Raw genomic sequence first — 72,089 nt, forward strand, 5'->3', positions numbered from 1 at the left:
GGAAAGTGGAGGAACAATAGCCTGACGGTTTTAACAATTCAGGTTTCTCTCTTTTTCTTCTTAGGGTAGCTATTCGCACCACATTTTTACTAAACCCGAGCCTTGGTTCCTATGCTAAGTTTGAGTCCTGTATAAAAAAACATACATCAAGCCCCCTTTTTACTCTTCACGCTATCCATTTTTTTGTAAGTTTTACAAAAAAGAATATCAATTTACATTGTATATGACAGCAAAACGAAAACTAGTTTTTGTTGTAGAGAAAAAAAAAGTTATGTATGCAAAATAATTTTATATTATTATCCAATTATAATCTACAATAATTATTTTAAAAATCATATTAATGATATGGTTGAATGATAGTGTAAAATAGTTTGTGGGTATATGATTATTGAACTCTTTGTTGTATGATTATAAATAACAGAAATTAGTTTTTGTGAAGGATATTTTAAAAAAAAACAAATAACAAAAATTAGTGTGCAATGTAAAACAGTCCCATTTCTTTCAATGGTAACAATAAAAACTACAACACAAAAGTAGGAATTTGAAAAATCATATCATACGAGCTAAATGTAAAAATAACGTGTAATTTAGTTTTGTGTGTCTTAAATTTAGTATTAAATCTGATGAAAATTAATATTAAATCTGATAGAAATCTAACCAAATTACTATTGGATTGGTTTGGTAGTTTTATAATTTTTTTATATTTACTTTTATGACATTCAATTATAAAATAAATTGACACGATTTATTCTAAATTAATTATAAATGTATGCTTGGGTGAATATTTGTAAAGTTCATTTTGAAGTAATTTTATTTATGTTTGGAGTTTTTATTCTAAAAATAAATTAATAATAAAATTTAGTATAAATTTTTTATCCAACATAAAAATTAGAGCAAATCACGCTAATTCCCCTCTCCTCAGGTTAGCACTTTTTACTTAGACACTTCCTACTTAAAATTTATATTTCCTTTGTCTCTTCTGAACCATTACCGTTAATTGTTTTAATTGTAGAAATTAGCCTTGTCACTTAAGCACACACGTTCATTTATCGTGTTGTATTATGAGTTTATTTCATAAGTCCTAATTTGCTATGTTATGATTTGCGAAAATGGTAGCTCCAGTGAACCTTGAGGAGGGCTTTGATCCTCGATCCCGAAGTGGTGCGACGACGACACTACAATTTTGTGTTTTGTGATTTCTTGGGCAATTGTTTGAAGGAGTTTGTTGGTAGGCAGTGGAGGTTTGAGTGCAAAGGTGAAGATTTTTAGCTGTTTCAAAATTTGGAAAGGAGGATTATTTGTTTGAAGAACAAAGTGTGCTTCAATGGAAGAAAAAAAAAAAGAGAAAATTGAAATCTTAAACTTGACAACAAACCTTCAATGCGTCACGAGACTTAGCTGAAACTGTGCTTCAGAACTAACCTTTGTCAGCAACAACTTGAAACCCACGAAGAAGAACCTGTCATGCACACCAATTTTTCAAGAAAATACTGCTAAATGCTTTTAATGGGTAGGTAAAGTGAAGAAGTGAGGACTTTTTGGTACTAAAATTTTATTAAAGAACCACGTGCCTGACATGTGATGGGTTTGAGTTAACATAAAAATTTCCGTTATGGCACAGGGGATGCATATGTAACATACTTGTACAAGGTAGAAGAGGTTTGCATAGGAATAAAACAAGGAGGGAATGTCTCGTAATAAGTGATAACCTAAGGAAATATTAGTGTAATTTTCTAAATTATTTTAACTCAAAATCAATTACAAACTCATAATTAATTTCACAAAATGAAATGAAATATGCAAATATTTATCTAAAATTACATTAATTTTTTTAGGTCAAATTACATCAACTTATAACATTGATTCTACGTAACTTATCGCAAATCCTAACATGAAACGTTGAAGATTAAAAAAAAAAACAAAAAAAAAATGTTTTCAAATATGATATTGGACAAGTATGGATCTAGGCGAGAATAAAGGATTTTTTTTTTCCGTGAATACACCTTTTTGTTTGTAGTTTTTTTTAATGTACACTACTTTGTGTTTTTATTTTCAGTGTATACCACTTTGTACTTTTATTCACGCCACCAACTTCTATACGTGGCCCTTTTTGTTTTATTTTTTTTAATTTAAAATATTATAAAATATAAATATTATATTATATAAATTTTTTAATTAGTTTTAAAATTACTTATTTATTAAATTAAAATTTATAATTTTGTTTTTATTTTTTTAAAAGAAAATGATATTATTAAATATAATTATTATTGTTTTATTATTTAATTTACTTAACATATTTTTTAGGTGAATATTTTTATTTAAAATATGAATTTTCTAATATAATTATTTTTAATATAATTATATTACTAAATATAATTAGTTTGTTTATGTCATTAGATTTAATTAAAAATGATAAAATTTTTTGTTTAACAATTTATTTATAGAAGAATATTATATTGCATTATCAATCAAATACTTAAACAATTACACTTGGCTAAGGAAAAAGCTTAAGATGGAGATATGTTAAGATAATTGTTTCTGTTATGACCATGTTGCCGGTAAATTTCACATTTTTTTCTACTTTTCCATTCATTTTTGTCTTCGTCCATCTCAGTAGGAATGCGAGCTGAAACAAGACGACCCTTTGCAGTCCTCTTTCTCCTTGGATCAGGACCCCTCTGATTTCCTTCATATTAGTGTCACATTGATTTGTGTGACAGTAAACAAAAGGAGTTGTCGTAGACGTGCAAAATATGTTGTAAAGTGAATAACATCGACAAATAATTCATGGGATCAAGATTGACAGATTTACAGACAGTCATGACATGTGAACACGGTAAGTGTTTAGCCTGATATTCACCACAATCACACTTTTGGGATTGTAACGTTACTCTAAACCTTCCAGGTGGTGTGAGAGTTTGAAGTGGAGATTGGATCTCTGTTATAATAAAAGTGTGATTGTGTCTGGCGAATTCATTTACAATGTGTGTATTAGATTCTTGTTGACTGTTATTCATTGCATCAGAGACGACTTCAGAATACTGTGAGCTGGAGTTGATCATTACTTGAGTTTGTCGACCTCTAATAGAAAAGAGTTGTGCGGTCTTGAAATACGTCTCCTCAACCAACGATGACACCGACAAATGTCTTGTGTTTTTGAACATGAAATTAACAGACTCAGACAAATTGGTAGTCATATGTCCTCAATGTTTCCCCTCATCGAAGCATTGTATCCAATTTTGTTTGGGTAACTGATCAATCCATTTAGCTGCACTTGGCTTATTTGCACAGATATCCTCGAGATGTCGCCAATGAATCTTCTCCGTGTATGCGTAACCTGTAAATATTCAATCAATCTATTACATTATAAAATTTGATTGAAAGTAAAGTTTAACAAATAAATAAAATAGATTCTCACTCGCCAGCATGAGTGGTTTCTTTAAATGTTTGCAGTTTGAGTTATCGCAAAAAAAGTTTTGTGCAATGTGGCGTAGGCAAAAGAAATGGGATGTGTCCTGAACCCATAAGTTAGTTGGGTTGTTGTAGGCACTTATAATTGAGGGGTGTCTGTTTGAAATGAGAGAAATGTTAATTTGCAGAGTCACATACTCAACCTCTATTTGCGGGTGTCTGTTTGAAATGAGAGAAATGTTAGTTCGCGGAGTAACATACTTCAATCAACTATAGAATTTATTATGTGCAATGAGCAATACTCATGTGTTGGCTCTATAGAATTATTATGCACCATCATTAAAACACCAGATGCTATACTCAACCTGCGTCAATCAACTATCACTCCTATTCATGATGTAATTATGTATTACAACAGGAAGTGGAACATATCACATCAAGGTGGATTTTTGGGTTACTCCTTTACTAGAACAAATCCAATAAGATTCATGGACAAACTCAAGCATTTAATCAAGAAAGTTACACCTATAGGGATTCCCCCTTATGTAATTCACGAATAACAATTGGTTAGACTATTGTTCTTTTGAAAACCAGGTCATGCTGAGTATTCATAAAATTTAATTGAATATGAAATAACAGAATTGAAAAAATGACGAAGACGTCCTAAAGGTGTTAGCACAATCCAACTCTTGGACACGATTCTGCATGATAGAAATTTTGGTTATTTTTAACAAACCAATAATCGAAATAGAAAAAGACATGTATCTTACACAACATATTTCAGATCATCATTAGTTTTGTCATATTTACGTTGTAATTATATTTTTTAATATATTTTATTATTCTCGACTATCATTTCAGTTATTACACATTAAAATTTTATATCCATTATATAAGATAGATGTATCAATTATTTTTTCACTGCGTTTTTTAATTTATTTTAATATTATTAACTAATTTTCTTATTTTTTAATTAATGAACATAACAAAAGAAATATCAACAACATATAAATTTAACTACAAAATTATATACAACTTAACTAAAAAATTATACTCTAATTTTATCTAATTTTTTATTTTTCTTTATATGTATATTTTTCTTTTAAAAAAATTAAAAACAAAATCATAAAATTTAATTTAATAAATAAGTAATTTTAAAATCAACTAAACATAAATTTATATAATATAATATTTATATTTTAAATTAAAAAAAAGGATCACGTACGGAAGTAAGCACAAAATGGTGTATATTGAAAATAAAAGCACAAAGTGATATACATCGGAAAAAAAAAACAAGAGAAAGTGTGTTGAAGGAAAAAAATCAGAATATAGGTGTACAGATCATAAAAAGAAGCGTAGAAAAGTAGCAACTTTCGTTATGGACTTTTCAGTAGAAGGATAGACTTTACACAGTAGAGCCTGGAGGGTGAACACCCTTCATTCATCACGAACCTTTTTATTAAACCCAATTAAGCACTTTAGAGACACATAATAAAGTGATCTAAAAGCAACCGTAAAATTCCAAGGAATGCTTCTTTGACCCTCGTCACAAAAAGGAGAAAATTCCTTATTCCTTTTTGAAGTCCTTACCACATTTCATAATAGTGTATAACGAATCCATTATCTCATTATTGCTAATAATCAACATATGAAAAAGCATTCACGCCGACCTGAACAGGTTTTGCTGGTTTTTGAGTTCCATATGTTTTTGTCATCTTTCTTCTATATTTTGATTCTGATTTGGAAACAACGTAGGTTTTTTTTTTTCTTTCTTTCTTTTACTGAAGATATTATGTTGCTTGAGATTTTTTTTATTTGAAGAATCCACTACGTAAATTTTGAATTTACTTAACAAAAATGTGCAACCAAAAGGCACTCTTAACAAAAATAAAATAAAATTCCTTGAAAGTTGAAACAAATAGCAATAATATAAACAGGTTTTAAATTACAGTCGTTATGTGATTTCATAGTAATTTCTACGAGTGATTAGTTTTTGGGTTTTTTTTATAAACTTATTATTAAAATGGGTTTGTTATGAAATATATTACTGATATGGGCATGTTTTAGACTAAAGAGCAGGTGAATCAACAATTTTGATTAGCTATTTTATTTGCGCAAAAAAATTAAGCAAAATAAGGATATGACTTCCACTTAATCAACAATTGCAAATTGTGTTTTCAACTTTGCCAATTTCATTAGCAAAACTGCAATGGTAAAATACGATAATGAACTAATAACAAATTAATGATGCATTATGAAACAACGGAATTAAAATATGTTTCATAACGGACTTCATTTTAAAAATAAGTTTATGAAAAAGACCCAAAAGGATCAATCTGAAAATATATATTAATACATATTAATACAATTATGCAAGATAAGATTATAAATAATCTTGGAAAATCTTAATTTTGCAGTTAAAAGTCACAATCAAATACTACCATTTGCAACCTTAAATGAGATTTGATTCATCAAGTGATGATAAGTATATGTTTGGATAAAAGTTTTGAGATTTGAATTGAACTTAGTATATATTTGAGTAACCATTTGCGGACCTCAAAAAAGTGTTTCTGAACGGATATGAAGGGTGTCTTTTGTGTTGGTCCGTAGGATTGATCTAATAATATGTGTCGTTACATAATGAACAACAACTCAAACATATCTTTAAGTTTGTAAAAGCAATCAAATCTTACTTCTATAAAATTGAATTGTGTTTTTAAGTAAAGTTTTGACGTGCAAACGTATTTTTAATAATAATTAAAGGTACTATGAAACTGAATTTACGCTCTAAAAAAATAGGTTGAACAGTCTAGTTAACTAAACGTGTCCTAACAAATAACAATAACTAGTTCCAACTCAAAACAGGGAATGCTAATCAACAGCTGCTACAAACTCCATCCCCAAAGGGACTGGTAGCTGTTGGATGGTTCTAGAGCCAACGCACAACCAGAACAAAAGATCTATGAGAATCTTCCTTGTACCTAGGCCCACAGGGGCACTTGTCCATTTCTCGTTCACAATGCCACCACCACCCTTAAACCAAGGTGAGTTACCCTTGTATGTTTAGGACCGTTTGAAAATAGATAAAAATAAATTGTGCCCATATAGATAAAGTCATAAACTCTTTTAATAATTTTTTCTGAAAATATATTTTCAGAAATAATTCTCAAAAGAACTTATGACTTGTATTTAAATGTGTTTTATTTAGATGAGAAATGATAGAATCTTATATCTTATTTAATAATTTTTTTTAATTTTATAATTTTTAATATATTTTAATAAAAAATATGTATGGAGGAATGTATAAATAGTATATTACTAGATATCATCAAATACTTACACTTGGTTTCTTGACATATTATATTGTACGTTAGTATAAATAATAAAAAATAATAAAAGCTTCAGCTTTAGTACAATTCCCCATAACAGAACACTCTCCCCAGTGAAGCACACATAAATTATAGTTACATTACTTAGTACTCTATATAAATTATTATGATTATATTAATACATACAATAATAGTTATGTTCATGCTTGAAAAGTAGTGTACCAGACAGGCTCCCACCACCTCCCCCTTGTACTGAAATCTCCATTCTCCAAAACTGCTTCAACTCTTCTCATTTTCTTTCTCTCTCTCTCTGCCTCGCACTGGAGTACCCTCTCCAATTTCCTTCAAATCCCATCAAATAAGTTTCTCTTATACCCTCTGAATATTCTTCATCATCATCATCATTAATCATGGCTCTTTTGATGTATTTTGTGCTTTTTCTTGCCCTCGCTGGCCATTCAAGTAAGCACCTGGATTTGCTTGTGTTTGTTTCAAGTTTCTTGGTTCAAATTTTGGTTAAATGGGGTTTTTAATCATGACATCCCATCTCTTAGAAGGGTTCTCATGATTACTTCGCCTTACTGATTTTCCTGTTTTGGTTTTCTGACAAAGCTTGAGATTTTAAAATGGATTTTGTTCAAGGAATCTTTTCTGTTTTTGTTGTGTTTTACTTCAAGCTAGTGGTGCTGAAAAAAAGATTGGATTTTGTGTGGACTAACTGTTTTTCTGTTTCTGTTGTTATTTTTTTTTTCTATTTTTTTTTCTCCAATAGGTGCTCTTTACTGTGTATGCAAAGATGGTGTGGGTGATCAAGCTCTTCAGAAAGCAATAGACTATGCATGTGGTGCTGGAGCTGACTGTACCCCTATTCTCCAAAATGGAGCCTGTTTTCAACCCAACACTGTGAAGGATCACTGCAACTATGCTGTTAATAGCTATTTCCAGAGAAAGGGTCAAGCTCAGGGAAGCTGTGATTTTTCTGGTGCTGCCACCCCTAGTCAAACTCCACCTAGTAAGTGTGCTGCACTTTCTAGCCACCTTCAATTTCTTTGGACATCTTTGTTAAAATCCCCTTTTGCTAATATATATATATATTTTCTCTCTTCTCGTTCCTGCCTCTTTGATCCACAGCTGCAGCATCTACATGTGTTTACCCCTCAAGTCCTAGGTATGTTTTGTTTCTTTATAATAGATCTTGCTTTATATACATATATACTAATCCTCAATGATTGCTTAATTCTCTGAAATTAAAGATTTTTTTTTACACTGGTGATAAGTTGTTGGCTGCTTCCATGGTGTATTCAACCCAATTTTTCCATTTACAGACTATGAAGGTGACCTTGTCCTTGTTTTTTCCCATTGAAGTTAGCTTTTCATAACCAATTTGCCTACTTTGCTTTGGTGCCCTTAGAGGGAGGGCTTTGGTTAGATTCAACTTGGATTAGATCATCTGCAAAAGCAACCTATGATATTTTTTCTTGGTACAACATACTTTTAGTTTTTTTGAATCAATACTTTAGTTTACATTAGACGAAAGCCAAAAGACCAATTTTTGGGGTTCATGTATCCACCGCCTGAATAATCAGATTTACCCACGAACCATGACATCATGATTGCCCTTTATACATTAGCTGCCATGATTATGATGTTCCATAATTATTTTTGTTTTGTCCACTTCATTCCCACAAACTTGATCCTTGATCTATGATCATAAAATATTTAATGAAACTATTTCTATGATTAGCATATAGTTTATGTTACAAATTATTAATATACTACTATAGTCTATGTGAAGAATACAACTTATAAGCCGATTTCATTTGGCTTCCACTTGCAGCAATGCTGGAACAGGCACCACAGCAACCCCAACAACCACTACACCAACAACAGGCACACCACCCACCACCTTAACTCCAACCACTCCCACTAGTACAACCCCAGGCATTGGCACCGGCACAGGAACAACCACGGGCACGGGCACGGGCACGGGCACAACCACAGGTAACCCTAATGTGTTTGGAATGAGCCCAACATCTTCAACTGGAACAGGAGGAGGCTTCAATGACTCAAACAAAGGAGTGGTTCATTTGCAAGACACGAGCATGTTGCTAGTGTCCCTTGTTCTCACCCTTTTGCTAGTGCTGTTGAGGGTCTAATAACAAGTGGTACAGTTCTTGGAAGTAAAAAAAAAAAAAACACACTTTTGGGGCGGTTTGTTTTTATATGTGGATGAGATTTTGCCACACTGTAGAAGGGGTGTTCTTGTAATTTCATCGCTTGGAATCATCCAGAAGCAAACCCCCACTTTAGCCTCTTTGTTTTTGTTCTGTTCCTACTCCTAAGAAAAAAGAATGAAAAAAGGTTAGGGAATTTGGTTCCTTTTGAGTGGTGAATATTTGATAATATATAGCTACTAATGGGGTGAAACTTGATGGGTTTCCATTGTATATTATCTATCTATCACTATGAGAAGCACTATTTTTTTTAATTATTTAACTGAGCCTTGCTCCTTATATTATATGCTAATATGTGATATTTACTTCTTGAATTTTTAATCTATAATATGATCCCTATGCCTTTTTCTTTTTCTTGAACTATTTTTTCGGCATGGTTTGCATTTATTGACATCGTTTTCAGCAATCGACATGGTGAAATTTGATGTTCATATGTTTAATTTGTAGTCCGTGAGTTGGTTCGTCGTTTTCCATTTGACACTGATGTCATATTCGTATTCGTAAGAGGGAAATGATTTATTTGATCTTTTATTTTATATTTTGAAAAGTTTAATTTCATTTTTTTTTAATTTTTTTATACCGAGTTCAGTTTTTTTATTTTTTTAAAAAGTTTATTTGGTTCTTTATTTTTTTAGTTTGATTATTCAGTCTATTTAAGAGATTGAGTGATATTTTTGGTCATTTTTTTTTCATTTTTCTTCCCTTTTCTTCCGTTTTTAAAAATAGATGAAGGATCAAAATATTTTTTTTTAAAAGATAAAAGATTAAATTAAAGAAAAGATAAAAAATAAAATTAAATAAAAAAGTAAGATAAAGGATTATATAAGCCATTTAGTCTTCATAAAAATAAAAATTGGAATATAATGTGGCCCAATGGAATCATGCAAATATGTTAAAATTGATGTAAGTCCATTTTTTTTAATTTTAATTCTTGTAAGTTAGAATATTTTTTTTAAAATTTGATTTTTTTTTTATTTTTAATTCTTGTAAGTTAGAATTTTTTAAAAATTTTGATTTTTTTTATTTTTATTTCTTGCAAGTTTATATTTTTTATATTTTACTTTCTTTAAAATTTAATTTTCATTTATAGTCCCGTGAGTTTGTGTTCACAGGTATCATAATGGAGAAAACAAAAGTTTATAAAATCTAAGAATGACAAAATATCTTTATCGGAACCAAAATTAAATGAACTTACAGATGTGTTAACTTATAGGGAAGAAAAAAAACATATTCAAGTATTAATTTTATAAATAAAATGTAGATTTTTTAATTCTTGGTTAATATTTTTATTTTATTTTTTGTCGAGTTTATTTTTTTAATTTTACTTACTATAAATTTACGTTTTAATTTTAATCTCTATAAGTATGAACTTATAGGAATTATAAATAAAATAATTAAAATTGAAAAAAAAACATAAACTTATGAGAATAAAAATATATTTAAGTTAATAATTTATTTAAAATTGAAAAATGTATTTAAATAAGATCAGTTTGACTTAAATGATGGTTAAACTATTTTTTTTTAGTTGATGGTTTAACCATTTAACTGTGGTTCGTATTTGATTTGATTTTAATTATCCATCCAGTTTTAAAAACATTTTCTGTTACTTATTTTGGCAAAACAAATTAAGATAAATATGTGTTATTAAGGTATCAATAAGCTTGCTTAAAATTTAGGCTTTTATAAATATGTCTTATTAAGGTATTAATAAACTTGCTTAAAATTCAGGCTTAAATATGATTTTTATCATAATTTTTTAATTTTGGTTCTTAGCATTTTTTCACATTTAGTCTATGTAAATTTGTATTTTTTTTTATTTTAGTTTCTATAAAATATTTTATTTATTTTTAATCTTTTGTAAGTTTATGTTTTTATAATTTTGATCTATGTAAATACGAGAAAACTATAAATAAAAAAAATTGAAATTCTAAAGTGATTAAAATTGAAAAGATATAAATTTACAAAGATTAAAAATAAAAAAAACTTACCGAAACAAAAATTAAGCCTAAAATTTATATTAATACAAACACTCCCTGAATTAAAAAAAAATAAAAAAGTGTGTACACTCTTTATAAGCTCTCAGTTTGGCAACAAAGTAAAGATAAATCTGCGTTCTTGAGGCATCTATAACTTTATACTTGCATAAATTTATATTGTACACTACACACTGAATTGACAAAAACGTGTATACACTATATTCTTTTAGCTAAGTTATTAAATAACGTTGATGTGACTTGTGAGAGTACGTGTTTCACTTAATATGTGGAATATTTAATAAAAAAAATAATAAAATGTTGGGTTTCATAGTTCTATTTTTACTCCATGCATCTTTTGCTACTAGTTCGTTTTAGTGCTAGAAAAGGCTCCAACACAACAGAATCAAATACGTATGAGTGAAAAGTGATGGTGATTCAAGGGTCTAATTAAGTATCACTTGCTTAATATAGCAACAGTACAAATATAACTTGCGATTTTAATATTTTTCCCTTTCCCCTGTGAGTTATGATCATTCATGATGAGGACCATTTTATTTTTTTAACAAGATGTCAACAGCCACCGAATGAGTGAATGAGAATAATTGAGTTCAACATGCATGGCCGACAAATATGAAATAAATAATGGTGCATGCTTTGGCTGTCATGTATTCCTTTTGTAGAGCATCAAAATAAGGAAAGATTGTATTCAAACCAGAGAGATTTAGGTAAACTTGGCCCCCCTTCAAAGGAAACATTTAGAATGAGAATTTATAAAAAAGTATAACTGGAAGAAGTAGTGAGATTTTAGAAATACATTAGGCATAATGATGGGGAGTTATGCTAGCTCTCATGTCTTTGACTATATCCCCACTTCTCTCACACATTATGAATGAAATGAATTCCATAAAAAATGAAAAAGGAGTTTGAGTAGTTAGTATGAAGTTATAGATTAAATCTTAGTGTGAACATTGTATAAAAACAAGATTTTAGAAAAGTAAAAAATAGAACATTATTTTTTAAAAATTATATAACATTTATAAAAATAAACAAAAGATTGAGACACTAAATTTACATTAGTTTATTTATTTTCATTTCATATAAATTATCAATTTTGAGAATACTTGTTAGAAATAGAAATTTTGTTTTCATGTTCTTTCTTTAAAATTTCACTCTCGAACTTAATTAGGAGTTGGGTTACAGAAGGGAGATAAGGGTAAATTTTTTATTTTTAATAAATAACTTTTTTAAGTAGATTACACAAACGCTTGAGATCTCGTTAAATTTGTATGATATTTATCATTTTTTTACTCCTACACTAACTAGCTTAATTCTTTGAAAAATATTATACTCATATGCTTTATATTTTACATTAATTTTTCTTAATTGTTTAAAAATATTATTTTGTTTAAAAATATTAAATTGTGTATCCTTATAAGCAGTGTTGTGGGTGCATCCGGCAGTGCTTGTAAATGAGGTTGTTGTAATATTAAAAAAATCAAAAAATTTATGTGTAATTTAAAGAAACCTTAAAAGATATCAATGTATTTTATTCTATTTTTTTTCCTTCAGTAATTAATAAATTAATGAAATATTTTTTTATTATCATGCATCAATTTTATCAGTTATTATTTTATATGTATCTGTAGTTTCGTAATAGGGAGAAATCACTCAGAACCAATGAAGGGAAATAATGGTTAATTATTAAACGTTGACCACGTTTTTAGCGTAGTAGAGTAAATTATGTGTGAAACCCGTGCTGTTGCACTGTTTTTAAAAAATCAAAGAGAGAAAGATAGAGTAAAGAAAAGTGAATAGAAAAAAAAAATAATCTTGCATTATGTCCGGGCCAAGGCTGCATAATTTTTATATAATTATAGGTTATAGATTATAAATAAGAGATAAGAAAAAAAAAGTGATAAAATACAATGATGATATGATGGGTAAGAAAACAACAAGAAAATACAATAAAGAAATGAGATGAAAGAGAATGGGAATGAGATGCCTATTATAATCTCATTGTTAATATAATTATAGGTTATAGATTATATAATTATATCGTATATGTGATCAACACTCCCATCTAGATTACTAGATATCTAATGCTTTCATGGGTGCATGCACATAGCTTAACATTAGGCATATGGGATGCCTATTATAATATATATCAAGAATGAGATTTCCCCCATCCAACCTTTATTTTTCCGAGGTAACAATAGTACCCTGTCAAATAAGTATCTAACAACTAATCAAGGCTATTAGTATTAGAAAATAGAAAACAAAAAAATTGTCTACTCGAATATGTCAAACTGATGTGAACCTGACTAGGAGCGGATCGTTTGATACAGGCTACGGAGTTTTGGATGACGCCACTTCCAGTGAAGGAAGATAAGTCAAGATAGACGCCACAAGAATTACCTTGATAAGTCTGAGATTGGTTCAACAAGGAACCTAGAGAGAAGCTCTCACCAAATTTTATCAAATGACAAAAGTTTCTTTATTGAAAACAAAAACCAATACTTATAGTGTACCTGAACAAAAGATAAAAATAGACATGAGCCTTCTAAACAGTTTGGGCCAAAATTACAATAAATAAAAATTATAACTAAAAAACATATTTAACTTGGGCCTTCAAATTAGTTTGGGCCTTCAGCAACAATTAATAGTCTTGATAGTGTCTCTGCCTCTAGGCCTTCGTCCTTCTCCACTCAGGGGCTTTGTCCTTCTCCACTTGGGTCTTTAGCCTGTATTTGACCAGTTTCATGATTCTCATCATTCCCTCCTTCTTGGAAAACATTTGTCCTCAAATGTCCAAGATCATCATCGGGTTCAATTACCACTTCCTTCCTTTTCTTGTGGGCTTGCTTGGCATAGCTTTCATTCTTCTTTGCAATTTGCACCTTCACTTGGTCATACAATTTTTTCACATACTCAACTTTGGCCTGTGCATCCTTATGCTGAGTCTCTTAGAGCTTGCTGTTGTAAGTTGGCCTGTTAGGCAATGAAGCTCCGGGAAGGAGATCAACTTGATGTTCTATGCCTCTTGAAGGTGGCAGTCCATCAGGAATCTCCGTAGGAAAGACATTTTTAAATTCCTGCAATAAGGGTTGAACACTAGGAGGAATAAAAATAGTAAACTCATTAGAATTATCAATAGAAATTTTACTGTCTTTGCAATACTGTAGACAAAGTGGTTCATGAGCAGGTAACACTTTCCTCACTTCACTCGCCTCTGCAAAATAATTAAATTTTCTCTCATGTGTATCACTCTCTCTCTCTTATGTGTATCACTCTTTCCCTCGGGTGTATGACTCTTCTATGGTGTTTCACTCTTTTCCTATTCCTCTGTGGTGTCTCACTATTTTCTTTCTCTTGTTCTCTCTTTTCTCTCATTCTGATTTGGTCATCACACACTTCTAGGGATAAAGGTTTAAGAATAAACAAGGAAGAGTTGGTTATTCGCCTGTAGAGCTCTTCATTGTTACGGTTCAACAAACGTTGCATTTGTGTAGTCATTGTGTCCAGTAATAAGCGCTGAGATCTGTCCAGTTGATGATATACACCACCATTGTCACCCGCTCCTGCCATGATTAAGGAGCAAATAATTTTGCAGTAATTTAAAAAAAGATTCAGGACCTCACCACACTCTACTCACGTGTTTCTCTCTTTGATGGTAGTTAACTCGTGTTTGATGCTCTCAGTATAGGCTTTTGTGTGATGTTTTCACTCTTGCCTTTTACCACTCGTGTTCCCTCTTAAGTTCCTGGATGAACCAAATTAGACACACAAGGTAATATAAAATACAAGGAAAGACAATATAATTATTACAGATTGAGTAACAGATTTGATTTGGGATAACAACTTGGACTTGATTTGGATAACAGATTAGATTTGATTTGGATAATATATTAGATTTGATTTGGATAACAGACTAGATTGGATTTTGATAATATATTAGATTTGATTTGGATAACAGATTAGATTGGATTTGGATAACAAATTAGATTTAATTTGGATAATAGATATGATAACAAATAAGATAACAAATGAGATAACAGATATGACCAGTGAACTTCAAATGCTCATAACTTTTGCTACGGTTGTTTGTTTGAGGCCCACTATATATCAAAATGCTCAGAATTCAGAGGAGAATCTGGAATAGGGGATTTGATCCACGATTTTCTTTCCAAAAAAAATACCTCTAAATGCCTCAATTTCGTATTCAAAGAACAAACACCCACTTTTTCTTTTTCAAAGTTTCTGCAACTTTTTTTTTGACACAGTGTGAAAGACACAAGCAACAAGAACAAGAGTGTGACAAGAACAAGAACACAAATAACAAAACACAAGATGCAAACAAGATGTAAACAAGAACGCAAATAACAGAACAAGGACAAAAACACAAACCTGGACAGAATACAAAAAAAGATTTGGATAGGATAAAGCCTGTATCAAGAGCCGAAGCTCTGATACCAGATGATGTGAACCTGACTAGGAGCGGATCGTTTGATACAGACTACGGAGTTTTGGATGACGCCACTTCCAGTGAAGGAAGATAAGTCAGGATAGATGCCATAAAGATTACCTTGATAAGTTTGAGATTGGTTCAACAAAGAACCCAGAGAGAAGCTCTCACCAAATTTTATCAAATGTCAAAAGTTTCTTTATTGAAAACAAAAACCAATACTTATAGTGTACCTGAACAAAAGATAAAAATAGACATGGGTCTTCTAAATAGTTTGGGCCAAAATTACAATAAATAAAAATTATAACTAAAAAACATATTTAACTTGGGTCTTCAAATTAGTTTGGGTCTTCAGTAACAATTAATAGTCTTGATAGTGTCTCTGCCTCCGGGCCTTCATCCTTCTCCACTTGGGGGCTTTGTTCTTCTCCACTTAGGCCTTTAGCCTGTATTTGGCCAGTTTCATGATTCTCATCACAAACCAACATCTCTGGTTATCTGGAGTTAGATATTAGCCACCAAACACTATCACTTTCATGTCATCCTAGCTAGAGAATAATAATTGAATAAAAGGGACACAAGCTACACTCAGAAAATTTTAAATTGTTTTATCACTATCAACGAATAATCATGTTAGCAACGTAATAAGCACACCTTTGATGGGTTGCTTTCCAGGATTCTGGTACTATTGTATTTTTTTTTATAAAAAATCATAGCACTTTACTCTTACCAAATCATGATGGTTGATGAAATCACTTGAAAAGAACAAAAGATTACCAAGCATCATCACTAGGTCGAGTTTGGAAACATGATGATAAAGTGATGCTAGTGTGCTAGTTAGGCTACTTAAGGATGGCCACTGAAGAATATTATTCACTGGAAACTGTAACATCCCAATTTTCGTAAACTAGATTGAAAAGGATTGTTATTTATAAATAAATAGAGTTTAAAAAAAATGATAAGATTTTGTAAATAAATAAATAAGGAGATATAATTGTTAATTAAAATAATGATTTGAGAGAAAATAAAAAGGGTATTTTATTTATTTGTTTGATAGAGAATAAAATAAAGTTTGCTTTTATAAAATAATAAATAAATAAATAGAGTAAACCTAGCTATAAATAGCGTTAGGTCAGTTTTCACACTGACGGTGCCTTCTCTTTTCCTCATTTTCGTTTTTCTCCTTCTCCTCTCAAAACCCTTCCTTTTTCCCGCAGCCCACCAAACTTGTCTCAGAAAAACGACGATCTCAGACTCGTTCACCGTTGGATCGTCGTGAAATTTTAGTACCATATTTGCAACCCGATTCCGAGCATTCTCACCGTTGGGAATTATGATATCATGTCTGAGCTAAGAGAAATACCACTCGCATTGTAGCCTTTCCTTTCCCGCAGAAACCCAGAGCTGTCTTGGTAAAATTATGATCCCGGTTTCGTTAACCGTTGGATTGTTGTGAATTTTGGATATGTTGTTCGAAATTCAATTGCGCATGCTTTGACCGTTGAGATTTGCGAGATAATGTTCTTGGAGGGAGAAAAAGGAATCGCATGAAGATAGTCCAAATGGAGGCTTTAATCCCTTCTCCGTTTCTCTGGAGCAGTCGGAGGAAAAATTGGAGAAATTTTAGGGAACCGCTAGAGATGACACTATCGCTATGGAAAGACATGTGAATCCTCTTAGAGGTAAGGGATGGGTTTATCGCAATTGGGGGTTAGAATGAACATGTGTAGGGATTCTTAGAGAACTAAATTTGGGTTTATTTTGGGATATTGATTGAATTATAATTTTTCTTTATGATTATGAATACAATATTATTGTGTTCTATGTACCAATTGACGTCCTGATGAGAATTGATTGATAAACTTGAGTGCTCTTGATGTCTTTGTGTTAACCCATGATTTTGATTAATTGATTTTGATATAATTGTGAGAAACTATTTCAGAGGTTTTACATCCCATGTTGTGATAAAATCTTTTGTATAAATTGTTATGTTGAGGTTATGAAATGATGATTCAAACTGTGAGTATGTGATAAATTGAACATGTGACGGATGATGAAATACATGTGTATTGAGATGAGATGTGTGTATTGAGTTGTGAACTATGAACTGTGCAATCACACAATTGTAAGACCCTTTAAGGGCGACGAGTATTGTGATGGGATCCACTGTGGGAACCCGACGAGTTAAAATGATTTTGAAAACAATTGAGTAGATGTGTGTATTGCATAGTTCATAGGTAAAGTGTATATGATTCATGAGGTGTGATAACATGTTAAATTGAGATTATACCATTGTGATTGGGATTAAGTGTATGTGATAAAATTGAGTATATATATGATTGAGATATATATGTGCATTGAGTTGTGAACTATGAATTGTACAACCACACGATCATAAGTCCCTTCAAGGGCGACGAGTTGATGTTAAGTCCCTTTTAGGGCGACGAGTTGATGCTAAGTCCCTTTTTGGGCGACGAGTTAATGATAAGACCCTTAAAGGGCGACGAGTTAAAATTATTTTGAGAACAATTGAGGAGTCGTGTGTTTTGTACAGTTCATAGATAGAGTCTGTGTGCTAAAATGTTTTCTGGGTTGGACCTGAATCAGGAGGGAGAGGCTCTGACGGACTCTTCGGAGTGTAGGCCTTGGGGGTTACACGGTTTGAGTGTTCCTTTAAGCCTATGTTGATCCCATATGGTTGGAGCATTCTTGCAAAACACTGTGACCCTGACTGGTCTCCCTATAATATTACCTAGTGAGAGTGACTTGACTTGCTAGTGTGTGGTTTGTCTTGTCATGTACTCCTAGGCGCCCGACGAGGTTTTTCACTGACATGGTACCACATTACATATAGGCTTGAGTCTTAGCATAACTGTTGCATACGCTTGCTAATTGTTTATTATGAAATTGATGTGTTATTATGTCTTGATCGGAGTGTGTGGTTCCTGTGTATTGTGATTGATGATTAAAAAGTGTGATTGATGAATGACAAGGTGATGAAATAGTGTGAGATATGCTAAGTAAATTGTATTTGGCTACTATATGTTGTGTTGTTTCTCTCTAGTAGTTAGAAATGTGATAACTCACTCCCGGTTTGCTATTTGTGTTTGTGTTTGGATCCTGTGATGATCTTGAACTTTGTGTTCGGGGGAGCAGATGAATAGGTGGATGACTATGAAGAACCTCATGCTAGAGGACACGGGAACAACACGCTCTGATAGGATGTGACATTAGGATATAGGTTATATATTAATTGTATGAAACTTAGATGACCTTCTTTGAGCCGAGATGACTTTATTATTTATTTGGACAAGTTTGAATATGATATAGAAGAAAGTGAATGTGAGCCTTTTACCCATTTGAAAGGCTTGTATTTTAAAATGTTTTAAAAATACTTTTAATTAATATTTGAATTTTTACTCCTTTATTAATATATATGTGAGGGGTAGAGGGTGTCACAGAAACAATTCAATATCAGAAAGGTGTAGTGTGTTTCTTTTTTTCTTTCTCTCTCACTGAGCCAATTAAAGTAAAACTCGTTTAACATTCAAAAGAGTCAATATCAGTATATAATATAAGAGACATATCATATTAACAATATTAGGTTACTGCAGCAGCATTGTTTCTATCTTCATCTAAATAGGGAAGGAGCATTCTTAATTAGTTCTATATATCACCAACAGATTTTCAATCTTCATACTTGTGCAACACATTGACTGAATGTCTTACTCTCTCTTTGCACAAATTCAACAATTAGTTTGATAGTAGAATCTGGTCTTTCAAGATGAGGAAGATGTCCACAATAAGGTATTTGGCGTATAATTGCATCAGGTAACTCACAGTGGAGTCGCTGCAAGAGTTCAAAAGTAAACATCACTTATAATATTTGCATGGAATATTGTTCCCTAGCAATCCAATAAAGTGAAACAAAGACAGAATTATGCTTCATGATCATGACTTTCCAGCATATCATGTAACATGTTGTAAAAATAGTGTCACAAGGTAACTAACCACTGCAAACTTATTGCTGATGATGCGGTCATTTTCACCCCATATTATCAGTGTATTCTGTTTTACCTGTTAAACAAAATAAAAACATCTTGTTGAGAAGGAAATCATAAAAAAAATGCAATCTAAGGTGTGAATTTTCCATACAAGCATGGCTCAAAATATGGACTGGAAACAATATGAGGCAAGGAAATGAAACTTCTTCGCTCAAGACAAATGGATTTTAACAGTTGTGCATATATGGGTGGGAACAACCCATCCAATGGATTTTTCAAGTACACTGTTTAGCTTTCTATGCAAACTGATATCTCTGTTAAGCCCATTTTACATCCCCAATGAATAAAGACATACTTTCACTTGAATTATAATTAAAAAGATCATGCCAGCAAATTTCAACAGTGATCATAATAATGCAGACAACCTTCCGAACAAGAAACAACCTGGTGTATGTAGATGTAGCATTTAAATCCAACAAAGCTCAAATTATATTGAAAATGGATAAATTTGCCTTACTGTTTCCATCTAATAATTCTTTATACAAAAATTTACTAACAAAAATTTGATTGTAGAATTCATTATCATAAGCATATTCCTTACAATATATGAAGATTTATGAGTGAAAAATTGAAATTATGTACAAAAATTTATTAATGAAATTATGTCCAAATGCCATAAAAATAACATAATAAATACAGCACTCATCAACAACTTGGAAAGCTTAATGTACCTTTCCTATCAAAGGAGCAACACTGTAACCACCACTTGTCATAAAATCCACTGTAGCATCATCCCACCAAGGCAAGAAACAATGCAAGCGGCCCACCTATACAAATGATATGAAGACTGTTTAGCACTCTTCATTCTTGCAAAAATCAAAATCACAAAGTATTTGAAGTCCAGTGTATGAGCCTGAGGGACTTCTGTACATATCCTTGGACAGACATGAGATGCATAGACAAGATATGCTCCCAAATGGCTGTATGCCCATATCCAGTAAGAAAATGACTATTGAGAATTGAGATGCTATACATGTAATTCCTGTGAGATATTTCCAAAACATGAAAAGTCATCTTGTTTAATTATTCAAATTGAACAGTTATCTTGCTTCATTCAAGTTGAAGAATTGTCTCGTTTCAATCCAATGGTTATTATAAATATAACGCCTCATACAACCTAGTTATAAACATCATTTGAATATAGGAACATCTTGAACTATTTTGTAGAAAAATATTTTTTAAAAGAAGAGAAGATATATAATGCAGAGGAGCTTGTTAAACTTCTATTTTTGGGCTCAATATAGAGAGTTAAACTCCATTACAAAATTCAAATACTAACAACATCCTACTCTTAAAAACAAATTGATAATATATTTAAATCTAACCAATATCCTAATGATTTGAAACATAAATAAAAAGTTCTTAAAAAAACTAAATTATTTACTTTCAAACAAAAGATATATAGGCATAATTTAACGCGCCTTGCCTTAATTAACATATTCCTAAAAAAACTAAATTATTGATTTTCAAATTAAAAATATTTAGGCATATTTTCAACACATGTTCCTACAGTAATAGACATAAAGTCGAATGAAGAGGAGCTTGTTAAACTTCTATTTTTGGGCTCAATATAGAGAGTTAAACTCCATTACAAAATTCAAATACTAACAACATCCTACTCTTAAAAACAAATTGATGATATATTTAAATCTAACCAATATCCTAATGATTTGAAACATAAATAAAAAGTTCATAAAAAAACTAAATTATTTACTTTCAAACAAAAGATATTTAGGCATAATTTAACGCGCCTTGCCTTAATTAACATATTCCTAAAAAACTAAATTATTGATTTTCAAATTAAAAATATTTAGGCATATTTTCAACACATGTTCCTACAGTAATAGACATAAAGTCGAATGATGTGACTATTCATGAATGACATAGATTAGAATAATGATTTGATGTGACTCTTCATGAATCATGAATAAACAAAAAATGTCTCTGTGCATATATATAAAAAATTCTCCATACACAAGATTCACTCAATATACTCATAAATTTGTTTGGTTTTACCTTTGAGTGCACAAAAGAATTTTTTTTATCAATTTGTAGACACCATTTTGTCTTAGCTTGAGTTTTGAGAATGTAAATCATACTCAAGTTGTATCTAAGGTTTTGGTATTGGTGGGAGCAAATTAAGCCTAAAGCAAAGTGCTTATCCATGTCTTGAAGGCATGATGCACAATTTTCCTTCTTATCTCTTTTTCTTCTACCCTTCAAAGATTCATTCCTACCAACAATTCCTGTGAAAAGGTATAGTTATAATTATTTTTCTTCGGTGCTTGCACATTGGGATCACACAATAGACATGTAATCTTCAGCTCTTAACAGTGACAGGTGTCATGATAATAGTTGTTAGAATTTTCAGCCATCCTGCAACCAACCTTGTACAAAGTGCTTGACCATGTCATGTGGAGATATCCAAGAGTGCATGTGCCAAATGGCCCACTTTGAAGCAAAAATGCATAAAAAAATATGTACACTGGGTTACATAATAAAACAGTAATTCTAGAATCAGGCAACTCACATTAGTCCAATCAAGGCTGGTGCTGAAGGAAATTTTTGTGAAGGTCAAATAGGTGGCATATAGGCGTAACGGAAGGCTCTTCAATAAATTAACCTGATGCAAAAGAATACCAGTAGTGAGTTGTAACTTGAGTAATTGAAGTCCTCAACATCCTTATGCTCCCATTCTTTATCTCCCATAATAGTGGTAGAAAATTCAAGTGAAAGATCAATTTTTTTATATTTATTGGCTTATGAGATGTTACTTGGAAGGCATAATTACACCAACCAATGTAAACCAAAAGAAAAAAAAATGCCACTTCCAAAAGTTAAATGTCATATTAAGAAATTTTATATGTATGAAAGAAAAAGGAACATGTACCAAAAAAATATTAAGAAATTTTATACTTAAAGGTATCATCATAAAGAGCCAAAAATAACAAGCAGAAAAAGTTCCATTGACTACTTTAGGGGGTTGATGAATATTTTGAAAATAATTTTCTACATAATTGAATATACAAATGAACTTATTCAGCAAGGGAGACATTGCCTAGAGAGAGATGGGATATTGTGTGATTTTCTTGATAATCGCCAGAAATAATATAGTAAATTGGAGAGATATTCACCCCGGCATAGGCTACTGCTCTGGGTAAGGTTGCTAGCTTTCCAGTTCCCTCTGCATATACACTAGCACCAATCAGAACAAGCTTCTTCACCTGAAAAGATGAACTGCAAATAAATGACCACAGCACACAAGAGTCATTTGATGAAGAATTTTAACGCAATCTGGGTCAAGGTGGACATTTAGAAGTTAAATTATTGGATGGCACATACAGCTTCTGGATAATTGACCGCAAAGTCAATGGCAACAGCAGAGCCAAGGCTTGGTCCAACCAATATCATTGGCCTTCTGATGTAAGACTTCCAAAACTGTTATAGATATATCCAATTCAGCCTCAACACAGTGTCAAAGTGTTCAACAATTGGAAGGAAACCAAAACAGATGTGGAAAGAAACTAAATAACTATTGAAGACATCCATTTCTTCAGAACATAGTTGATAAACAAGTCAAAGTCTATAATTTAACTGATCTGTTGTTACTCCAATTCACACAGTTTGATGGTTAAGGGAAACAATTTACTAAGTGAAGTACATTTTTCAGAATTATTTACCGTCGAAAAGTTGCACATTGTCTGCCTCAGTTCCTAGGGTGCATCTTATATATCTGTTAGCCAATGTCACTTAATGACAATTGATTTTAAGATGCAATCTAACATGTTATTAGAGCCTATAGTCCAATGAGGGGTGTCACCTGTTCTGGCAGGCAAGGAGGGGTGTTGTAAAGTCCTACATTGTCTGGCTCAATTCTTAGGGTGGAGCTTATCTATTTGTTAGGAAACTTTACTTCACTTAATACCAATTAGTTTTAATAAGGAATCTAACATTTACCATCTTATACTTGGTCAGATTCCAACTGATTTTTCAGGTTTGACTATTACTGGGGGATACAACAGATACATTAATACATTAGTACCTGGTAGAAGTGATCACGCTTGGATACCACATCACAAGGAGGAAGTTTTTCTGATGAATAGAAGAAGAAAAAGAGAAGAAAGCATGTTAAAAATCTCATGAACAAAGCGGAAAGTAATAACATACAATAGGAAAAGTAATAAAACAAACCTAAATCAGAGAAACCCCAACCAAGAATGTCAATGGCCCATGTCTCAATACCAGATTCCTCAAGCAATGGTAATACATATCTCCATTCTAGACATGAGCTGAAAAACAATGCAGTGAGATTCAAGGATAACTTGAGCATAAAATGTATAAACTAAATTAGTATCTTGCATATTTTGAGGACCTGTCAAAACCATGTAGAAGAACAACTGGGGTTTCCTTGGTCTGCACCAGTGGCTTCACACAACTACTCATGATGGGATTTTCTGAGAACCTAACCTAATTGAGTCATATGGAATAAATCAGATACTTATAAGCAGCAAAATATGAATGTAAGATGACCCTATGCTCTGCATTATAAGCACAAGTGCACAACTCAAAATTTTTGAAACTGAACAAGGTTTAAATAGCTTGGAAGACTTATTGGTACTCTAAGCAAATTTGGCAGATAATCTGCATCATGGTGGAACAAAGAATGAGACTGAGTTCATGAATGGAACATTTCTTATTAGTTCAGTGCCCAAAAGACACAATAAATCTCAAATGCATTAAAACAATAATAAAATCTGTGCCGAAACTTATGTAAATATTTTTTCTGAAGCTTTTGATTGTTTGTGAAAACTGATCTTAAATAGTAAAGTTGCTGGAATGAATGCTAGGTGGTATGAGAAAAATTTGCATTAAGTTAGAACTAGTAGCACAATTTTAAACAGAGGAATTCAGTGATCATAACAAGTGAAGCGAAGACCTCTCCTCTAATGGAGAATGCTTTTATTAATCAAGTATAATAACATCGCTGACCATGGCAACATGGTATCACAGTCACCCAACAACATCACACAATAAATTATGCAAAAAAAAGCATTCTAGAGGCACAAACATTTTTAATCGTTAAGAACTCCACAGAGCAATGTCAAAGGACCCACAACAATTATTAATTAATCATAAATAATATTAAAAACTTCAAACAACCACAACACAATAGTAGCTTACGAATCATTTGGGACTAAATCCAAATCACAAACCCTACCAATCCCCTCCACCTCTCCAAATCTAATTTTTCCAAACAACTTTTCGTTGCAAAAATTATTTGAAACTAAACCAAATTTCATATCCAAAAAGCTGACCCAAAGTATACCCTTCTTATATTAAAATAAAATAAAAAACAATGAAGGTTGAGTTTAATAGAAGAAATTAGTCTCTTACTATAAAATTGAATTCTCCTGAAAGAGGTGTACATATTTTAAATGGAACAGTGTCTCTAACAGGATTACAGAAAGTTGTGGGGGAACTTAAAAACTTAAAAAAAAAAAAACCTTTCAAGTTTCAACACTATAGTTTACAATAGTCTTGAATAACTGGCTTTCTCATAAACACAGATTTACACTCCAAAGTAAAAATAAAGTGAATAAATAAAAATAACAGTCACCTTTGATTTAAATAAAGTATAATAGATTCAAGGACCCTTCTTACTTTACGCAATGTAGATTATGCAAACAAAAGTGCAACTGTGGTGTGATGTAGAAGAACAAATGAAGAAACGGTGAAATTGAAGAAACTAAAAAGATAATAATTTACAGGCACGGGTAGCTCTGAATGCGCAAGGCGAATTTTCTGGGCAAAGGGTCTTGAATGTTGTGAATTTCTCTGGGAAGAAATGAAGGGAAGCCATCCGCATCAGCACAACCCTGAAAGAAGTGAGCTTGGAGGTGCATCTGAGGGGCAATGCAGCAGAAGAACCAATGGACAGAGAAAAAACATGTTCATTCAGCAGGGACGAGAGAGACCGAGGATGCGTTTGTCCTTTGTCGTGTCTTAGATCACATTCCACACACTCACACAGTGAGAGAGAAGTGGTTTGTGTCAGACATGCAGAGTTTCTTTCTGGTGTGTACTTAACGCATGGGAGAGACTATAGAGACGTGTTTGGAGGTGGTGATGGTGAGCCTCATGTGGGTGTGTGTGTTTATAGTCTCATCATGCGTAGGGGTCTACCCCTTCTAGTTCCAGCTAGTAGCCACTTCCCTCCTTCTCTTTAACTTTCGGCATCATAGTCCAAAAGTATGTTAAGAGTATAATCAATTTAAGATTATGTTTAATTATTTTTCAAAAACATGTTTAAAATAAAATGCGTTTGCTTTGCTGTTTTAATTGCGGTGGACACAAAATCTACACACCTTTATATACCGCAAAAACATGAGAATGATGTTTCTTGAAAACAGAAGTTGGCATTAAATGGAGGTTGGAACAAGCAATTTAAAACACGTACTAAAATTTACCAGTTTTGAAAAAAATAAGACTCCAAATACTTTTAAATCAAACTTAAATTTAGACACGTACTACGGATTAAGTTGTATGTGATAAAATTGAGTATATATATATTGATTGAGTATATATGTGCATTGAGTTGTGAACTATGAATTGTACAACCACCGATCATAAGTCCCTTCAAGGGCGACGAGTTGATGTTAAGTCCCTTTAGGGCGACGAGTTGATGCTAAGTCCCTTTTTGGGCGACGAGTTAATGATAAGACCCTTAAAGGGCGACGAGTTAAAATTTATGAGAACAATTGAGGAGTCGTGTGTTTTGTACAGTTCATAGATAGAGTCTGTGTGCTAAAAATGTTTTCTGGGTTGGACCTGAATCAGGAGGGAGAGGCTCTGACGGACTCTTCGGAGTGTAGGCCTTGGGGTTACACGGTTTGAGTGTTCCTTTAAGCCTATGTTGATCCCATATGGTTGGAGCATTCTTGCAAAACACTGTGGACCCTGACTGGTCCTCCCTATAATATTACCTAGTGAGAGTGATTGACTTGCTAGTGTGTGGTTTGTCTTGTCATGTACTCCTAGGCGCCCGACGAGGTTTTTCACTGACATGGTTACCACCATTACATATAGGCTTGAGTTCTTAGCATAACTGTTGCATACGCCTTGCTAAATGTTTATTATGAATTGATGTGTTATTATGTCTTGATGGAGAGTGTGTGGTTCCTGTGTATTGTGATTGATGATTAAAAAGTGTGATTGATGAATGACAAGGTGATGAATAGTGTGAGATATGCTAAGTAAAATTGTATTTGGCTACTATATGTTTGTGTTGTTTCTCTCTAGTAGTTAGAAATGTGATAAACTCACTCCCGGTTGCTATTTGTGTGTTGTGTTTGGATCTGTGATGATCTTGAACTTGTGTTCGGGGAGCAGATAATGGTGGATGACTATGAAGAACCTCATGCTAGAGGACACGGGAACAAACACGCTCTGATAGGATGTGACATTAGGATATAGGTTTATATATTAATTGTATGAAACTTAGATGACCTTCTTTGAGCCGAGATGACTTTATTATTTATTTGGACAGTTGGAATATGATATAGGAGTGGAATGTGAGCCTTTTACCCATTTGAAAGGCTTGTATTTTAAATGTTTTAAAAAATACTTTTAATTAATATTTGAATTTTTACTCCTTTATTAATATATATGTGAGGGTAGAGGGTGTCACAGAAACAATTCAATATCAGAAGGTGATTAGTGTGTTTCTTTTTTTCTTTCTCTCCTCACTGAGCCAATTAAAGTAAAAACTCGTTTAACATTCAAAAGAGTCCAATATCAGTATATAATATAAAGAGACATATCATATTAACAATATTAGGTTACTGCAGCAGCATTGTTTCTATCTTCATCTAAATTAGGGAAGGAGCATTCTTAATTAGTTCTATATATCCACCAACAGATTTTCAATCTTCATACTTTGGCAACACATTGACTGAATGTCTTACTCTCTCTTTGCACAAATTCAACAATTAGTTTGATAGTAGAATTCTGGTCTTTCAAGATGAGGAAGATGTCCACAATAAGGTATTTGGCGTATAATTGCATCAGGTAACTCACAGTGGAGTCGCTGCAAGAGTTCAAAAGTAAACATCACTCTATAATATTTGCATGGAATATTGTTCCCTAGCAATCCAATAAAGTGAAACAAAGACAGAATTATGCTTCATGATCATGACTTTCCAGCATATCATGTAACATGTTGTAAAAAATAGTGTCACAAGGTAACTAACCACTGCAAACTTATTGCTGATGATGCGGTCATTTTCACCCATATTATCAGTGTATTCTGTTTTACCTGTTAAACAAAAATAAAAACATCTTGTTGAGAAGGAAATCATAAAAAAAATGCAATCTAAGGTGTGAATTTTCCATACAAGCATGGCTCAAAATATGACTGGAAACAATATGAGGCAAGGAAATGAAACTTCTTCGCTCAAGACAAATGGATTTTAACAGTTGTGGCATATATGGGTGGGAACAACCATCCAATGGATTTTTCAAGTACACTGTTTAGCTTTCTATGCAAAACTGATATCTCTGTTAAGTCCCATTTACATCCCCAATGAATAAAGACATACTTTCACTTGAATTATAATTAAAAAGATCATGCCAGCAATTTCAACAGTGATTCATAATAATGCAGACAACCTTCCGAACAAGAAACACCTGGTGTATGTAGATGTAGCATTTAAATCCAACAAAGCTCAAATTATATTGAAAATGGATAAATTTTTGCCTTACTGTTTCCATTCTAATAATTCTTTATACAAAAATTACTAACAAAATTTGATTGATAGAATTCATTATCATAAGCATATTCCTTACAATATATGAAGATTTATGAGTGAAAAATTGAAATTATGTACAAAAATTTATTAATGAAATTATGTCCAAATGCCATAAAAATAACATAATAAATACAGCACTCATCAACAACTTGGAAAGCTTAATGTACCTTTCCTATCAAAGGAGCAACACTGTAACCACCACTTGTTCATAAAATCCACTGTAGCATCATCCCACCAAGGCAAGAAACAATGCAAGCGGCCCACCTTATACAAATGATATGAGGACTGTTAGCACTCTTCATTCTTGCAAAAATCAAAATCCAAAGTATTAAGTCCAGTGTATGAGCCTGAGGGACTTCTGTACATATCCTTGGGACAGACATGAGATGCATAGACAAGATATGCTCCCAAATGGCTGTATGCCCATATCCAGTAAGAAAATGACTATTGAGAATTGAGATGCTATACATGTAATTCCTGTGAGATATTTTCCAAAACAGAAAAGTCATCTTGTTTAATTTATTCAAATTGAACAGTTATCTTGCTTCATTCAAGTTGAAGAATGTGCTCGTTTCAATCCAATGGTTATTATAAATATAACGCCTCATACAACCTAGTTATAAACATCATTTGAATATAGGAACATCTTGAACTATTTTGTAGAAAAAAATATTTTTAAAAGAAGAGAAAGATATATAATGCAGAGGAGCTTGTTAAAACTCTATTTTTGGGCTCAATATAGAGAGTTAAACTCCATTACAAATTCAAATACTAACAACATCCTACTCTTAAAAAACAATTGATAATATATTTAAATCTAACCAATATCCTAATGATTTGAAACATAAATAAAAAGTTCTTAAAAAAACTAAATTATTACTTTCAAACAAAAGATATATAGGCATAATTTAACGCGCCTTGCCTTAATTAAATATTCCTAAAAAAACTAAATTATTGATTTTCAAATTAAAAATATTTAGGCATATTTTCAACACATGTTCCTACAGTAATAGACATAAAGTCGAATGAAGAGGAGCTTGTTAAAACTTCTATTTTTGGGCTCAATATAGAGAGTTAAACTCCATTACAAAATTCAAATACTAACAACATCCTACTCTAAAAACAAATTGATGATATATTTAAATCTAACCAATATCCTAATGATTTGAAACATAATAAAAAAGTTCATAAAAAAACTAAATTATTTACTTTCAAACAAAAGATATTTAGGCATAATTTAACGCGCCTTGCCTTAATTAACAATTCCTAAAAAACTAAATTATTGATTTTCAAATTAAAATATTTAGGCATATTTTCAACACATGTTCCTACAGTAATAGACCATAAAGTCGAATGATGTGACTATTCATGATGACATAGATTAGAATAATGATTGATGTGACTCTTCATGAATCATGAATAAACAAAAAATGTCTCTGTGCATATATATAAAAAATTCTCCATAACACAAGATTCACTCAATATACTCATAAATTTGTTTGGTTTTACCTTTGAGTGCACAAAAGAATTTTTTTTATCAATTTGTAGACACCATTTTGTCTTAGCTTGAGTTTTTGAGAATGTAAATCATACTCAAGTTGTATCTAAGGTTTTTGGTATTGGGGAGCAAATTAAGCCTAAAGCAAAGTGCTTATCCATGTTCTGAAGGCATGATGCACAATTTTCCTTCTTATCTCTTTTTCTTCTACCCTTCAAAGATTCATTCCTACCACAATTCCTGTGAAAAGGTATAGTTATAATTATTTTTCTTCGGTGCTTGCACATTGGGATCACACAATAGACATGTAATCTTCAGCTCTTAACAGTGACAGGTGTCATGATAATAGTTGTTAGAATTTTCAGCCATCCTGCAACCAACCTTGTACAAAGTGCTTGACCATGTCATGTGGAGATATCCAAGAGTGCATGTGGCCAAATGGCCCACTTTTGAAGCAAAAAATGCATAAAAAAAATATGTACACTGGGTTACATAATAAAACAGTAATTCTAAATTCAGGCAACTCACATTAGTCCAATCAAGGCTGGTGCTGAAGGAAAATTTTTGTGAAGGTCAAATAGGTGGCATATAGGCGTAACGGAAGGCTCTTCAATAAATTAACCTGATGCAAAAGAATACCAGTAGTGAGTTGTAACTTGAGTAATTGAAGTCCTCAACATCCTTATGCTCCCATTCTTTATCTCCCATAATAGTGGTAGAAAATTCAAGTGAAAGATCAAATTTTTTTTATATTTATTGGCTTATGAGATGTTACTTGGAAGGCATAATTACACCAACCAATGTAAACCAAAAAAAAAAAATGCCACTTCCAAAAAGTTAATGTCATATTAAGAAAATTTTTATGTTGAAAGAAAAGGAACATGTACCAAAAAATATTTAAGAAATTTTATACTTAAGGTATCATCATAAAGAGCCAAAAATAACAAGCAGAAAAAGTTCCATTGACTACTTTAGGGGGTTGATGAATATTTTGAAAATAATTTTCTACATAATTGAATATACAAATGAACTTATTCAGCAAGGGAGACATTGCCTAGAAGAGATGGGATATTTGTGTGATTTTCTTGTATAATCGCCAGAAATAATATAGTAAATTGGAGAGATATTCACCCCGGCATAGGCTACTGCTCTGGTAAGGTTGCTAGCTTTCCAGTTCCCTCTGCATATACACTAGCACCAATCAGAAACAAGCTTCTTCACCTGAAAAGATGAACTGCAAATAAATGACCACAGCACACAAGAGTCATTTGATGAAGAAATTTTAACGCAATCTGGGTCAAGGTGGACATTTAGAAGTTAAATTATTGGATGGCACATACGCTTCTGGATAATTGACCGCAAAGTCAATGGCAAAACAGCAGAGCAAGGCTTGGTCCAACCAATATCATTGGCCTTTCTGATGTAAGACTTCCAAAACTGTTATAGATATATCCATTTCAGCCTCAACACAGTGTCAAGTGTTCAACAATTGGAAGGAAACCAAAACAGATGTGGAAAGAAACTAAAATAACTATTGAAGACATCCATTTCTTCAGAAAACATAGTTGATAAACAAGTCAAAAGTCTATAATTTAACTGATCTGTTGTTACTCCAATTCACACAGTTTGATGGTTAAGGGAAACAATTTACTAAGTGAAGTACATTTTTCAGGAATTATTTACCGTCGAAAAGTTGCACATTGTCTGCCTCAGTCTTAGCGTGCATCTTATATATCTGTTAGCCAATGTCACTTAATGACAATTGATTTTTAAGATGCAATCTAAACATGTTATTAGAGCCTATAGTCCAATGAGGGGTGTCACCTGTTCTGGCAGGCAAGGAGGGGTGTTGTAAAGTCCTACATTGGTCTGGCTCAATTCTTAGGTGGAGCTTATCTATTTGTTAGAAACTTTACTTCACTTAATACCAATTAGTTTTAATAAGGAATCTAACATTTACCATCTTATACTTTGGTCAGATTCCAACTGATTTTTCAGGTTTGACTATACTGGGGATACAACAATACATTAATTTGACACAGTGTGAAAGACACAAGCAACAAGAACAAGAGTGTGACAAGAACAAGAACACAAATAACAAAACACAAGATGCAAACAAGATGTAAACAGAACGCAAATAACAGAACAAGGACAAAAACAAAACCTGGACAGAATACAAAAAAGATTTGGATAGGATAAAGCCTGTATCAAGAGCCGAAGCTCTGATACCAGATGATGTGAACCTGACTAGGAGCGGATCGTTTGATACAGACTACGGAGTTTTGGATGACGCCACTTCCAGTGAAGGAAGATAAGTCAGGATAGATGCCATAAAAGATTACCTTGATAAGTTTGAGATTGGTTCAACAAAGAACCCCAGAGAAAGCTCTCACCAAATTTTATCAAATGTCAAAAGTTTCTTTATTGAAAACAAAAACCAATACTTATAGTGTACCTGAACAAAAGATAAAAATAGACATGGGTCTTCTAAATAGTTTGGGCCAAATTACAATAAATAAAAATTATAACTAAAAACATATTTAACTTGGGTCTTCAAATTAGTTTGGGTCTTCAGTAACAATTAATAGTCTTGATAGTGTCTCTGCCTCCGGGCCTTCATCCTTCTCCACTTGGGGGCTTTGTTCTTCTCCACTTAGGCCTTTAGCCTGTATTTGGCCAGTTTCATGATTCTCATCACAAACCAACATCTCTGGTTATCTGGAGTTAGATATTAGCCACCAAACACTATCACTTTCATGTCATCCTAGCTAGAGAATAATAATTGAATAAAAGGGACACAAGCTACACTCAGAAAATTTTAAATTGTTTTATCACTATCAACGAATAATCATGTTAGCAACGTAATAAGCACACCTTTGATGGGTTGCTTTCCAGGATTCTGGTACTATTGTATTTTTTTTTTATAAAAAATCATAGCACTTTACTCTTACCAAATCATGATGGTTGATGAAATCACTTGAAAAGAACAAAAGATTACCAAGCATCATCACTAGGTCGAGTTTGGAAAACATGATGATAAAGTGATGCTAGTGTGCTAGTTAGGCTACTTAAGGATGGCCACTGAAAGAATATTATTCACTGGAAACTGTAACATCCCAATTTTCGTAAACTAGATTGAAAAGGATTGTTATTATAAATAAATAGAGTTTTAAAAAAAATGATAAGATTTTGTAAATAAATAAATAAGGAGATATAATTGTTAATTAAAATAATGATTTGAGAGAAAATAAAAAGGGTATTTTATTTATTTGTTTGATAGAGAATAAATAAAGTTTGCTTTTATAAAATAATAAATAAATAAATAGAGTAAACCTAGCTATAAATAGCGTTAGGTCAGTTTTCACACTGACGGTGCCTTCTCTTTTCCTCATTTTCGTTTTTTCTCCTTCTCCTCTCAAAACCCTTCCTTTTTCCCGCAGCCCACCAAACTTGTCTCAGAAAAACGACGATCTCAGACTCGTTCACCGTTGGATCGTCGTGAAATTTTAGTACCATATTTGCAACCCGATTCCGAGCATTCTCACCGTTGGGAATTATGATATCATGTCTGAGCTAAGAGAAATACCACTCGCATTGTAGCCTTTCCTTTCCCGCAGAAACCCAGAGCTGTCTTGGTAAAATTATGATCCCGGTTTCGTTAACCGTTGGATTGTTGTGAATTTTGGATATGTTGTTCGAAATTCAATTGCGCATGCTTTGACCGTTGAGATTTGCGAGATAATGTTCTTGGAGGGAGAAAAAGGAATCGCATGAAGATAGTCCAAATGGAGGCTTTAATCCCTTCTCCGTTTCTCTGGAGCAGTCGGAGGAAAAATTGGAGAAATTTTAGGGAACCGCTAGAGATGACACTATCGCTATGGAAAGACATGTGAATCCTCTTAGAGGTAAGGGATGGGTTTATCGCAATTGGGGGTTAGAATGAACATGTGTAGGGATTCTTAGAGAACTAAATTTGGGTTTATTTTGGGATATTGATTGAATTATAATTTTTCTTTATGATTATGAATACAATATTATTGTGTTCTATGTACCAATTGACGTCCTGATGAGAATTGATTGATAAACTTGAGTGCTCTTGATGTCTTTGTGTTAACCCATGATTTTGATTAATTGATTTTGATATAATTGTGAGAAACTATTTCAGAGGTTTTACATCCCATGTTGTGATAAAATCTTTTGTATAAATTGTTATGTTGAGGTTATGAAATGATGATTCAAACTGTGAGTATGTGATAAATTGAACATGTGACGGATGATGAAATACATGTGTATTGAGATGAGATGTGTGTATTGAGTTGTGAACTATGAACTGTGCAATCACACAATTGTAAGACCCTTTAAGGGCGACGAGTATTGTGATGGGATCCACTGTGGGAACCCGACGAGTTAAAATGATTTTGAAAACAATTGAGTAGATGTGTGTATTGCATAGTTCATAGGTAAAGTGTATATGATTCATGAGGTGTGATAACATGTTAAATTGAGATTATACCATTGTGATTGGGATTAAGTGTATGTGATAAAATTGAGTATATATATGATTGAGATATATATGTGCATTGAGTTGTGAACTATGAATTGTACAACCACACGATCATAAGTCCCTTCAAGGGCGACGAGTTGATGTTAAGTCCCTTTTAGGGCGACGAGTTGATGCTAAGTCCCTTTTTGGGCGACGAGTTAATGATAAGACCCTTAAAGGGCGACGAGTTAAAATTATTTTGAGAACAATTGAGGAGTCGTGTGTTTTGTACAGTTCATAGATAGAGTCTGTGTGCTAAAATGTTTTCTGGGTTGGACCTGAATCAGGAGGGAGAGGCTCTGACGGACTCTTCGGAGTGTAGGCCTTGGGGGTTACACGGTTTGAGTGTTCCTTTAAGCCTATGTTGATCCCATATGGTTGGAGCATTCTTGCAAAACACTGTGACCCTGACTGGTCTCCCTATAATATTACCTAGTGAGAGTGACTTGACTTGCTAGTGTGTGGTTTGTCTTGTCATGTACTCCTAGGCGCCCGACGAGGTTTTTCACTGACATGGTACCACATTACATATAGGCTTGAGTCTTAGCATAACTGTTGCATACGCTTGCTAATTGTTTATTATGAAATTGATGTGTTATTATGTCTTGATCGGAGTGTGTGGTTCCTGTGTATTGTGATTGATGATTAAAAAGTGTGATTGATGAATGACAAGGTGATGAAATAGTGTGAGATATGCTAAGTAAATTGTATTTGGCTACTATATGTTGTGTTGTTTCTCTCTAGTAGTTAGAAATGTGATAACTCACTCCCGGTTTGCTATTTGTGTTTGTGTTTGGATCCTGTGATGATCTTGAACTTTGTGTTCGGGGGAGCAGATGAATAGGTGGATGACTATGAAGAACCTCATGCTAGAGGACACGGGAACAACACGCTCTGATAGGATGTGACATTAGGATATAGGTTATATATTAATTGTATGAAACTTAGATGACCTTCTTTGAGCCGAGATGACTTTATTATTTATTTGGACAAGTTTGAATATGATATAGAAGAAAGTGAATGTGAGCCTTTTACCCATTTGAAAGGCTTGTATTTTAAAATGTTTTAAAAATACTTTTAATTAATATTTGAATTTTTACTCCTTTATTAATATATATGTGAGGGGTAGAGGGTGTCACAGAAACAATTCAATATCAGAAAGGTGTAGTGTGTTTCTTTTTTTCTTTCTCTCTCACTGAGCCAATTAAAGTAAAACTCGTTTAACATTCAAAAGAGTCAATATCAGTATATAATATAAGAGACATATCATATTAACAATATTAGGTTACTGCAGCAGCATTGTTTCTATCTTCATCTAAATAGGGAAGGAGCATTCTTAATTAGTTCTATATATCACCAACAGATTTTCAATCTTCATACTTGTGCAACACATTGACTGAATGTCTTACTCTCTCTTTGCACAAATTCAACAATTAGTTTGATAGTAGAATCTGGTCTTTCAAGATGAGGAAGATGTCCACAATAAGGTATTTGGCGTATAATTGCATCAGGTAACTCACAGTGGAGTCGCTGCAAGAGTTCAAAAGTAAACATCACTTATAATATTTGCATGGAATATTGTTCCCTAGCAATCCAATAAAGTGAAACAAAGACAGAATTATGCTTCATGATCATGACTTTCCAGCATATCATGTAACATGTTGTAAAAATAGTGTCACAAGGTAACTAACCACTGCAAACTTATTGCTGATGATGCGGTCATTTTCACCCCATATTATCAGTGTATTCTGTTTTACCTGTTAAACAAAATAAAAACATCTTGTTGAGAAGGAAATCATAAAAAAAATGCAATCTAAGGTGTGAATTTTCCATACAAGCATGGCTCAAAATATGGACTGGAAACAATATGAGGCAAGGAAATGAAACTTCTTCGCTCAAGACAAATGGATTTTAACAGTTGTGCATATATGGGTGGGAACAACCCATCCAATGGATTTTTCAAGTACACTGTTTAGCTTTCTATGCAAACTGATATCTCTGTTAAGCCCATTTTACATCCCCAATGAATAAAGACATACTTTCACTTGAATTATAATTAAAAAGATCATGCCAGCAAATTTCAACAGTGATCATAATAATGCAGACAACCTTCCGAACAAGAAACAACCTGGTGTATGTAGATGTAGCATTTAAATCCAACAAAGCTCAAATTATATTGAAAATGGATAAATTTGCCTTACTGTTTCCATCTAATAATTCTTTATACAAAAATTTACTAACAAAAATTTGATTGTAGAATTCATTATCATAAGCATATTCCTTACAATATATGAAGATTTATGAGTGAAAAATTGAAATTATGTACAAAAATTTATTAATGAAATTATGTCCAAATGCCATAAAAATAACATAATAAATACAGCACTCATCAACAACTTGGAAAGCTTAATGTACCTTTCCTATCAAAGGAGCAACACTGTAACCACCACTTGTCATAAAATCCACTGTAGCATCATCCCACCAAGGCAAGAAACAATGCAAGCGGCCCACCTATACAAATGATATGAAGACTGTTTAGCACTCTTCATTCTTGCAAAAATCAAAATCACAAAGTATTTGAAGTCCAGTGTATGAGCCTGAGGGACTTCTGTACATATCCTTGGACAGACATGAGATGCATAGACAAGATATGCTCCCAAATGGCTGTATGCCCATATCCAGTAAGAAAATGACTATTGAGAATTGAGATGCTATACATGTAATTCCTGTGAGATATTTCCAAAACATGAAAAGTCATCTTGTTTAATTATTCAAATTGAACAGTTATCTTGCTTCATTCAAGTTGAAGAATTGTCTCGTTTCAATCCAATGGTTATTATAAATATAACGCCTCATACAACCTAGTTATAAACATCATTTGAATATAGGAACATCTTGAACTATTTTGTAGAAAAAATATTTTTTAAAAGAAGAGAAGATATATAATGCAGAGGAGCTTGTTAAACTTCTATTTTTGGGCTCAATATAGAGAGTTAAACTCCATTACAAAATTCAAATACTAACAACATCCTACTCTTAAAAACAAATTGATAATATATTTAAATCTAACCAATATCCTAATGATTTGAAACATAAATAAAAAGTTCTTAAAAAAACTAAATTATTTACTTTCAAACAAAAGATATATAGGCATAATTTAACGCGCCTTGCCTTAATTAACATATTCCTAAAAAAACTAAATTATTGATTTTCAAATTAAAAATATTTAGGCATATTTTCAACACATGTTCCTACAGTAATAGACATAAAGTCGAATGAAGAGGAGCTTGTTAAACTTCTATTTTTGGGCTCAATATAGAGAGTTAAACTCCATTACAAAATTCAAATACTAACAACATCCTACTCTTAAAAACAAATTGATGATATATTTAAATCTAACCAATATCCTAATGATTTGAAACATAAATAAAAAGTTCATAAAAAAACTAAATTATTTACTTTCAAACAAAAGATATTTAGGCATAATTTAACGCGCCTTGCCTTAATTAACATATTCCTAAAAAAACTAAATTATTGATTTTCAAATTAAAAATATTTAGGCATATTTTCAACACATGTTCCTACAGTAATAGACATAAAGTCGAATGATGTGACTATTCATGAATGACATAGATTAGAATAATGATTTGATGTGACTCTTCATGAATCATGAATAAACAAAAAATGTCTCTGTGCATATATATAAAAAATTCTCCATACACAAGATTCACTCAATATACTCATAAATTTGTTTGGTTTTACCTTTGAGTGCACAAAAGAATTTTTTTTATCAATTTGTAGACACCATTTTGTCTTAGCTTGAGTTTTGAGAATGTAAATCATACTCAAGTTGTATCTAAGGTTTTGGTATTGGTGGGAGCAAATTAAGCCTAAAGCAAAGTGCTTATCCATGTCTTGAAGGCATGATGCACAATTTTCCTTCTTATCTCTTTTTCTTCTACCCTTCAAAGATTCATTCCTACCAACAATTCCTGTGAAAAGGTATAGTTATAATTATTTTTCTTCGGTGCTTGCACATTGGGATCACACAATAGACATGTAATCTTCAGCTCTTAACAGTGACAGGTGTCATGATAATAGTTGTTAGAATTTTCAGCCATCCTGCAACCAACCTTGTACAAAGTGCTTGACCATGTCATGTGGAGATATCCAAGAGTGCATGTGCCAAATGGCCCACTTTGAAGCAAAAAATGCATAAAAAAATATGTACACTGGGTTACATAATAAAACAGTAATTCTAGAATCAGGCAACTCACATTAGTCCAATCAAGGCTGGTGCTGAAGGAAATTTTTGTGAAGGTCAAATAGGTGGCATATAGGCGTAACGGAAGGCTCTTCAATAAATTAACCTGATGCAAAAGAATACCAGTAGTGAGTTGTAACTTGAGTAATTGAAGTCCTCAACATCCTTATGCTCCCATTCTTTATCTCCCATAATAGTGGTAGAAAATTCAAGTGAAAGATCAATTTTTTTATATTTATTGGCTTATGAGATGTTACTTGGAAGGCATAATTACACCAACCAATGTAAACCAAAAGAAAAAAAAAATGCCACTTCCAAAAGTTAAATGTCATATTAAGAAATTTTATATGTATGAAAGAAAAAGGAACATGTACCAAAAAAATATTAAGAAATTTTATACTTAAAGGTATCATCATAAAGAGCCAAAAATAACAAGCAGAAAAAGTTCCATTGACTACTTTAGGGGGTTGATGAATATTTTGAAAATAATTTTCTACATAATTGAATATACAAATGAACTTATTCAGCAAGGGAGACATTGCCTAGAGAGAGATGGGATATTGTGTGATTTTCTTGATAATCGCCAGAAATAATATAGTAAATTGGAGAGATATTCACCCCGGCATAGGCTACTGCTCTGGGTAAGGTTGCTAGCTTTCCAGTTCCCTCTGCATATACACTAGCACCAATCAGAACAAGCTTCTTCACCTGAAAAGATGAACTGCAAATAAATGACCACAGCACACAAGAGTCATTTGATGAAGAATTTTAACGCAATCTGGGTCAAGGTGGACATTTAGAAGTTAAATTATTGGATGGCACATACAGCTTCTGGATAATTGACCGCAAAGTCAATGGCAACAGCAGAGCCAAGGCTTGGTCCAACCAATATCATTGGCCTTCTGATGTAAGACTTCCAAAACTGTTATAGATATATCCAATTCAGCCTCAACACAGTGTCAAAGTGTTCAACAATTGGAAGGAAACCAAAACAGATGTGGAAAGAAACTAAATAACTATTGAAGACATCCATTTCTTCAGAACATAGTTGATAAACAAGTCAAAGTCTATAATTTAACTGATCTGTTGTTACTCCAATTCACACAGTTTGATGGTTAAGGGAAACAATTTACTAAGTGAAGTACATTTTTCAGAATTATTTACCGTCGAAAAGTTGCACATTGTCTGCCTCAGTTCCTAGGGTGCATCTTATATATCTGTTAGCCAATGTCACTTAATGACAATTGATTTTAAGATGCAATCTAACATGTTATTAGAGCCTATAGTCCAATGAGGGGTGTCACCTGTTCTGGCAGGCAAGGAGGGGTGTTGTAAAGTCCTACATTGTCTGGCTCAATTCTTAGGGTGGAGCTTATCTATTTGTTAGGAAACTTTACTTCACTTAATACCAATTAGTTTTAATAAGGAATCTAACATTTACCATCTTATACTTGGTCAGATTCCAACTGATTTTTCAGGTTTGACTATTACTGGGGGATACAACAGATACATTAATACATTAGTACCTGGTAGAAGTGATCACGCTTGGATACCACATCACAAGGAGGAAGTTTTTCTGATGAATAGAAGAAGAAAAAGAGAAGAAAGCATGTTAAAAATCTCATGAACAAAGCGGAAAGTAATAACATACAATAGGAAAAGTAATAAAACAAACCTAAATCAGAGAAACCCCAACCAAGAATGTCAATGGCCCATGTCTCAATACCAGATTCCTCAAGCAATGGTAATACATATCTCCATTCTAGACATGAGCTGAAAAACAATGCAGTGAGATTCAAGGATAACTTGAGCATAAAATGTATAAACTAAATTAGTATCTTGCATATTTTGAGGACCTGTCAAAACCATGTAGAAGAACAACTGGGGTTTCCTTGGTCTGCACCAGTGGCTTCACACAACTACTCATGATGGGATTTTCTGAGAACCTAACCTAATTGAGTCATATGGAATAAATCAGATACTTATAAGCAGCAAAATATGAATGTAAGATGACCCTATGCTCTGCATTATAAGCACAAGTGCACAACTCAAAATTTTTGAAACTGAACAAGGTTTAAATAGCTTGGAAGACTTATTGGTACTCTAAGCAAATTTGGCAGATAATCTGCATCATGGTGGAACAAAGAATGAGACTGAGTTCATGAATGGAACATTTCTTATTAGTTCAGTGCCCAAAAGACACAATAAATCTCAAATGCATTAAAACAATAATAAAATCTGTGCCGAAACTTATGTAAATATTTTTTTCTGAAGCTTTTGATTGTTTGTGAAAACTGATCTTAAATAGTAAAGTTGCTGGAATGAATGCTAGGTGGTATGAGAAAAATTTGCATTAAGTTAGAACTAGTAGCACAATTTTAAACAGAGGAATTCAGTGATCATAACAAGTGAAGCGAAGACCTCTCCTCTAATGGAGAATGCTTTTATTAATCAAGTATAATAACATCGCTGACCATGGCAACATGGTATCACAGTCCACCCAACAACATCACACAATAAATTATGCAAAAAAAAAGCATTCTAGAGGCACAAACATTTTTAATCGTTAAGAACTCCACAGAGCAATGTCAAAGGACCCACAACAATTATTAATTAATCATAAATAATATTAAAAACTTCAAACAACCACAACACAATAGTAGCTTACGAATCATTTGGGACTAAATCCAAATCACAAACCCTACCAATCCCCTCCACCTCTCCAAATCTAATTTTTCCAAACAACTTTTCGTTGCAAAAATTATTTGAAACTAAACCAAATTTCATATCCAAAAAGCTGACCCAAAGTATACCCTTCTTATATTAAAATAAAAATAAAAAACAAATGAAGGTTGAGTTTAATAGAAGAAATTAGTCTCTTACTATAAAAATTGAATTCTCCTGAAAGAGGTGTACATATTTTAAATGGAACAGTGTCTCTAACAGGATTACAGAAAGTTGTGGGGGAACTTAAAAACTTAAAAAAAAAAAAAAACCTTTCAAGTTTCAACACTATAGTTTACAATAGTCTTGAATAACTGGCTTTCTCATAAACACAGATTTACACTCCAAAAGTAAAAATAAAGTGAATAAATAAAAATAACAGTCACCTTTGATTTAAATAAAGTATAATAGATTCAAGGACCCTTCTTACTTTACGCAATGTAGATTATGCAAACAAAAGTGCAACTGTGGTGTGATGTAGAAGAACAAATGAAGAAACGGTGAAATTGAAGAAACTAAAAAAGATAAATAATTTACAGGCACGGGTAGCCTCTGAATGCGCAAGGCGAATTTTCTGGCAAAAGGGTCTTGAATGTTGTGAATTTCTCTGGGAAGAAATGAAGGGAAGCCATCCGCATCAGCAACAACCCTGAAAGAAGTGAGCTTGGAGGTGCATCTGAGGGGCAATGCAGCAGAAGAACCAATGGACAGAGAAAAAAACATGTTCATTCAGCAGGGACGAGAGAGAACCGAGGATGCGTTTGTCCTTTGTCGTGTCTTAGATCACATTCACACACACTCACACAGTGAGAGAGAAGTGGTTTGTGTCAGACATGCAGAGTTTCTTTCTGGTGTGTACTTAACGCATGGGAGAGACTATAGAGACGTGTTTGGAGGTGGTGACTGGTGAGCCTCATGTGGGTGTGTGTGTTTATAGTCTCATCATGCGTAGGGGTCTACCCCTTCTAGTTCCAGCTAGTAGCCACTTCCCTCCTTCTCTTTAACTTTCGGCATCATAGTCCAAAAGTATGTTAAAGAGTATAATCAATTTAAGATTATGTTTAATTATTTTTCAAAAACATGTTTAAAAATAAAAATGCGTTTGCTTTGCTGTTTTAATTGCGGTGACACAAAATCTAACACACCTTTATATACCGCAAAAACATGAAAGATGATGTTTCTTGAAAACAGAAGTTGGCATTAAATGGAGGTTGGAACAAGCAATTTAAACACGTACTAAAATTTTACCAGTTTTGAAAAAAAATAAGACTCCAAATACTTTTAAATCAAACTTAAATTTAGACACGTACTAAAACAACGTGCACTTATTATATCCTCCTTTTTCTTCTTCTGCCAACACAACATCAATGAACAGCAGTGCCTGTTCAATAGTATTTATTGGTACTATTGATAAGTAAACTAACTTTCATCTACCCGGTGCGGCAAAATCACCAAATTGAGTTCCTTTTATAAATTAATTATCAGAATGAGTCTGTTTCATTTTTATTTACCAAGGGGGTATGTTATTTTATTACAAAGCGCTTACCTGAGGGGCGCGTTCCACCAGAACGCGACACGTGGCGTGACTTGACAAATTGATCGGGAACGATGGGACAGGGGGGTAGTGGTGGCCTGTCAGGCGCTACCAGTAGTGGTGGCCTGTCAGGCGCTACCAGTAGTGGTGGCCTGCCAGGCACGACCACTAGTGGTAGCCTGTCAGGCGCGTCCACTAGTGGTGGGCCCGCAGACACTTCTCTCTTCCCTGTAAAACCCCTTCCCCTCCGTTTCATTTTCATACGAAATCGTTGAAGTGAGTTGAGTTGAAGCGCTTTATACCAGTTAGAAATTTTGCTCAAAACTAGTAAATATTTTTTATCTTCGATACATTATAACATTAATTAATATTTATTTTGTTGATGATAATAATGATTATATTTTGTAGGTGCATAAACAAATTGACACGAACTATAAAATGAAATAGTAATTTTGTTTATATTTTTTGTGTGATAATTAGTAATTTTTGGTAACTTAATAATTTAATTTTTGGTTATAATTATGTTATATTTGTTTGTTGATGACAATAATTATTTATTGTAGTAGTTTTTATGTCCAACACATTATTATTATTATTATTAGTTAAGGTCGTAATTATTTATTTCAATGAACAATTTACTGAATTTATCGATTGTGTGTAAAGTAGGAAATTGTTGTGACGGTAATTTAATTTATTTAGAGTAATTACTCTAAATAAACAATTTCCTACTTCACACACAATCGATAAATTCAGTAAATTGTTCATTGAAATAAATAATTATGACCTTAACTAATAATAATAATAATGTGCTGGACATAAAAACTACTACAATAAATAATTATTGTCAACAACAAACAAATATAACATAATTATAACCAAAAATTAAATTATTAAGTTACCAAAAATTACTAATTATCACACAAAAAATATAAATAAAATTACTATTTTATTTTATAGTTCGTGTCAATTTGTTTATGCACCTACAAAATATAATCATTATTATCATCAACAAAATAAATATTAATCAATGCTATAATGTATCGAAGATAAAAAATATTTACTAGTTTTGAGCAAAATTTCTAACCGGTATAAAGCGTTTCAACTCGAGCTCACTTCAACGATTTCGTATGAAAATGAAAAGGATTGAAAGGGGTTTTACAGGGAAGAGGGAAGTGTCTGCGGGCCCACCACTAGTGGACGCGCCTGACAGGCTACCACTAGTGGTCGTGCCTGGCAGGCCACCACTACCCCCCCTGTCCCATCGTTCCCGGTCAATTTGTCAAGTCACGCCACGTGTCACGTTCTGGTGGAACGCGCCCCTCAGGTAAGCGTTTTGTAGTAAAATAACAGACCCCCTTGGTAAATAAAAATGAAACAAACCCATTCTAGTAATTAATTTGTAAAAGAAACTCAATTTGGTGATTTTGCCACCCCGGTGCTGTTCAAATATTTTTCTTTGCTATATTTAATGGCAGGTGATGTAAAGTAACTTGGCTCATAATGTGTTTATACATACAACATTTTAATTTGGAAAATGACAAGTGTTGTGTGTACAGCTATTTTTGTACAAAAGATATAAATAGGGGAAGTGAAAAATAATGTGATGTTAGGTGTTAAAAAATTTGGGGGAGGAGATGATATCTAGTCTTAAGGCATGGAAAACCCTAGCTATTTATATTTACTTTTATTACTCCACCGAAGAGACCTGCGGTGGTGGATCTATGCTGAATTTTTTAATCATTTATTTTGAGAAAAATATTAATATAAATCTAGAATTTTTGTATTTTGTTACTTTTTTTTTACACATTTGAACCTATTGTCCTCATTTCTTTACTATCAAATTTTATTGTCCTCATTTCTTTACTATCAAATTTTGTGTTTTACTAACTAGCTTAAGTAGCTTCTTTCATATGTTTTATTTCATTTTCACCTCAATGGATATTTATTTTATCTCATTCTAACTCTTTAATTTCATTTAATAATAATAATAATAATAATAATAATAATAATAATAATAATAATTTACTTTAAATAAAATGTTTCCACTCATACAAGATTTTAGATTTTTCATTTTTTTTAAAAAAATTTAATTATCCATTTAGTCTTAATAATTTCTAAAATTATCTTAGTCTCTATTATTAATAAATAAATTTTTTAGTTCCTTAAATTTATTTTTTAATTTCCTTTTACGTTAAACTAACGAAAAAAGATATGTTGAAAATTAAAATATAAAATTTAGGTACTAAAAAAATTTACTTATTAAAGTTCAGAAACTAAAAAATTTATTTATTAACTATAATAAATAAAAGGAATAAATTTAAAAATTATAAAAATTAATAGGTAACTAAAAAGATAATGAGAACCATTAAGGGACAACTGCATTCCAACTAGGACGAAACTCTCTTGTATCCCCACTTATGATCCCCCAAAAAACATTAGATTAGATAAGAAAGGAGAAGAAATGGAGAGACTAGGACGGGACTAGGACAAAACCCATGGAGAAACAAACTCGGGAAAATCTATATACTTAGGGAGAGATCGTCTATTTCTAAGGGATTCACTCCTAACAAAAAAAACAGCGTACAATTCCGGTAAATTGCTCCATTGGGGTCTTTTTACAAACTATTTAGAATGAGGTTGTTTGTAAAGATTTTCCAATGGAGGACTGTTTTGTATGTGAAAAATGTCACCATGCATATATATCGCCAGGATGCATGGCGAGATGCAGGTGGGAGGGGATTCACCATCCATTCCTTCTGATGATTTGGCATGTCTATGTCATTACTAGGTCTGGCGATTTGGCTTTGACCTGAAGAAGACGCAGGTTTGTGTGCAGAAGAGATATGTTGAAAATACGATTTTTTTTAGAAAGAAATACGCTTTAAAAAATGTCATTTTATTTAATTGTTATAAAAAAGGAAACATTAAAAATATGCTTTTTTTAAGAAGAAAATACGCTTAAAAAATGTTATTTTATTTAATTGCTATAAAAAAGGAAACATTGGAAATACGCTTTTTTTAAGGAGGAAATACGCTTAAAAAAATCGTCATTTTATTTAATTGCTATAAAAAATGAAACATTGGAAATATGTTTTTTTTAAGAAGGAAATATGCATAAAAAATGTCATTTTATTTAATTGCTATAAAAAAGGAAACATTGAAAATACACTTTTTTTAAGAAGGAAATATGCTTTAAAAAAACATCATTTTATTTAATTACTATAAAAAAGAAAACATTGGAAATACACTTTTTTTAAGAAGGAAATACGCTTAAATAAAATGATGCATATTTTCTTCTTAAAAAAGCATATTTCCAATGTTTCCTTTTTTATAGCAATTAAATAAAATAACTTTTTTTTAAGCGTATTTCCTTCTTAAAAAAAGCATAATTTTAATGTTTCGTTTTTTATAACAATTAAATAAAATGACATTTTATTTAAGCGTATTTCCTTCTTAAAAAAAGTGTATTTCCAATGTTTCCTTTTTTATTGTAATTAAATAAAATGATGTTTTTTTAAGCATATTTCCTTCTAAAAACAAACGTATTTTCAATGTTTCCTTTTTTATAGCAATTAAATAAAATGACATTTTTTATGCATATTTCCTTCTTAAAAAAAACATATTTTCAATGTTTCATTTTTTATAGCAATTAAATAAAATGACGATTTTTTTAAGCGTATTTCCTCCTTAAAAAAAGCGCATTTCCAATGTTTCCTTTTTTATAACAATTAAATAAAATAACGTTTTTTAAGCGTATTTCCTTCTTAAAAAAAGCATATTTTTAATGTTTCCTTTTTTATAACAATTAAATAAAATGACATTTTTTAAAGCGTATTTCTTTCTAAAAAAAATCGTATTTTCAACATATCTCTTCTACACACAAACCTGCGTCTTCTTCAGGTCAAAGCCAGATCGCCAGACCTAGTAATGACATAGACATGCCAAATCATCAGAAGGAATGGTGAATCCCCTCCTAAATCGCCAGAAGGAATGACAAATCTCCTCCCAAATCGCCAGAAGAAATGACAAATCCCCTCCCACCTACATCTCACAATACATGCTGGTGATATACATGCATGGTGACATTTTCCACGTCCAAAATAGCCCCTCATTAAAAAATCTTTACAAACAATCCCATTCTAAAAAATAGTTTGTAAAAAGACCCACCGGGATAATTTGCCTAAAATTCCACCAACAAAAAGGAACCCGGAAAACAACCCCGGTTAGCTAACAAATGAGCACATGTGTTACCCTGCCTATAAATATGCGAGTAAAACAAATTCAAATCTTTACAAAAAAAATAAAAAGAGCAGCATTTTCTCATCTCCTGCGCAACCTCCAAGGAACAATATTAGGATTGTTAAAAGCATTAATGACCAGGTGTGAGTCACACCCCAGCCAAATAGACCTCCAATTTCTGCTGGCAGCAATCTCAATGGCCAACATTGCTACAAAAATTTCAGCATAAAGAGCTGATTGCACTCCAATGAACGCGGAGAAACATAAAATAGTGGCACCAGAAGAATCTCTGAAAATTGCTCCACTTCCCGCTAGACCAGGAGCTCCCCTAGCTGTGTCATCCCAATTGCATTTATGGTATTTGGTTGGATGGAAGGAAAACAAAAAAAAAAGGGAGAAGTTTAAAATTTGAATGGCAAAGAAAATGGTTCGAAGAAAAAATTTAAATTTTTTATCTACAAAAATAATTTTTGCTTTTATTTGTTTCCAAACAAACAGAAAAAAAATGTTTCGTTAATCGTATTTTTTTCTCTTTATTTTGTTTCTTCTAACTTTCTCTCATATCAAACCAAAACGAATTATTAAGGATATCAAAAGGAGAAGCGTCTAGTCTATTGTCCTTATAGCAATGGGTTTAGGAAGGTGAATTGGAATGGAGAAGACCTTGGGAATGGTGACTTCTGACATTTGATTATTTATTTTTGTTATTCAAAATTAATCTTTGTTTATTTTTAGTTTTTTATTTATTTATTTTATATTTAAAACTAATTTTGAGTAATAAAAATAAATAAGATATTAAAAATGAGTAAATGTTTTTAGAGAGTAAAAATGTTAACAACAAATTAATTAAAGATTAAATGTTGTAAAAAAAAATTTAAGGAACTAAAATTAAAATTTTAAAAAATTGAGAGAATGAAAACATAATTATTAATAATAAAATGTGATAGGATGAGTAAAAAAAATGAAAAGAAAAAAAAGTGTGTTTAAATAAGGAGTATTATAATTTTACTATTAATATTATTTTTTTTGGTTTGGTAGTATTTTTTTTTTGTCATTTCCACGTACACTTGATGTAAACAACTATAGTAAATTATTAATGATGTTAGATGATTTCCTGTTTTTTTTTTCTTTTTTTTTTAACACTATGTGGTGGTGTGAGAAAAAAGATACAGGAAAAATAAAATAGTAATTCCTGTAACTAATCACATCACTCCTGCAGGCGATCCAAGTCACGTGCTATATCGAAAATCCTTTTTTTAAAAAAAAAAAAAAGAATTTGTCGTGTTATAAGAATTTTTTAAGTTAGTGATTCACAAAAATAAAAATAAAAATAAAAATCGCAACAAACATAAATATGAGAGATAAATGAAAATTTAATTAAAAATCATTTTAAAAATAGAAAAAAATATTAAAAAGAAATAAAAACTGTTTATAATATATCTAAACAAATAGATAAATAGATGAATGGATAAATAGATTAAAATTAAACTTAAGTATTAAATTATAAATTATAATCTACATTATGTGTTGCACAAACAAAATATTAATTATAACTATTGAGTAAAAGAATTATATAACAGCATTTTTTTTGTGATGCCACCAAAGATATGAGTAATATAGTACTTAAAAATGATAGTGTCGCCGACAACATTAATTATTTTTCATTTCGTCAAAGATACTAATTTTTTGTTGTACAAAAATGTATATTTCTTGAAAAGTAATTCTACTAGAATGGAGTAAAACTACTATAATCGTCAAAGATTTACTAGTTGTCTGAGTGGAAAGTATACTTAAATATAGTACGGCTTAATCTAATGCAAAGATAGAGAAGGTATCGATGTATTAAGTAGGGTGTCGATTATAAAAAAACAAAATAAATCAATTAACAGAAACCACTCATTATCATTTTATTTATTTTAAACTGTTTTTTAGGAAGTCCAACTTAATTAATTAAATAGTATAGGTGAGTTATTATAAATTGTCTAACATTATCTTTGATTTCAATAAATAAAAAAGTAATATTTTATTCATTTAAAAATATATAAAACTTGAACATGTGTGCTAATAATTGATAATGAAATATATATATATATATATATATATATATATATATATATATATATATATATATATATATGAAAGTTCACACCCCTTTTTTCTATATTAGTGTGGTGTAGTTTTATAGTTTTGGAAAATTGTTATGGAATTTTTCTCATATAAATAATAGTTTGATAAATGTTATATGTATGAAATAAAATTGAAATTTCAATCAAATCAAATAAATATCTATTTTTAAGTTGTTATAAATTTTTTAATACTTGTTTTTGAAAAACTCCTTCTCTAGATTTAGTTGGAGTAAACAAGTGGGTGAGGAGATCCTTTTTCTGTCTGGGGAGGATGAATTTGGTGGATTTTCAATGTGGATCGCTAAAGAATGTGAAGTGTGAACAATTCAAGAAACGAATCATTTCCATAAAAAAGAATATCTGATTTTGCAAGTTAAACTCTGAGTGCGGTTCCTGTAAGGACTCTAATGCTCCAATTAATGTATGTAAAAAATGGTTAAGTGTGCAAAATTAGAGTATGTCAATTTTATATAGGCTTGTTTAACTTACAAGATTCTTGTGTTGGAGTTTTAATATTAACTTGGTGGTTGAAGAAAAATGGGAGAGAGGGAGGAGATGAATTTGAACTCCTCCCACTAATAAATTTACAACTAATATTTATTGATTAAAAAAACAAGACTTGTATTTTGTGTTAAAATTTTCTATTCTAATAATTAATATGAGTTAATATTATAAGATAATTATATTAGTTATTTATTATTAGTGAATTTTATTTTATGTGATCAAATTAGGTGAGCTCATTAGACAACTAAATCACATAATATGGACAATGAGCAAATGCCGGTATTGGTCCATTTGAGGATAATGAGAACCCTATTAGGTTAACACGCGATAAGAAGGTTATGGTTCCCATTATACCGTGTCATCACACATAGTTTCTCTTCTTCCTATCTAAAGAGTTACGAAGGTCTTATAGAGGAATAAAGAAGATCGGATTGAGGAAGAATCATGAAGCCATCAGTTACGATGTTAGCCAGTTATTCGTTGTTTCTTCAACATCCCATAATAGATCCTAAGAAGAGCACATAGATCGGAAATCACCTACAGATTCAGATTCTACTATGTTTGTTTGATCTATCATTATGGATCTATGTATTCCTAAAACTCTTCTTGATATTCTAACTAATGTGTTCCGGATGGTTATTAATATTTTATAAAGATCCCTTAAAATTCCAACAAGTGCTATTAGAACTATCATTACTGTTAGATTATTGGGACTTAAAGTTATTTGATTCTAATTATACTTGAATTGTTTTGGTTATATAAACCCAATTTTTTTTTGGAACAACACATATTAATGGTTAGTAAATTCAAATATTGCCATATTGGATATTTGATATTTTATTTTATTTTTTGTTAAAAAATAAAAGGGAAAAAATAATACAAGGGAGTACACGAAAATATTTAACTTGACATTAAAACTGAAACCACTTAAGCTAGAGCTTGATATCATTGTATGCAAGAGGAAGAGAGACGGCATAAAGACAAATATGAGAGTGTTCATTTAAGTTTGCTCTTAGCAAAGAAACAAAATAAAGATAAGAATTTACCTACTACTCCTACAAGAAATAAGTCTGGACACATGAAGAAAGAGTGTTCAAGGTATGCTACATGACATGTAAAGAAAGGTAAATCTTTTGCTCTTGTTTGTTCAGAAGTTGATTTAGCATATCATTCCCATTTATTTGCATATCTAATAATTTTTAATTAAATTGATTGACACGATATATTGCCAAAATAATTCTTATTGTGAAAATTGTATTGATTAAAATTACATAGATATTTTGTATGAAATTATTTATGTGAATTGTGTTCGGTCCAAAGGAAGACGCAATTTGACCAAATAATATTGTACCTGTAATGATAAATGTGTGACAATTATAAGGTGTTTTCATGTGAATAATATTCAGTCTAAAGAAAGATTATTATTTGACAAAATTTATTGTCAAATTTTTATCATTGCGTTGAGAATACTAATTACAAATTAATTTCTCGCCAAATTAATTACAAACTAATTGCGTTGAGAATGGAAAAATTTGACAAGAAAACTTTCAAAGATAAGAAAGAAAAGAAAACATATATCACTTGGAAAGATAATGACATGAATTCATCAAGTGATTCAGAAAACGAAATCGTAAATCTAAGCTTCATGGCCAAAGACTATGAAAGCGAAGAGGATGTAACATCTTTTAACTATTATTTATCTATTTCTTTTGATGAACTTCAAGATACATTCAATGATTTGCCTAAAGAATCTATCAAACTTGCCAAATTAGTTTCATTTTCTAAGAAAATCATTTCAAATTTAGAAAAGGAAATTTTGAAATTAAACGCAGAGTTAGAAAATCTTAGATCTAAAGTTAAAACATTAAAATCAATAGATAAAAACCAACCTTCTACAAAATGCTTAATACAAGAAAACAATGAAGCATCTCATTCATGTGAATGTTGTAATAAATTTAAAGAAGAAATTATAGATTTAAAAAAATGCTCTTGCCAAATTTACTCTTGGTAAAAATAACTTAGATATTATATTAGGAAGACAAAGATGTGTTTTTGACAAGGCTGGATTAGGGTATAATCCTAAAAATGAACAAAAGATGTACAAAAATTTCTTTGCCTCTACTCAAATGACTAGTTCTCCCTTCTTAACATGCTTTTATTGTGTTAAGAAAGGTCATAGTGTTTCAACATGTTATATTAGGAAGAATGATAATAACATTGGAAAAATGGTATGGATTCCAAAAGGATCTTTAGTCAAAACTAACATTCAAGGACCCAGGAAAATTTGGGTACCTAAATAAAAAATATGATTATATGATTGAACGACACAAAATTATTTGAATTTTGATATTTGTAATCGATTAGTAGCGAAGATATTTCAGAAAAACTATTGAAAACTCACAACCCTTCAAATATATGACTGTGTAATTGATTACAAGTGTCATGTAATCGATTACCAGTGAAAAGGTTTTAGAAAATATTTTGAAAAGACACATCTCTTTAAACTGTTTTGAACATGCACAATGGACATATATATATATATATATGCATGTCCTTACTTCTAAAATAAGTGAACTCTCAGAGAACTTAACTTTCAAAACCTCTCTAAACATCTTTGGCCAAACTCTTCCAAATTATTGAGAATTCCTATAAGAACTTCAAGTTGTATCATTTGCTCTAAAAGAAAAAAATCATTTTGTTCATCTTATAAAAATCAGTTGTAATCAAGAGATTGTTTATCTCTTGGCGTATGAGAAACTCGAACACAAGGGTGAAGGATCCCAAGGTGTGTTCAAAGATTGTAAAGGATTTACAAGGATAGTGGAAAATCTCAAGTGGGTTACTTGAGGATTGAACGTAGACACGAGAAGTGGCTGAACCAGTATAAATCGAGTTTGTAATTCTCTCTTCCCTTATCTCGTTTATTTTATTGCAATTTACTTTGTCTTACACATTTAAAGAACATTGTTAAATTGATTGCTACTTCTTCTTCTATATTCTAAATCTATCACATATCATTTAAAAGGGGATTAAAACTTGTTAGTCGGAAAATTTTTAAGACTTAATTCACCCCCCTCTTAAGTTACTGAGGCCACTTGTTCAACATAACATACCTTGAACGCCTTTCTTAATTTTAATAAGATTCTTGATGTTATTCAATTAATTGGTTCCCTTACGCGCTTTTAATCTCTATTTGAAAATGGTATTTCTGATACTTCATTGATTGCATAGTAGTGATCATCTACGTGTAATTGATAGAATTAGAAAGAGAATGATTTATACCAAGCTGGTCGGATAATCTCCGATAGGTTTATTAGTAAACTGATTAATCACCCTCATCATTACTCTTAATCCTTTAGTTTAAATTATTACTTGTCAATTGAGTATTTTTTAAGGCAAATAACATTATTAGACCACCGTCAATGACTAATAATTGACTTAGGAAAACTGACAATTAACAATCGTAAGAATCTTTTTAGAATTAGGATTGGGGGAATTGGTACTGCAAAATCATAATCCTTGGATATTAATCTCATATAATCTTTCAAATTATCTTGCTTTTTTAGATTCAATTTTGCATAAGATAATTGCTCATCAATCACATCTTAATTTCAAATTATTTCTTGAATTACTTAGTTACAAAATATATTATTTTGAGAACACAATTAGTCATTGGGGGATCAATATCTGGACTTTAGGCTTCGATACTAGTACGTAGGGTACACTTTCCCTTGTGCTTCACTATTTTATACATCAAGTTTTTGGCTCTGTTGCCAAGAACTAGTTGCGGAGTTCCTGAGTAATTATTTTTGTTAACTGAGTAATTTTGTTTATAGTGATGATTTAATTCTTTATTTAATTTTCCACCGCTCTTTACGTTTGATCCCTTCTGCTTGTGTTGATAGTGCATGCAAACCAAGTTCCAAAAAGCCAAAGTTGTTAGAATAATCTGAGATAGAAAGACATGCTTGGAGACTGAGAAAAGAACAATGAGAAAGAGCATTGGCAGAGGAAAAAGATGCTTCACGGACCCTTATAGATTATCTCACCCCTCACTTGAGGGAAACCAACAACATTCAACTGTCAGCCCTGCCTTAGGGGATTACTTTTGAATTCAAACACGGGTTCCTCAAGATTCTTCAACGTGTTCAACGGATCTTTCCATGAGGCATTTAAGGAGGTTCTTAAGGTTGTGGGACACTGTCAACCAACCCAACACAAGCAAGAAGTACATCGGGCTGATTGTTTTTCCTTTTTCACTAAATGGGAAAGCATGTAAGTGGTTTGGAGCACTTCCAGAAAATAGCATCACAAATTGGACCCAATGCTCCAACATATTCCTTAAAAAATACTTCTTTGTGATGAAAATTGATAAGCTGAATAGGGACATTGGCAATTTTACTCAAAGTGAACAACAGAAGCTTGGGAAAGATTCTAGGAGTTGATCAGGAGTTGCCCACATGATGGATTTAATCAATAAATGATGGCACATATATTCTATGGAGGATTATCTTCTCACAACAAGAGAAGCCTTGATGTTTCATGTCAAGGTAATTTGATAATGAAGCCACCAGCTGATGCCATCAAGATCATACAAGATATGTGTTCCAATCCCTACAACAATTTTGGGATAAGAGAATCATGAAGAGGACACTTAACCAGGTGGAGGATGAAGTAGCTACTTCTGGACTTGGACAACATATTCAAGCTTTATCTAAGCAAATTGAGACTTTAATGAATGCCCAATCCCTATTCCAAGTTCCTAACTCCACACCTTTCTACCATACTTATGATAGGTGTGGATCTGTCCATAGTCCAGGAGAATGCATAGTGGAAGGAGAATTGGCTTAAGCCATGTATGAAATTATGTGGGAGGCAGAAACAATGTCTATAAGTAGTTCTCCAATAATAATGACTTCCATCAAGGATAGAGTTACAGACAGGGGCAAAATCAAAACTTGTTTATGCCTCCCACCAACAAAATTAGAGGCCTAAACAAGAGAAGAGAAAACATATTGTGTAAGAATCACTAATGCAATACATCTCCCAAAATGATCAACACACAAAGCTTGTGGAAACCTAACTTCTTCCATACACTCTCTTTTGTCACAAAGAGATCCTTGCACACTTCCTTCTCAAATTGAAACTAGTTCAAAGAAGGAAGACACGAAGGCTATCATGACAAGAAACAAGAAGGTTGAAGAGGGTATGAAGCAGAAATAGGAATCCACTTAGACTATTACATAAGAAGTTCTTATTGGAGAGAACATGGTACCAGACAAAGAGGTAGAGGAAAGGGAGTGTACTGACATCTCCCAAGGCACGTATTCCTTTCACTCAAAGGGTAAAAAATAAGCAACATGATGAGTAGTTTAAAAAGTTTATTGATGTAATGAAGAGATTGCCCATTAACATTCCTTTTATTTAGGTTATTGCACAAATGCCAAGTACTTAAAAGACATACTTTCTTATAAGAAAAAGTTAGCAGATTTTGCATATGTAGGCCTTAATGAAGAATGCTTTGTTGTTTTCTCAAGGAAGCTACCCCCGAAGCTAAAAGACCTTAGGAGTTTTACAATTCCATGCATGATATGAGAGCTTTATTTTGAAAATTGCTTGTGTGACTTAGGGGATAGCATAAATTTAATGCCTTACTCTACTTTTTAGAAAATAGGCTTGAGGGAACTTGAACCCACTAATATCCCCCTTCACCTTGCAGACTGTTCTATGGTCCATCCTAGAAGGGTGATAGAGGATGTGCTGGTAAAGGTAGATAAATTCATTTTCCTTGCTAATTTTGTGGTTTTAGACATGGAGGAATATGAAAATGTCCCTATTATATTGGGACACCCTTTTTCTGAATACTTGTGATCTAGTGGTTGAAGTTAGGCTTGGAAGACTCACCCTTTGATTAGGTGATGAAAAAGTAATGTTTAATTTGTCTAATTATGTGAAAAAGTTTGTTTCTTTTGCTACTTGCAATTTTATTCAATCTAGGTACACTCTTGATAATTTGGTAGAGGCAACATTCCTAAGTGTAGGGGTGATTGATCCTATTGAGAGAGTTCTTATTCATGAGGACTTTGAATGGGCAATGAGCCTTGATGAAGAGGAAATACTGATGCTTTTTTAATCTCAACCAATGTCCAATCCGCATAAGTTTGAGAGGTTGTAATGGGGCAATGGCCCAATGCCAAAACCTTCCATTAAGGATCCTCTTAACTTGGAGTTGAAGCCCTTCCCATCCAATCTCAAATATATTTTTCTTGACCCACCTTCTTCTCTTCTAGTTAAGATTTTTTTAGGTTTACATGAAAATGAAGAGAAGAAATTGTTGAGGGTTCTCAAAGACAATAAGGAGACCTTTGTGTAGAACATTCACGACATAAATGGTCTTGACCTTACCATATACACCCACAAGATAAACACTGAAGATGGATTTGCACCTAGGAGACTACCCTAAAAGAGGCTCAACTTCAATTTGATGGAGGTAGTGAAAGGAGAGGTAATTAACTTGTTAGATGCAGGTATTATCTACCCTATTTATGATAGCCCTTGGGAAAGTCCTGTTCAATGTGTCACTTAAAAGAGGGGGGGGGGGGGGCACTATTGTTATGGAGAATGAGAAACATGAATTGATTGTTGTTAGGAAAACCACTGGGCAACACATGTATGTCGATTATAGAAAACTTAATCAGGCCGCCTGGAAATACCACTTTCCTCTCCCTTTTATTGACCAAATGCTTGAAAAGTTGGTAGGAATTTTTTTATTATTATTGAATAAATGGCTATTTGGGCTATTTGCAAATTCCAGTTGCTTAAAGAGATCAAGTGAAAACTACTTCTACATGTCCCTATGGAACTTTTTCATATAGGCAAATGTTAGTTGGACTTTGCAATACTCCTACAACTTTCCAAAGACACACGATGTCTATTGTTTATGATTTGATTGAAATTTGCATTAAAATATTCATGGATGATTTTTCTATTTTTGGCACTTCTTTTGACACATGCTTGATCAATCTAAATTTGATCTTAAAAAGGTGTAAGGTACAAGGTTGGTTTTGAATTGGCAAAAGTGTCGGTTTATGTTAAGGGAGTGCATTGTTTTGGGTCACAAGGTGTCCCATGTTGCCATTGAGGTTAACCTTGCTAAAGTGAAAGTGATTGCAAGATTGCCTCCCCTAAATCGTGTGAGAGATGTTAGGATATTTTATGGGCGTCCTAGATTCTATAGGAGATTTGTAAAAGATTTCTCTAAAATGGAAAAACCCCTAAGCAATTTGTTAGCCAAGGAGGCTACTTTTGAGTTTTATAATGAGTTTCTAAGGGCAGTCAATTTTCTCAAGGAGAGGTTGGTAAATTCTCTTGTGGTGGTTGCCCCTGATTAGTCAATACCTTTCAAGCTCATGTGTGATGCCAGTGATTCAGTTGTAGGGGCAGTTTTAGGGAAAAGGAAAAATAAGGTGTTCCATACAATCTACTATGTTAGTAGAACACTTAATGATGTTGTGTTTTTAGCAGTTGTTTTTGCATTTAACAAGTTTAGGCATCACCTGGTATTGTATAAGGTTGTTTTTAGTGATCACTCTGCTATTAAGTTTCTCTTGTCTAAGCAGGATGCTAAGCCACGATTGATCTGATGGATATTGTTGTTGCAAGAATTCAACTTGGAGATTAAGGACAAAAAAAAGTCTAAAAATTTGGTAGATGATCCTTTTTCTTGATTTGGCTCCTCAGTTTCACAATCTGCAGATGATGGGATAATCAAAGAGAATTTTCCTGATATAAGTCTCTTAATTGTTGCTAATATTTCAAGAGCACCTTGGTATGCTGACATTGTCAACTATTTGGCATGCAAGGTGTTCCCAGCTGGCACCAACCGCTAAGGGAGGAAGAGGCTTACGTCTGAAGTCAGGAAGTATTTTTGGGATGATCCATACCTTTTAAAGGTATGTGGTGATAACCTGGTAACATGGTGTGTAACACGATGAGGTACATTCTATCCTTACTCATTGTCATTCTTTTAAAGTTGGAGTTCATTTGGGTCCTTTAAGGATTTCTTATAAAGTACTCCAGGGTGGGTTCTACTGGCCTACCATCTATGTAGATGCTCATGCATTTGTGGCAGCTTATGATAGATGCCAACTCATAGGGGCTTTGTCTAGGAAGATGGAAATGCCCCAAAACAACATACCTGTGATTGAACTGCTTAATGTTTGGGTAATAGACTTCATGGGTCCTTTCCCCAAGTCCTTTGGTAGATAATATATTTTGGTGGTTGTGGACTACATGTCTAAGTGGGTGGAAGCTGTGGAACTTCCCAATAATTCTTCTTGTTAGACAAGTGGCCTCAATAACTTAAGAGGGGGGTGAATTAAGTTTCAAAATTTTACCACTAACAAACTTAAACCCCCTTTTAAATGATAGGCTTAGAATGCAGAAAAAGAAGAAGAAGAAGAAGTAATCAATTTAACAATGTTCTTTTAAATGCGCAAGACAAAGTAAATTGCAGTAAAATAACTGAGATAAGGGAAGGGAGAAGCGCAAACTTGATTTATACTGGTTCAGCCACTTCCCGTGCCTACGTCCAGTCCTCAAGCAATCCACTTGAAATTTTCACTAACTTTGTGAAAAACCTTTTTACAACTTCTAAACAACCAGGGAATCCTTTTCCCTTGTGTTTAGGAAACTCACAATTCAAGAGACAACCAGTCTCTTGATTACAACTTACTTTTTGAGATGAACAGAAATATTTATTTCCTTTAGAGTGGATAATACAATTTGATGTTCCTAGATGAACTCTCAATAGATTTGCAAGTGTTTGCCCAAGAGTTGTTGAGAGAGCATTTGACAATGAAGTTCTCTTGGAATATCTCTCTCTTGCTTTTTGAAATCAGACACATATATATATAGGCCCTTCGTGCCTTTTCAAAATGGTTTGAAGATATGTATCTTTTCAAAAAGATTTTTCTAAATTTTTTCATTGGTAATCGATTACAAAGTTATATTTTGAAGGGTCATGACTTTTGAATTTGAATTTCAAGTGTTCTGTTGCTGGTAGTCGATTACAAACATCTGGTAATCGATTATAGGTTCAAAATTCAAATTCAAAACCCTTTTTAACAACAATTTTTCAAAATTGTCTTCTGGTAATTGATTACACTGCCTGATAATCGATTACCAGAGCCTTGGATGTCTTGGAAACACTCTGTTTTGAGGCAAGACTTGATCTTGAATTAATCTTGAAGCAAGGCTTTGTTTGTTGAAGCAACCTTGTATTAATCTTGAAGAAATGCTTATCCTTTGAAGCAACCTTGTTTGATTCTTCTTTGGCATCATCAAAATCATGTATTCATACATTCACACTTCTCAGGTGGTTGTCAAGTGTTAAAGAAAAATAATTTTACAAGGTTTGGCACACCTAGAGCATGGTGGTACTCATTTTTGCAACAAACTCTTTGATGGTCTTTTGGCCAAATATGGAGTCACTCATAAAGTCGGTACTCCCTACCACCCATAAACGAGTGCCCAAGTGGAACTTTCCAATATGGAGTTAAAGAGAATTTTAGATAAAACTGTAAGCATGTCCAAAAAAGACTAGGCAATAAAATCAGATGATTATGGAATTGTGTTTGGGAAAAATTGTCATTTACAGGACTTTTTTTAAAAATCCCATTGGAATGTCTCCTTATGGAATTGTGTTTGGGAAAAATTGTCATTTACCTATGAAATTGGAATACAGAGACTTTTGGGCTCTCAAGTTGCTTAGATTTGATTATGAGCTTGCAAGGAAGAACATGTTGATGCAATTGAATGAGCTAGATAAGCTTGGATTGACAGCCTATTAAAACGCAAAATTGTTCAATGAGAGAACTAAGGAATGGCATGATGCAAGGATTAAGCAAAGGAAATTCCAATTAGGGGAGAAGGTGCTTGTTTAAAATTCCTACCTCCGTCTATTTCGTAGGAAGCTTCAATCAAGATGGGGTAGACCATTTGAGGTGAACAAGGTATTCCCTTGTGGAGTACTAGAGCTAAAAAAGTCAAATGGCCACACCTTCAAAATAAATGATTATCGGGTCAAGGCATACAAGGAAGGATCGCAACAAGTGCATGCTATTGTGCACTTTTCTGACCCTTGATCTTATGGCCACACGTCAGGTTTAGGACATCGAACAAGTGTTTTCCAGGAGATAACCTATGACTTGTATCCTTTAAAATTTGGTTCATTTAGTTAGTTTTGCATTTTAGATTGCTTTTTTTTTATTGGATTTTCTTAAAAATCCATTGTAGGGATGATCATGGCCTTGATGAAGTCATCATCGGTCGTGATTAAGTTCTACATCAAAATTTGGTGTGTAGTCGGGGTGAAATGATCAAGAATTTGATCATTCGAGCTAGAAAAGTTCAAAAATTCGATGTGGGGCTGTGATCATTCACCATAAGAGCCATTGCAACCTTGATAAAACCATCAAGGTCATGATCACCAACACCATATAAATATTGATAGATGGGGGTGAGGATCATTTGATCCAAGCTGTGGTCTTGAACGTCCAAATTCTCTCTCCATCTTTTGACTCCTGTTTCTCCATTTCCTTTGCCTTTTAGGTTCATTTGACTCGTTTCTCCCCTGCATTGCATTTAGGGTAGATTATTTTCTGCATTACATTTTATTTTAGTTTATTTTAATTTTTGCAATTGAAAATTCTTGAGAAAAACATGAAGAAAGGGAGATACTGAAGCCCCCATCACAACCCTAATGAAATTCATCCATGCCGTGATTAATTTGATCCAAGCCATGATCAATTTTATCAAGGTCTTGATGAAATTGATCTAAGCCATGAAGAATTTGATCACAACTGTGGCCATTTTTAGCATGACTTGGATCGGTCTGATCACAATTGTGATGATCTAGGACCATGTTAAATTTTGGTTTCTTTTTATTTTCTCAACTAGCCACATTATTTCTTGTTCTAGTTTTCTTTCTGAGTGGAGATGGCTAGCGAAGGCAAATCCAAAAGGCGTGGGAAGTATTCGAGGACTGCTAGAACCATTCAAGGAAGAGCCTTATGGATCTAACTTAATCTGTTCACATGAAGACCACTGCTAGACGTCAACATGTGCTCGATTTTTCATCCTCCTCTCATCATCATTAGTCATCACTACCACCACTGCCTCCTTCTCCACTTGCTCAAGTCCATCCCGAGGCACATGCGCCATATGACACTCCTGTGTCGCAAGCATTCATGTAGTGGTGTAATGAGTTAAAGGTCCTTGAGTTCTACTCTACCAGGACACTTCATATGGAAGTTCTCTAGCTAGTTGGCCTTCACACACCCGTTGTAGTCTACTGCAAAGCCATTGGTTGGTCATGCCTAGAAGAAATTTAGGAGAAAGGCTATAGAGAGCTCATTATTGAGTTTCTTGATACATGTCAGGAGTGGGATCCAAAGCCTAACTCTATTCAGATTTCACCACTAACTGAGTGCCTCCTGCACATGGTGGCCTTTTATATGATGGGAGAGGGGAGGACTATGACCCTAGATGATTTCAATATCATCATGGGTTTTAAGGCACCAGAAACTATGGCCACACCAGAGTAGAGAGAGGCATTTGTCTGGAGACTGATGGGATACCAAGAGTTTGAGTCCTGACACACCATTAGTAGCTGCTACATGTTCTATTCGGGCAACTCTAAGGTCTGGGCCATTAGGGACCCTACACTCCATATTTTATTGAGGTGAATTTTTGGCTCTAACTTTAGCTGGAAGGAGAGCACGGGTGAAGTTGGGTCCAAAGATCTCCTCCTTATGTGAAGCATGCATCAATGCCTTAGGGCCAATATAGGTCTTATGTTCATCCGCAACTGCTAGCATATAGGCCTTAGGAAGCCCAAGGAGGGTAAGAGTTATATGTGTGAGTTCCCTCATTACACGCCTGACAGTCCACTTTGGCTTTGATGAGGCAAATGCATACCAGTGTATTGAGGCTAACCCCATTGTGATGAAGACAGTAGTATCCATAGGACTCGCTCGCCATGTTAATTGGAACCATTATGTTATAGTAGAGTAGGCAGAGGGAGAGCAAGCTACAAGGAGTAGTTTGACGTAGAGCAATGACACCCACAGGAGCAAGAAATGGCCTTACCATGACAATCACAGCAACAACCACCACCACTGTTCGCATTTGACATACAGACACTTTTGGGGCGGTTGGATGGCATGCAAGCTCACTTTGATGAGTGCTTTGTTGCTCAGGATGCACGAGTTTCCAAGAACCTTGTCGCATAAATGGAGTTCTTGACACAGATGCAAGAAGGCTTCTTTTATGGTCCACCTCTGACTTGAGGAGGTTTTATCTTGTTTTTCTTTTTGTTTTCTTAGTTTCTAGTATTTCCATTTAGTTCGTTATTTCAGTACTTTGTTATTTCCATTTCAACTTTTCATTTTGTTTTGTATTTATTTTGAATGCATTAAGGGCACTATATTGTATAAGTGTGGGAGGGGTACCACTGTTGTTTTCCTAACTTGAGATATGATATGAGTCTTTGCCTTTGTTTTGATTCTTGCGATTTGTGATCTAAAAAATTTCTCCTGGTTGAGATATTGTGTTTAAGAGAGACTCTATAAAAAAAATATGGAAAAACATGAATTGCATTGAGATAACATGAATTTTCTCAAGGGGAGAATCATCAATAGAAGTTTTTGTAGATTTTCTCTTTGGGTTTCCTTTAGATATGTGAGTACTTGAGCTGATAATTCTCTTTTGTGTGTTGATAAATGTGAAATTTGAGTTAATTTGATAGTCAATTTGGGTAAGAATGATTGTAATTTTTTCACTTTACTGTTGTTTTTAATGAAATAACGAAGAAATGAATATCTTTACAATTTTTTATCAGCAGAAGTCAAATGAAGAAGATTTCATGTGATTTGGAGGAAAATTGATGCAAAAATTGGAAGAAAAAGCCTTGAAGAAAAGTTGCAAGAATTGGACAACTCGCTTAGTGCGTGTACTCGCTTAGGGACCAGCTCCTGCTTTGTGCGAAGAAGGCTTACGAGAAAGCCCAAGGTCACGCTTAGCGCGTTGTTCGTGCTAAGCGCGTGATTAAACCGCCATTCTCGCTAAGCCCAGGAATGTGTGCTCAGTTTAAAGTCAACATGAAAAGTAAGCTACCTTAGGCCTATAAAAGGAGTAGGAATCAGAAGGGAAAGACACCGAGTCTCAAAGCTCTCTAGTGAAGATATCCAAAGCTTGAGCACCTGTAATTAGGGAAACCTTCCTTCTCTAGCCATTCCTCCCTTATTTCTTTTAGTCATTCAATCCCCTCTTCTATCCATATTAACCACTGAAGTGTAAAGTCTCTCATGGTTATGAGAGGAAAAACCCCTATTGTTGGGAGCCTGGCAGGCCAACTCTTGTAATGTAACTCTTTCTATTATTTATTTAATGCAATTCTGTTTCTACTACTCTTCTGTATGATTCTATGTTTTTATGGGCTGATCATCCATATAGTGTTTAGGGGATAATGCATTGAAAAATGGTTATTTTCTAAAGAATTGGAGAAGGGTATCAAAATGAAATCATTGCTAGAAATAGATTGATATTCGTTTAGCCTATTTCATACATCTATGATCTTAACGCAATTTATTATTTTTATCTTTGCAAAGAAATTTGGGAGAAAAGAATAAATAAATTAGGTTCTTCATGCGAGAAACTAAAGATAAAGTGTCTTAGTAGATGTGGGTGGAAACAAGGATTTCATTAGATAGAAAAAATCATTAACATTGCATCACAAGTAGTTTTGGCATGTTAGGCCCCGACATAATCACATTCAGGATTCATCTTTCTACATTTAAATTATTGTTTATTTTTCTTGTTATCTCTTTCTTTTCCTTTTATCCCCAATTTTCACATTTACAATTCATTATGTCTTCTACTTCTTCTAATTGCTTAATAATTGTGTTTCCATCACTTTAAGTACAATCAAAGTCCTTATGGAATCAACACTCGGACTTTCAAGTCTTTTACTACTTAAAGCGAATTGGTACACTTGCCAAAAAGTAGATAACATGGTGAGAAGGTGGATGATCCACCAGGGAGGAAGCCCAAAGCATATTGTGGCACTGTCACAGCTCACCTTATGGAGGCCATTATATGGAGATAAGACAACTACCAGAATACTCCAGGCTAGATTTTTCTAGCCCCCCATCTTCAAGGATGCCCACAACCATGTACTTCGTTGTGATCAATGCTAGAGAACAGGAGGAATTTCTTGGAGGAACAAAATGCCACTGCAAAACATCATTGAGATAGAGGTCTTTGACTATTGGGGGATTGATTTTGTGGGACCACTACCATCCTCATACATGAATGTATACATCCTGGTAGTTGTTGATTATGTGTCTAAGTGGGTGGAAGCCATAGCCACCCCAAAGAACGATGTCGAGATCGTGATTAAATTTCTGAAGAGGAATATCTTCTCCCGCTTTGGAGTTCCCAGAGTGTTGATTAGTGATGGAGGGACGCATTTTTGCAATACACAGTTGCAGAAGGTTTTGGGACACTATAATGTTAAAGTGGCTCCACCTAATAATCCCCAGACCAATAGCCAGGCAGAAGTGTCAAACAAAGAATTGAAAAGAATCCTAGAGAAGACCGTCACTTCTTCAAGGAAACGATGAGCAATCTCGAGTCAGCCTCAAAAGGGGTAGCCCGCATGGGACTCCTCCCAGTTTGCATCTGAGGTTTCCTGGCACAGATACCAGGACAATGTTTACCTCTGGAACATCCTTCCAGAGAGGAACGTGGAGCTTGCTTCCACCATGTACGACAAGTTATACGGGGAGCTCCAGAGGAGATAGCGGTACCCCCAGCTCATGCGCCTCCCACGGAAGAGGATCGGCGTCTCTCTGGTAAAGGAGTTCTACACAAATGTCTATGATCCAGAGGATGGCGCTCCCAAGCATTGCCGAGTACGGGAAAGTCATTCAATTCGATGCTAGGACATTGAGTGACTTCTTGGAGACCCTTGTGATCATTCCAGAGGGGGAGCAGTACCCCACCTACTCCCAGTATCTGCACACATACCCGGACCACCAGGCCATCACGGCCAAGCTCTGCATACTGGGTGTATAGTTCATCTTGAACGCTGATGGGGCCCTATGGAAGCTTCTACGGAAGGACCTCACCACACTAGCCCAAACTTGGAGTGTTTTGAGCTACTTCAACCTTGCTCCCACCTCTCACACCTCCAACCTGAACGTGGATCAGGCTTGACTCATCTAGGGCTTGGTGACACAGATGGACATGGACCTAGGCAACATGATATCATGATAGATTGCATAGATCACCTAGTCCAGCACCTCTCGGCTCAGATTCCCTGCATTGATCATGACAGTATGTGACATTCAGGGGGTCACTTTAGACACCTTGACCTTCGAGTCGCTGAGTCCCGTGATCAACTTGGCATACATTAGGAAGAACTATTGAATTCCAGCAGATCCTTCTATCACTTTCCCAGGACCAAGGCGGGTTAGAGCTGTTCCAGTCCCTCCACCACCAGTTTCGCCGCCATCACCAGCTCCACCAGCCAGCCTCCTTCTTCCTCTTCCCAACCAGAGCCGCTCGTGCAAATGATGCAGAGTGTTCACTACGGCCAACGCTTTATCATCGAGAGCCTTCATTAGCTCTCAGTTTAGCTTTCTCTCCAGCCACCACTCATGACACCAGCAGACTTCCTTTAGCGAGTCGCCTGGCCTAAAGACCAGCCCTCGCCTGATAGGGGGGTGACACCTCTAGTGCTGGAGATGCTGCAGACGTCGGGGCAGACACTGACTATGTTATAGATCTCATGACCGCATAGGGAGATTGAGACCCATGGTCCACATAGGATTGAGGCCATTTTTGAGTTGACCAAGATTTTCTTTTCTTTTCTTTATCTTTAATTTTCTTTATTTCTATTTTTGTCTTTTTCTTTTCCATTAAATTTCAATGTACTTTCTTTTTCAGTAATGATAATTTAATTTCAACAATTAAGTCCATTGGTTTAATTTTAGTTAATAAATAAAAATTGCATGATAGACATAGGGAAGCAGTAATTGGCTATGACTTGTTCTGGATGCATTGATGAATGAGATGTACTGATGAGATGATTGTGAAAATTTTGATTCTTGTGAGCAGGCGTCATTGTGAGTTATGAAGTATGAATCGAAAGCACAAGAGTGAAGAGGTTAGTACGTCTGAACGAAAATCATGGTATGGTAAGCCGAATACTTGATAAATGTCCGGTGAGATGTGTGACCTAATAATTGTGAGAGAATAATTGCCCTTAATTTCCTGATTTTGCATGATTCTTAGATTGTTAAGTGCATACATAAGGTGGAAATGATCAAGACCCTGTTTGGATTTTCTTAGCCACTGAGCCAAAAAGCCAACCTGTTACTAGAATGAATCCCTTGCATCCTGTTAAGCCTAATGTAATAAATTTTTTTGAAACCTGAGCCAAATGAAATTAATGACCACCTTATTTTAGGTTGTAGGAGAGCATGAGTCAAGACAAATTTATCCCTAATTTGGGGAGGAGGATTTTGGTTTTGGGTGAAAATTTTTGTTTCAGGAACATCAATAACAACATATACTCAAATGTAAATTGTGATAAGTTGCTACAGTACTAGTTTAGTTCAAAAAAATATTGTGTTTCAAATAAATAGCTAATAGCAACTAAGTGCCAAATAAATTTTGTGTGCTGTTAAGAATAGAGGGCAGGGAAGTTGGAGCTGTGAAATTTAAAGTAATGGGTTATCAGAAAAACATGAGGGAGGTGCTATCTTAGAACCTAACTTTGATTCCAAAGAAAAACCATGAGTTCCTTGTTAGCCCAACCACATTACAAGCCTAAAAAGTCCTTAGTGATCCATAGTATGTATGCATGATTGCCTTAACTGAGAAGAAGTGCAAAGTTGGGAATATTAGTTCAATTGTTGAAATTAAAAACATTCTTAGCCTAGACACTTATGCACTGAGGGAAACACTAGCCTTGTGAGGAATGAAGTGTTGTAATTTTGCCTTGATTTTAGTTGCTAACCTTTTTCATCTCAATGTGTATTCCTTCATGTTTTCATCATAAAAATCAAGAAAAATGCAAGCTCAGGGTCAGTCATTGAAAGGTTTGAAATGGTTCACAGTTATCTAATTTGTTGGTACATTCAGAACATGTCTTTTGCTTGAGACAAGAAAAGATTTTAATTTGGGGGAGTTGATAACTGTGAAATTTGAGTTAATTTGATAGTCAATTTTGGCTAAGAATGATGACAATTTCTTCACTTTACTATTGTATTTAATGAAATAATGAAGAACTTAATATCTTTACAATTTTTTATCAGCAGAAGTCAAAAAAAGAATATTTCAAGTGCTTTGGAGGAAAATTGATGCAAAAACTGGAAGAAAAAGTCTTGAAGAAAAGTTGAAAGAATTGGACAGCTTGCTTAGCGGGCAAGAACGACTCAACGCACGAGAATGGCTCAGCGCGCGTGCTCGCTTAGCGATCAGCTCATGCTTAGCACGAAGAAGGCTCACGAGAAAGCCCAAGGTCATGCTTAGCACGAACATTGCGCTAAGCACGTAATTAAACCACCATTCTCGCTAAGCTCAAGAGTGCGCTCTCAGCGCAAAGTTAGCATGAAAAGTAAGTTATCTTAGGCCTATAAAAGAAGTAGGAAACAAAAGGGAAAGACACAACGAGTCTTAGAGCTCTCTAGTGAAGATATCCAAAGCCTGAGCACCTCTAATTGGGGAAACCCCCATTTTCTAGCCATTCCTCCCTTATTTCTTTTAGCCATCCAATCCTTTCTTCCATCCACATTAGCCCCTGAAGTGTAAAGCTTCTCATGGCTATGAGAGGCTAAACCCCCATTGTTGGGAGCTTGGCATGCCAACTCTTGGTATTCGTTTAGCCTATTTCATACATTTCTGATCTTAATGCAATTTATTATTTTTATCTTTGCAAAGAAATTTGGGAGAAAAGAATAAATAAATTAGGCTCTTCATGCGGGAAATCAAATATAAAGTGTCTTAGTAGATGTGGGTGGAAACAAAGATTTCATTAGATAGAAAAAAAATCATTAACATTGCATCACAAGTAGTTTTGGCATGCTAGGCTCCAACATAATCACATTCTGAATTCATCTTTCGGCATTTAAATTATTGTTCATTTTTCTTGTTATTTCTTCCTTTTCCTTTTATCCCCAATTTTCACACTTACAATTCCTTATCTCTTCTACTTCTTCTAATTGCTTAATAATTGTGTTTGCATCACTTTAAGTACAATCAAAGTCTCTGTGGAATCGACTCTCGAACTTCCGAGTCTTTTACTATTTAAAACGAATTGGTACACTTGCCAAAGAGTTAATATATGTGTGATCAATCCTTTCGGTGGCATCCTTTATGTATTCTATTTTGATATACATATTCGTGAATGATGCTTGAAATTTATTGAAATGTTGAGACATATATAGGCATTCTTGTGAACCCAAATTTTTTAGACGAGTTTTCCATAGTTGTCCAAGTTGAGCCTAATTGAATATTTTCTTTGATACCTGATTTGTATTGGGTTAAATTGTGACAATGTGAAAAGGGAAAGTGAACTCCAACTTTCTTCTCTCAAAATGAAATAAAAGGGGTCAAAAGTTAGTTAAGGAATATATATATATATATATATATATATATATATATATATATATATATATATATATATATATAAAGAATACCCAAGTGAAATAAAAGAAAAAAAAGAAAGAGAAAATAAGGAGGAAAAAAGAGTGAATTTCGAAGTGAATAAGGTCAGTGAAAAGGAAAGGTAGAAGTTTCCCTGAACTTTGAGTTAATTGTTATTGTAGCCCTTTGGTTTCCTATTCCTTTTACTATCTACCTTACATTACAAGCCTAACCCCATTACAACCTGAATTGCCTCACTTGTTTGGAATTTTTAAATGTCTATTAGAGTTTAGTTGATTAATTAACATATTTGTGAATATGTCTACTGAATTATGATTTGAGTGTTTCTTGATATATGATACTACTAAGAGATTGTGAGAAGAGTGAACCAACAACTCATTGAGATTATTGTGCAAGTGTAGTTAAGCCTGATGGATTCCTTGAGTTATTTTGTGTGACTTGATGTGTTGAATGTTTTGTATAAAGAAGTACAAGGAACTCTATTACATAAGACTTGATTGAGAGAATTTGCTTAATTTGTATGAGAATTAGAATAATTGTTTGAAGGCAAGCAAAACTCAAGTGTGAGGAGGTTATGATGTAACCTACCTTGAACCCCTTTCTTACATAAGACTTGTATATGGTGTAACCGATATGTACCCATGAGTACCCAACAAGTACTGTGTACTATACCCGGTACGCGTATGATATGAGTAAGTACCCATGCTTTGAAGTATTCAAGTGCTCAATGTATGTGCGCCTAGGTGTGGAGACAAAATGGAAAAAGCCTAATACAAGGCAATTACTTCATGCACTTCCTTTTTTGCATCATGTACCCCCAAAAGACTTGAACAGCCAAAAATACCCTTCACCCTCGAGATTGAATTTGCCTCAGTATATAAGATTGATGTGAGTATGACAAGTTAGCAATAGAAGATTCATAAGAAACCGCAAACTAGTGTTGTACTTTTCTTCAACTATGGACAATGAGAATTTAGACAATATGTTGTGCTATTAATTAATTATGAACATAATGTTTTTGTTTCCAATTTCTCAATATTTTCTAATTTTTGTCTAATAACATGATACTTCCTTTTTTGCTTCATGTATCCCCAAAAGACTAGAACTGCAAAAAACACCCCTCACCCTCGAGATTGAATTTGCTAATGTATATAAGATTGATGTGAGTATGACAAGTTAGCAAGAGAAGAATCACAAGAAACCAAACAAAACTAGTGTTGTACTTTTCTTCAACTATGGACAATGAGAATTTAGACAATATGTTGTGTTATTAATTAACTATGGATATAATGTTTTTCTTTCAAATTTCTCAATATTTTCTAATTTTTGTCTAATAACATGATACTTCCTTTTTTGCTTCATGTATCCCCAAAAGACTTGAATTGCCAAAAACACCCCTCACCCCCAAGATTGATTTTGCTATGTATATAAGATTGATGTTGTAACATCCCATTTTTCATAAAATAAATTAAAAATATTTTTATTTAAAATAAATAGAATTTTAGGAAAATACTGAGCTTTTTGTAATTAAATAAATAAGAGAAATAGTTTTATTAATTAAAATAATAGTTTTAAGGTAAATAAAATAAATATATGTTTTTAGAAAAAAAAATTATTTATTTATTTGACATGGAGTAAAATAAATTTTCTTTATATAAAATGATAAAATAAAGAAAAATAGAGTAAATAATAGACACAGAATACCCTAACTATAAATAGAGACCAAATAGATCACTTTTTACATTTACCACACATTTCTACGCTTTCTCTTTCTCTTTAATCTGCTTTCCCTTCTTCCTTTCCCAAAATCTTTTTTTTCCCGCATATCCTCAAACCTGTCTTAGTAAAATGACGATTCCAGACTCGTCAACCGTTGGATCATTGTAAACTTTTAACACGAGGTTCAAAATTTATTTTCACAAACACCCACCATTGAGATTTTGAGAAAATATTTGTGGTGGAAGAAATGTTCCTCGCACTAAGCTTTCTCTTTTCCTACATACACCCAAACATGTCCCAGTAAAACTATGATCCTGAACTCGTTAACCGTTGGATCATCTTGAAATTAGTACACTATTGGGATTTGTGAAATAATGTTTTTGCATGGAGAAATTAGTCTCACACGTTGATAGTAAAATGGAGACTACAATCTTTTTTTCTTCTCTGTAACGCTTGGAAATCCTAGCAGAACAATCAAAGAAAAAACTTGAGGAGTCTCACAGAACCGCTAGAGATGTCGCTATCACTATCAGATTACACCTGTGAGTCCATTTAGAGGTAATGGATGAGTTTATCGCAATTGGGGTTATAATGAACACGTGTAAGGATCTTTAGGGGATCAAATTGAGGTTTATTTTGAGATATATATTTGATTGTAATTCTTCATGTATGATTATAATCACGAGATTGTAATATTGAGATCATGAAATTGCGATTAAAATTTTGTGTAAGTGATTGATTGAATATGTGATGAATTATGGGATAACATCTTCCTTTTAGATCATAATATTGTTATTGAGATTGAGTATAAATGCAAAGTTGAAGATGCATTGATTTGTGAGATACACATAAACATGTGATGATGGATTGTGACGTTGTGATATGTTAAAATTGTGGACATGAAATTTGGTTGTGAATAAGTGTGTGGTTAACTCTTGATGTGACAATACTTGTGTTGTGAGCTGTGAACTATACAATAATCCGACTGGTGTTTACTTTGACAAAAGTGTTTATGCGCAGTGTTAAAGGGAAAGTGTAGGATTCCTAGTTAGGAACCTAAAGTGTTAAATTATATCACAATGTGTTAAATGTGTTTGAAACACGAGTGTGAGGTCGTGGGTATAGTATAATTCATGAGCAGTATCTGCGTGCAAAAATTGTCTTAGGGGTTGGACCTGGATCAGGAATATGATGCCCTAATGGATTCTTCGGAGTCTAGGCCTTGGGGTAAATACACTCAGTTTTAGTGTTCCTTTAAGCCTTTGTTGATCTCATATGGTTGGAGCATTCTCGCAAAATAGAGTGACCCTGACTGGTCACCTTATGATTTTACTTAGTGAGAGTGACCTGGCATACTCATTGTGTGGTGTGTCTTGTTATGTACTTCTAAGCGCCCTAGTGTGGTTTTTCACTGACATGGTATCACATTGCATATAGACTTGAGTTTTAGTATAATTTTTGCATAACGTCTGCTGATTATTTATTATGAAATTGATGAGTGTTATTACATCTTGACCCGAGTGTATGATTTATGTGTAATGTGATTGGTGATTGAAAAATGAATTTTAAGTGATAAAGTGGTGATGTGACGTGGATTATATTAAGTTGAGCTATGTTATAAATACTTCTATAATTTATATTAATTATGTCTTTGTTTATTTGTATTTTTTTAGAAATGTAATAACTCATTCCCTGTGTGCTATTTGTGTTTGGATCTTGTGATGATCTCGAACCTTGTGTTCGTGGGAGCAGATGACTAGGTAGATGACTTTAAATAACCTCGTGCGAGAGGACGTTGAGACACAATGCTTTGATAGGATGTGACATTGGCGATGAGTTTTTATTTTAATTGGATGATGTTATTTTATTTTATTTTACCTCACTGATTTAACAAAATTTCTTTTGTAAACTTTGACGGCC

At 33.1% G+C, this 72,089-nt stretch overlaps 3 protein-coding genes across 4 annotated transcripts; 1 reads left to right on the forward strand and 2 right to left on the reverse strand.

Annotated features, from left to right (window-relative positions):
• The first annotated feature begins 6,857 nt into the window (after positions 1-6,857).
• Positions 6,858-9,258, forward strand: LOC114412023 (PLASMODESMATA CALLOSE-BINDING PROTEIN 4-like). The gene is made up of 4 exons (XM_028375788.1): positions 6,858-7,202; positions 7,513-7,752; positions 7,872-7,908; positions 8,578-9,258. The coding sequence occupies exons 1-4, from the start codon at positions 7,151-7,153 to the stop codon at positions 8,894-8,896; spliced, it is 648 nt and encodes a 215-aa protein (XP_028231589.1). The 5' UTR covers positions 6,858-7,150; the 3' UTR covers positions 8,897-9,258.
• A 9,678-nt stretch (positions 9,259-18,936) lies between these two features.
• Positions 18,937-24,098, reverse strand: LOC114412032 (2-hydroxy-6-oxononadienedioate/2-hydroxy-6-oxononatrienedioate hydrolase-like). Its single transcript, XM_028375800.1, has 9 exons — positions 23,849-24,098; positions 23,668-23,765; positions 23,519-23,568; positions 22,819-22,914; positions 22,611-22,700; positions 22,007-22,099; positions 20,148-20,243; positions 19,424-19,489; positions 18,937-19,262 (listed from the first exon to the last, which is right to left on the reverse strand). The coding sequence occupies exons 1-9, from the start codon at positions 23,917-23,919 to the stop codon at positions 19,107-19,109; spliced, it is 816 nt and encodes a 271-aa protein (XP_028231601.1). The 5' UTR covers positions 23,920-24,098; the 3' UTR covers positions 18,937-19,106.
• Positions 24,099-35,528: 11,430 nt separating this feature from the next.
• Positions 35,529-42,313, reverse strand: LOC114412041 (2-hydroxy-6-oxononadienedioate/2-hydroxy-6-oxononatrienedioate hydrolase-like). 2 transcript variants are annotated; one of them, XM_028375810.1, is made up of 10 exons: positions 41,850-42,313; positions 40,445-40,539; positions 40,264-40,361; positions 40,115-40,164; positions 39,415-39,510; positions 39,207-39,296; positions 38,602-38,694; positions 36,740-36,835; positions 36,016-36,081; positions 35,529-35,854 (listed from the first exon to the last, which is right to left on the reverse strand). In XM_028375810.1, the coding sequence occupies exons 1-10, from the start codon at positions 42,039-42,041 to the stop codon at positions 35,699-35,701; spliced, it is 1,032 nt and encodes a 343-aa protein (XP_028231611.1). In that variant the 5' UTR covers positions 42,042-42,313; the 3' UTR covers positions 35,529-35,698. The 2 variants fall into 2 exon arrangements, with proteins under 2 accessions (XP_028231611.1, XP_028231617.1); XM_028375816.1 differs by having other exon boundaries at positions 40,445-40,534; positions 41,850-41,977.
• Positions 42,314-72,089: the final 29,776 nt, after the last annotated feature.

Source organism: Glycine soja, chromosome 1, assembly GCF_004193775.1.
Source record: "Glycine soja cultivar W05 chromosome 1, ASM419377v2, whole genome shotgun sequence".
NCBI classification, from domain to species: Eukaryota; Viridiplantae; Streptophyta; class Magnoliopsida; order Fabales; family Fabaceae; genus Glycine; species Glycine soja.

What these genes read in the sequence shown, in the direction of transcription:
- LOC114412023 (XM_028375788.1), top strand. Translation starts at nt 7,151, where the DNA reads ATGGCTCTTTTGATGTATTTTGTGCTTTTTCTTGCCCTCGCTGGCCAT. An exon ending in CCCTAGTCAAACTCCACCTA is followed by an intron (nt 7,753 to 7,871) that starts GTAAGTGTGCTG and finishes TTTGATCCACAG; the next exon opens with CTGCAGCATCTACATGTGTT. An exon ending in GTTTACCCCTCAAGTCCTAG is followed by an intron (nt 7,909 to 8,577) that starts GTATGTTTTGTT and finishes TTCCACTTGCAG; the next exon opens with CAATGCTGGAACAGGCACCA.
- LOC114412032 (XM_028375800.1), bottom strand. Translation starts at nt 23,919, where the DNA reads ATGAGTAGTTGTGTGAAGCCACTGGTGCAGACCAAGGAAACCCCAGTT. An exon ending in CTTCTACATGGTTTTGACAG is followed by an intron (nt 23,766 to 23,848) that starts GTCCTCAAAATA and finishes ATTGTTTTTCAG; the next exon opens with CTCATGTCTAGAATGGAGAT. An exon ending in CGGTCAATTATCCAGAAGCT is followed by an intron (nt 22,701 to 22,818) that starts GTATGTGCCATC and finishes TCATCTTTTCAG; the next exon opens with GTGAAGAAGCTTGTTCTGAT.
- LOC114412041 (XM_028375810.1), bottom strand. Translation starts at nt 42,041, where the DNA reads ATGAACATGTTTTTTTCTCTGTCCATTGGTTCTTCTGCTGCATTGCCC. An exon ending in CGGTCAATTATCCAGAAGCT is followed by an intron (nt 39,297 to 39,414) that starts GTATGTGCCATC and finishes TCATCTTTTCAG; the next exon opens with GTGAAGAAGCTTGTTCTGAT. An exon ending in CCAGCCTTGATTGGACTAAT is followed by an intron (nt 36,836 to 38,601) that starts GTGAGTTGCCTG and finishes TCATTTGTATAG; the next exon opens with GTGGGCCGCTTGCATTGTTT.